Genomic DNA, 70,942 nt, shown 5'->3' on the forward strand with positions numbered 1-70,942 from the left:
CCACTCCTTGTTCAAAGATGGCCTGGGTGGTGATCGGGGGGGGGGGGGGGGGTCATACCCATGATCTTCCCTGCCGTATTTGCTAGCCTATAGCTATTTGAGACTTACTGTATATTTAACAGTCAGGTTACCAAACCAGTTAGACATACCATATCTCAGAATGGATTCTATACCCTATAGAAAGTAAACATAATATTCACACTGACTCCAAAAAGCCTAAGTCTTCAACGAAGGTGTAGGCGCTGATGTATCTTAGGACTTACGGTTGTAACATGTGTGTGCCAGCTCAGAAGCTCACCATTAAACTCTATACCATCACTCACCTCCACCCTACTTAGTTTCACAACCAGGGTTCACAGTTTTCCTGACCTAGACAGATATCATTTAGACAAATCTAATCTTCTGTCATCTTCTTGTCCGAGCTCACCAGCAGTCACCACTCAACTCTACCATCACTCACCACCCTTTAGTTTCACAACCAGGGTTCACAGTTTTCCTGACTTAAGAATGCCTGTTATCATGTCAATCTACAGGTACAGTAGTCTGGTATCAAATTGTTGTCCGAGCTCACCAGTCACCTAACTCAACTCTATCAACACTTATTCGGTATCTCTTTAGAGCAGTGTCACAAAGAGGTACAGTATACAGCAGGGTTCCCCAATAGGCAGCCCGCGGGCCATTTGCGGCCCGCAGGGGGCTACTGTCTGGCCCCCACCAACCCCAGTAGTAATGGTGGTATAAGAGCAGCAACAACACTAGTATATTGTCGTTGTCGGGTGAAAAACCTTGTATCTCCAAATTTGTATATTCTTTCGCAAAGTAAAGCCCTGCTTCATCATACAAGGCCGTCGCACAAAAGTAGTGAAAACAGCAGATCTACAAGCACACAACCCGTTGTGTGCTTGTTTTCACGGCTGTTTTCACTAGTTTAAATCTTTTTTTAAATGATAAATGCAAAACAAACGGTTTTGGACAATTTCACCCGACAACGACGATATCTGAACTGTCGCTGGAGTAGCGGGAACGCCACCGTCGCCCCCTGCAATGTTGTGGCCCTCGGCTTGGTACTCTAGACATAATTTGGCCCTTGGGGAAAACTAATTGGGGAACCCTGGTATACAGCAATAAAATGAAATTTAGGGTATGAAGTGAAATATAATTCTTCCCTGTGTACCAATGTCGGCTTTCAAATTTGAATCCACAATGCTGAAATCTCTAGATATTAAGGGCTTGTGTATCCTCAATGCTGTATCGCCGTCTGCCGTTTGAGAGTTGAAGACTAGATTAATTTTATTCTCAACTGTCTCTCAGCAAATACATGCCTACATGTTTTAACAATTTTATGACATTCTATCTTTGCATATCCTTGATTTGCATCCTCAGGCATATCTCTACAGGGAGCTTGCAACTTCTAATTTAGCTTGTAAAAGCCTGCGCCCATTAACAATTCCTACATACATTGTTGTATACATATATTGTAAAAGAAAAACTGCTTTAGACATGCAAGTAACAGTTGTTTTTTTTACTTTATAATTGACTTAATTAGAGTTCAAACAGACATACGTTACTTTACCTTAGTAGTGCTCGTGGCCTCCTAAATAATATGCTATAGTGTCATAGTAAATACATCATACGTCGTCATACATATTCTGAGGAAAACCTGGAGACTGACATTCAGTAATCTTGTGTAAGTCAAAATAAAACAGTATAATATAGAATTTTCGTCCATGTACACATTGATGACCCCTGCTATAATCACTTTAGGCCTCCACCCAATTGTGGGCATGTCATTATAGGCTAAAAAGAAAAGAGAATTGCTGATCTACAAGCTCACAACATGCCGTGATGTGTTGTGAGCTTGTAGATTGGCTTTCCCCCCAAAATAATCTAGATTTTATTATTATTATGTTTTTATATAAGTGGCTTTTAAAATGTGAATTGCTGTGGAATAGAGTACACTATGGCACATCAAGAGTCCATTAGCACTGTACAAATTTGGGGCCAGGCCTATGTTTCTGGTAATATTATTGATTTGATCACTTGTTTTGCATGTCTGTGGCAAAAATAAAATATTGATTGATGTAAACCTGCAAACTGGGGGTATTTGCCACAAAAAGCAAATCACACTGGTAATTGGACAATCCTGTAATAGAATATTTGTTTTTACATGATTTAACAGATTATATACATAAAACTATAGTGACAATTACAAAATACAATTACTATGTAACTGTCTTACCTGGCAGCTGAAGGAAGTCCATGAAAAGTCAATGTTTTACACAATAAAAAGTAGTAGTATTCACTATTTGTGTAGATAATACTCCTGGTGCCAGTTGAATTATGTCAGTGCCTTCTGGCCTATAGAAAAGATCCTCTGGAAGCTTTGTGCATTTAAATAGTGTGGAGGTGAGGAAGGGATGTACTGTTTGGTTAGGAGGGAGGAGGGAGAGAGAGAGGGAGGGAGGGAGGGAGAGAGAGGGGGGAGAGAGAGAGAGAGAGAGAGAGAGAGAGAGAGAGAGAGAGAGAGGCGAGAGAACAGTGTGTTCTTTATTATGCATTAAATATACTTTAACACTTTTAACACTACTAATACTTTAACACTTAAAACAATACATACTTAATACTATAAACATTCTTAGCAGGCCCACTGTTGGAACAGTGTTTTTCTAGTTTTTTACTTCATTAGGATCCCCATTAGCTTCCATAAAGTGGTCGCTAGTCTTACTGGGGTCTACAAAAAATGTCAACAATAAAAACAGACAATGGTTAGAAGTGTGCTATATAACAAAAACACAAATAAATAAATAAATAAGGCTAACCTACAAAATATAGCAGAGGAAATAACCAATTAAAGAAAAGGAAAAAAGTGTGCGTGTGTCAGCTGAATCTTCACAAATTGGTACCACCCAAGGTGACCGTACATTGTTTACATTTTTGACTTCCTACATGTCTCTAGTTTACATTTTGGTATGATAACCCTTTCTGAGACCCAGCTTAATTGATGTTATCAGCCGCTAGAGTCGGTCTCCCATCGACTTTCTATACAGGAGGAAAATACCCAGACATATTTGGGTATTTAAGTAGGATGTGAGGGGTCTAACTAGGGGTTTGTCATGATGCTGAATCCATTGCAAGCATTTGTTTTGCACAAAAAAAAAACATTCCTTGGGCTACAAATGGCCCCAGAAAACGCCCACAAAACTGATGAAACTGATGAAAAGTGATGACTCATCACTTTTCATCACTAAACCATCGTTTTCTGGGGCCATTTGTAGCCCAAGGAATGTTTTTTGTGCCAAACAAATGCTTGCAATGGATTCAGCATCATGACAAACCCCTAGTTAGACCCCTCACATCCTACTTTAAAATACCCAGTATTTTCCTCCTGTATAGAAAGTCGATGGGAGACCGACTCTAGCGGCTGATAACATCAATTAAGCTGTGTCTCAGAAAGGGTTATCATACAAAAATGTAAACTAGAGACATGTAGGAAGTCAAAAATGTAAAAAATGTACGGTCACCTTGTGTGGTACCAATTTGTGAAGATATCAGAATTGGCCCCAGGCCTATTTAGCTTAATAGCATAATTAAGTCATATTTTGCCTAACTGCAGTCTCCTAACACAGCTGATTCATCCTGTATATTATTGCCTATACCCTCAGGCTATCAGAATACTTGTTACATTCCAAACAAGCAAGCATCTGTAAGTCAAAGAGATTTGGGAATGTAACAAGCAAGGCAGCATGAATCGGAGAGTAAAGTATTATTAATAGTTGTTATGAAGCTGCAGTATGGTCACTTAAAGGTCTCTTCAAAGTGTGGTACCTACATTACTACATCTAAATGGTAAATGGTGAATTTATATTGCACCTTTATCCAAGGCACTTCACATAGATTGTGCATTACATTCATCCATTCACACAGATTCATACACTGATGGCGGAAGAAACCATGCAAGGCACCAACCTGCTCACCGGGAACAACTAGGGGTTCAGAGTCTTGCTCCAGGACTCTTCGACAGTAACTCTGGGATCGAACTGGGAACCCTTTGGGAACCCTCCGTGTTCTAAGACGGCAACTCTACCCCTGAGCCACTGCCGCCCATCTAAGTGAGAACAGAATAGGATTTTGAGGTATAAGACATACTGTGGGACAAAGATTTTTATTTTTTTATGACTAGGGACACTAAAAATGCGTTATACCAATGAATTCCTCCCAGTCCCCCACACATTTCAGTGTTGTATCCTACTGGCTCACCTGCCAGTAAGGAGCACCCACAACTCCTCCCGCGAAACACTCCCCACTGACAGGTTCCGCCCCGCCTGTAGGAGTATGTGCAATGACTAACACTAAACAATGTATGTGTTGCGAAGGCTCTCAGCTGAGTCTCCATGTATGGAGATAGCCCACGCATCACACGGGGTCTGACCTCACCGGCCCATACTTGGGCATGGACGACTTATATGTCCATATACGGATATGGCCATATATGGATATACGATGACATCATAGAGTCCACAGCTGATGATGTGGCATATAAACGGAGATGGCCATATATGGATATACGATGACATCATAGAGTCCCCAGCTGATGATGTGGCGTGATGTCATACAGTACACAGGCGGGCCCTATATAAAGGAGCAATTCTCACCAGGGAGTGAAGCATTCCTCGACTCAGCCCTTACCGCCAGGATCAACGAAGCCTATAGCTTATCATCACTTACAACCATCTCAAGATACTCGGCTAGTTCTCCCAGCAAGACTTCAGATCCTCTCATACGATTCAAGGCATCTCGGTTAAGTTCTAACCGGACACCACTGCGGCGGGTCCTAACCCTAGAAACCAGTCTCTCTTTAGTAGCTATTTTACATGGTGCCGAAACCCGGGAATAGGGCCTACTGCAGTAACAAGATGCCAAAATCGTCTAAGAGGGATAGACAGCAGCAGGAAAGGATCATCATGGAGCTACGGCAACAGGTAAGTGAGTATGTGGGGCAGATTCACCAGATGAAACTGGATTTGCCACCAGATCCGCTGCCTCCAGAGCCTGCAGCCTCTGGAGGTGGGTGCCAGCAAGTAGTGCACCCAGGTCCCTTAGATGTGGGACCTCAGTTACCTCCAGAGCCTGAGACCTCTGGAGGTTCTTGGCGTCAGCAAGTAGTACGCCCAGATCCCTTAGATATGGGACTTCAGCTACCTCCAGAGCCTGAGACCTCTGGAGGTCCTTGGCGTCAGCAAGTAGTACGCCCAGATCCCTTAGATATGGGACTTCAGCTACCTCCAGAGCCTGAGACCTTTGGAGGTCCGTGGGTGCCAGCAAGTAGTGCACCCAGGTCCCTTAGATGTGGGACCTCAGTTACCTCCAGAGCCTGAGACCTCTGGAGGTTCTTGGCGTCAGCAAGTAGTACGCCCAGATCCCTTAGATATGGGACTTCAGCTACCTCCAGAGCCTGAGACCTCTGGAGGTCCTTGGCGTCAGCAAGTAGTACGCCCAGATCCCTTAGATATGGGACTTCAGCTACCTCCAGAGCCTGAGACCTTTGGAGGTCCTTGGCGTCAGCAAGTAGTACGCCCAGATCCCTTAGATGTGGGACTTCAGCTACCTCCAGAGCCTGAGACCTCTGGAGGTCCTTGGCATCAGCAAGTAGTACGCCCAGATCCTTTAGAGGTGGGACCTCAGTTGCCTCCAGAACCACAGATAAGACAGCCAGGTCCTGGAGATGTGGGACCTCAGTGGCTTCCGGGCCCTGAAGGCTCCATGGATCTTAGTCATCATGGATCAAGATACCCATGTCCCGGAGATGTGGGATCTCGGATGGGAAACACCTACCCATTAGGCATACAGAGCCACCAGAACCACTACCTATCAACGGGGCGGCGTCATGAGACTGTGACCTCAGCTCATCCAAACCCATCAGGGCATCACTATCCTACCAACTTTCCCAGAGATGATCAGTCGTCAAAATCCGGGGGTCGGTCCCGATCTCCAGTTAGACCGGAGCCTGATAGGCAGAGAACCGCTTATCATCCAGAAGACAACCACCAAGCAAACCGACCCTCGTCTCAACCCAAGGAAGACCAGCGCCACCCTGACATGCACTGGAACATGAGTCAGATTTATCGGGGCCCAGCACCCATCATTCCTACATTTGCTTCTCCGGATCCCAGAGAATTCTCCAAATTAAAGAGAGCATTGGGAGTCACATTCACTCCTAACACCCCTGAAGGATTCAAATTTAGGATACTGTGCGATCATCTTCAACTGGAAGAAGCCCAGCTAATGGCTGAAGGGTACGCCAATTCAATCCGTCCCTTTTCAAATACCATGGCTGCTCTGGAAGAAAGGTTTGGGAAACCTCATCATATAGCCATGCAGCGCCTCACTGAGCTGACGGATGGACCCAGCATTAGAGGGGGAGATACAGAGGCATTCAGGACATTCGCTCTCAAAGTTCGTTCACTGGTATGTACGCTGACCATGTTAGGCGAAAAAGGAAAGGCAGAGTTGGGATGTGGATCCCATGTCATCCAGCTTCTGAAGAAACTATCCCCTTATCTAGAGTCAATGTTCCGGAGATTTATCTACCCTAGACATGTCAGTTTACCCTCCCTGTTGGATTTTTCGGAATGGTTGGAGTTCGAGATCAAAGTGCAAGCCGAAAGACCACAAGCACGATCTACCAGAGAACGGAATAGTCCACCAAGAGGTCAACCACGCAGAGCCGATCAAGTACCAAATCGGAGGCAAGCAACCATCATGCATGGGGCGGCGGACTCATTAACGTTTGATGGACAAGACAACCGAAAGGATGAAAGAGAACGGTACTGCCCATATTGTAACCGCAGGGGACATCTTCTCGGTGGATGCAACCATTTTAAGCGCCTAGATACCGATCAGAGGCGTGACTGGATCATAAGGGAGTCGCGGTGCTGGAACTGCGCACGCAATCACAGAGCAAAGGAGTGTAACCTTAAAACCCAGTGCACCAGCTGTCCACAATACCACCTTACTGCCCTTCACAGTATCAATAAGAAATCCCAACTGACCAGGTCTTATCAAAGATCGGACAGATCACCAGCGGCAGACCACCAGTAGTACGGATAATCAGTCTTCCTGCCCTGACCGAATGAAAGACACCTTCGAGCCTTCTTAATATTTTATCGATTTCCACGGGAAATCTGGGGCGGCTGTTGCGAAGGCTCTCAGCTGAGTCTCCATGTATGGAGATAGCCCACGCATCACACGGGGTCTGACCTCACCGGCCCATACTTGGGCATGGACGACTTATATGTCCATATACGGATATGGCCATATATGGATATACGATGACATCATAGAGTCCACAGCTGATGATGTGGCATATATACGGAGATGGCCATATATGGATATACGATGACATCATAGAGTCCCCAGCTGATGATGTGGCGTGATGTCATACAGTACACAGGCGGGCCCTATATAAAGGAGCAATTCTCACCAGGGAGTGAAGCATTCCTCGACTCAGCCCTTACCGCCAGGATCAACGAAGCCTATAGCTTATCATCACTTACAACCATCTCAAGATACTCGGCTAGTTCTCCCAGCAAGACTTCAGATCCTCTCATACGATTCAAGGCATCTCGGTTAAGTTCTAACCGGACACCACTGCGGCGGGTCCTAACCCTAGAAACCAGTCTCTCTTTAGTAGCTATTTTACAGTATGGTTTGTTATCGTGTGATAACTGCCACTTGATAAGAGCCTATGATAAAAAAAAAGAAATTCAATAAAAGGGCACATACAGAAACCTTTACTTTTTATTTAGCACACATTAAAAAAGTGAATCACACTATACAAATGTTTGTCTGCTAGCAGGTAGCGGAGCAGAATACACACTTTTCCCTCTTTTACACTAGGAGGTAGATGCAGTAGAGGACTGTAGTGTCAGAGTCACTCAGACGTGATATTGGAGGATGGACTGTTCAGGTTTGTGACAGGTTGACTGCGTAACACCACTCTGCAATCTGACTGCATTGTTGTACACGCAAATGTGTTGTGGCTGTGACAATTCTGTCTTTTACCATCTCACTCCCTAGGTATGAGATTTAACAGACCAGGATGCTTTGAAATGTTGCCTTCTCGGAACATCAGTCTGGTGGAGTTTGGATCTTTCTTTCTTTTTAAAGACAATCCAGTTTGGTTCCAGTGTGCAAGAAGTTAAACAGATCCCTGGACAGTAATCGAATGAATTGCAAATACTGCTTATCAGTCACAGTATTTATTTACAGATGCTTTGTCTTTGCTTCCTCCCATGGTTCATTTCAGTTTCTTCCTCATTAATCTCTGGCAATGCTGCAGTACTATCCTCCATTAAAACCTATGCTGCTTCAATCCAATAGTACTCTCCTCCGTTAAACCCAATGATGCAAATGATTCTACTCTTTACATGGCTTTCACATCTCATCGGTCACTTCCACACACGCTTAAGCCCAAGTTATACTTTGTTTTGCATTGTGTATCGCAACAAAAATAGCAGATCTACAAGCTCATAATAAATACATTTATTTATATAAATGTATTTATTGGGAATAACCCCTTGAGATGAACCATCTCGTTTTCAAGGGGCCTCCGCAAGTGCTCAAGCTTTGTGAGCTGTAGATCGGCAATTTTAGGTGCAATACGCTGGTGTGCATTCAAGTATATAAAACAGCCATTCATTCAACTATACCCAAGGCATTGCAGGGATAAAGTGAATCATTGACGTCTTGCTTCAAATGTAGGTAGGCAGTAGCATGCAAACCCCTGTAGACTCAGGATAAAAAACAAGGAAGTTATTTTTGATTTGCAGGATTGATATTCTTTCTTTTATGTTGATTTGCAAGATAAAGATAGAGGGGTAATGTCTTTGTCTGTACTATTTACAGATTTTTGAAACGTGTTGAGATCTAGAGATGATCCTGAGTGGTTCTAATGAGATATGACAGACAGTCAATGAGGCCAATCCCGTCGCAGAGTTCTCTCAAGGGAGGGCAGGTTGAACAACCCCCCCCCCCCTCCCAAAAAAAAAGAAAGAAAAAAAAGAAAGAAAGAAAGAAAAAAGAACAGAACAGTCCTGTAAATAGGCTCTCTTCAAGTGTGGGTGTCTTTTTAAAATTTCTGATACAATTTTACGTGCTTGCATTCCTGACATCATCAGCTAAAATGTCCAAAGGAATCATGTTTGCAAACTTTTTCGGGGGACGTCCTCTGGAAAAAGCAAATAAAAACAGAACGGGGGGAGGGGGGGGGGGGGGGAGCAGTGTGATGGAAAGATGAAGAGGAGTGGCTGGACTAAGCCAGGTAGCTGTAGGTGTCCTTTTCCCCATCCACTCGTTCTAGGTATTCCTTCTCGATCAGGATGTCGATACATTTCTGCCATAAAACAAGTCACCAGAAAAAGGAAATTAACAAAAACTGTTTAAAACCAAATCAAATTAATTACTAACAATCCTCATTTAATGATGCAGAAAAGTATGTCATAAATATATGTGAAACCAAGGACGATGTCACAAAATGTTTTGATCTTCGTATTGCAGTAGCCAAGAATCCAGCTGTCATTTGGAGTGTGCGTGAGAGCATGCTAGGTTCCGGTTTCACAGGTCAAACACAATGAAGTTAAAAAGGATCCCTGATTGAGTAAAATTTGTGCTTACATCATAGACTCCCATGTAGCCTACTACTGTATATCGCTACTGTGTTGAGGCTGTAAAACAGTGGCTAAATTGTAGAGCCTGGTCAAAACCAGTTTTTTAACATAGAATTTGATTAGTAATTAGGACAGGGGTCAGCAACCCAAAATGTTGAAAGAGCCATATTGGACCAAAAAAACTAAAAGGAAATCTGTCTGGAGCCGCAAAAAATTAAAAGCCTTATATAAGCCTTATAATGAAGGCAACACATGCTGTAAGTGTCTATATTAGCCTACTATCAAAATAAGTAGGCTGCAAATACATAATGAGCATTCATGATTAAATGTTTATTTTCCCTGCAGCGCATCCTGGAGAGAACGTTGAAAGTTAATATTTATTCTACACGTTTTTACAGTATTGGAAAACGTTAAGAATATTTGTGTCATGTCTGTCCTCCTACAGAAACCATATTAAAACAAAAAATATATATTTTCCCCCCATCTTTTTCCATTTTCATACATTTTTGAAAAAGCTCCAGGGAGCCACTAGGGCGGCGCTAAAGAGCTGCATGCGGCTCTAGAGCCGCGGGTTGCTGACCCCCGAATTAGGGGCTAATATTTTCCTGTTGAACTAATTAAACCACCCTCAAGCCGAAAATTACTCCTGATCAGATCAGATCAGATCATATCAGATCAGATCAGATCAGGTCTCTTCCAATTGAAGTGTTTAGGCTACATGAGGCTTTTCTATTCTGACTGAGTTACCATTCCTATTATTAGTGGAATAGTCCATACTGTGTACCAAGATGATGAGCTGAATTTTCCCCCAAAATGCTGTCAACACTTTCAGGGAGAGAGGCAGAAAAGAGGTGCAAAGAAAAGAAAACAAAACCCTTACTAAAAACTAATATTTCCTCCAAATAACAGAAATGTCGATTTTCATGGGATTTGTATTATCATATGACCTCCATGTTCACTTAACCATGATAAGTAAAATTTGCCCTGGTATTTTAGCTTTATAAATTACAGACATTGCTGATTCACAGGATTCAAGTCAAAGATGTCCACCGTAATTAGTACAAATGACCAGAGGTCCCCAGAAAAATACTAATCCTGTATGGTGATGGTTAAATATCTTCTATAGTTATTCTGGGAGTGTCACAATGCCATCACTGTGTAGCGGAAGGTAGAGGCTGAACTAAATCTTGATGTATCAGGTCCTCACCTTTATAACAGGGACCCTGGGTTTAAATCTTGAGGAGAGCTGGTTGAGGACCTCTGCCAGAAGCTGTTGATGTTTCAAGACTTTCCTCATCTTCATAATCCGAACAATGGCCGCCTAGATAGAGGGAGGAAAAGGAAGAGAGCTTAGTTAACGGGAAAGTGCGAGAGGATAGCCAGTGCATAGAAAGTCAGTGACAGAGGGGAACAGAGGTGTGATTCACACAATTTCCAGGTATTTGGGACATACTGTATGACAGCTAATATTCTAAAGCCCTGTTGAATTAACTAAATTAATTAGGCACAATGGTTGAAAATTAGCAACAACCTTTTTAGGTATAGCAACTGAGTTCATTTTTATATTACAGTCAAGACTGACAGGAAGGCATGGGCAGAGATGTTGGAAAATTATGGACACATTGAAACAACTGCAGTGATGTTATCCCCATGGTTTTCTATCTGTCTGTGCTGACTGCTGACGTACTTAGGCCCAATTCCATTCTGCTCCCTTACTGACTCACTGACTTAGGCGCAGGTTCAAGTGAAGTCTGCGAGGGCTTGTGGGCTGTACCATTTGAAATGGGTAAAGTCAGTGAGGGTTCAGGCAGAGTCCTTTATGCACCCTTTCAGAATGTCAACATGGATGCCGACTTTGGTTGGGGAATTACCCACAGTTCATAGTGTTACATGGGGAATGAGTGGAATCCTCCAAACGTCACTCATTTAAGTATGCAAATTAGTATCGCATGTTGATGTTCATTCTCAAAGGGAGACGCAATGGAAGATATTTATTTAGTAAAAATAAGGGACAGTCACACAAGATAAGAAATGAGAAAAGTAAATACAGAATATGGATTATACAATTTAAAATGAATAATATTAATACTAATCTAAACTCAAATTAAACAAACAGAATAATGTAAATATAATAATAATCAACAATCACAACTGTCGGCCATTACAGGTCATGTTCTACTTGCCCGAAAAGTAAACCGTCCATTGTAAAATGATAGGTGAAATTAAAGGAGCTATAGACAACTTTTTCTTGAGAAACGGATGCTAAATTAAAAATAATGTTCGAAAATACACACACACACACACACACACACACACACACACACACGTCCGTTAAACTGTGTTGTACTTGCGTAAGACATCAAGTGTGGACTGGTGGTGATGATGTTCTCTGGCAACACGCACACCACGCACACACACACTATCAGTAGGCTAAACAGTGTATGGAAATGTGCAGATTAGTCAAACATTACTGTGGTTACTAAAACAGCTGAAGTGTTTATGACTGTCTAGCAGTCACTGTTAGCCATCTTGTCACATAGTTGATTCTTTATTATGAAGCTTGTGTCTCGTTTTCTGTGATCACGGAACTATCAAAACCAGTAGTTAGTAACCCAATTTTGTGCAGATCATGAAATCAGAAACTGAATATAATATTAAACATTTCAGAACTTCTCACATCCTATATGTACTTTATGTATAGTGGAGTGGTTGCGAACCCTTGACTTAAACTTGACTTAAATACTGCTAACAGTAAGACTGTACCTGTATTAGCAACTTCCGGTCCTCCTCAATGTTCTTATGAGTCGTTTCCTGTTCCTGTTTTTGCTCCGTCTTCATTGGCACATTGATGTTCACCCGCAGTTTCTTACTGGGAGAGAAACAATGCAGAGTATGTCTTTGAGTAGGAGTGTCATGTCAACAGGGACATTAACATTCTGCCGTTAAGGGTCCTGATCTCATCCTAAATTAGAACTGAGTTGATCAAACTTGGGTCCGCCAAGGCTCTATTAGCGCAAAAACATTGCAGCATGTGCGCAGGAAACCGGGTTCAAATCCGCTGTAGATGAGGAAATTTACATAGTGCAGCTTTAAGTAGATAATCGGGTAGATAACCAATTCCAATCTTTGATATCAGCTCGGGACATTCCTAATTTGCTAGACTTTTATTTAATCCACACGTTTATTTTTCATTATACACTAATTTATTAACATTTGAGTGCCAAAAGCTAATGGTGCTAGTGTGGGTCTTTCCAATAAAACATTAAGCCTTACCGTCAATTCATGTCCTAATAGTGAAAACAACAAGAATCCTAACCATGCATGAGATCATGAAGGACTTACTTCTTGTAACCCAGGAACAGTTTGATGACAGTGTCTGGTTTGAACTCCGCCTCATCTATGTTGGCATTTTCATCCTCAAGCACCTGTACATGTACACAACATATGTAAAGGTTAACCACCAGAACACTTCTGAATTTAAAGAGATGTAGTTATTCATTTTTTTGAAAAGAAGAAGAAAAAAATAAAAATAAAACGATGAGAAATAGCCGTTATCAACTTACCAGTAATTTAGACTTCAACAGGATTTGTAAGACTTGCACCAAGATGTCCTGAAAGCATAACAAAACACATCAATATGTACTTCCAAAAAGCACCAAAGAGCAAATAATTTGCCTTAAAGGTCTTAAGGTACAGATCATGTTTTATTCAAAACAATTTATCTAAAGGTGAATGAAAGCTCCTTCTAATTTGATTCCAACAGAGGCAATACTAAATTAGCTATTTCTATGTTAATGTATCCTTTACATTAGTATTTGATTACATTGATAAATATTTCTCTCAGCCTCAAGGTCTCTTCTATTATTGGACTTCTCTTCTTTATTTGTTTGGTATTAACAACAATAACTGATTACAGTGTAAACAACTAAAACAATTCCTTCTTTTGGTTTAACCAGCTGTATGTGGTGTGTACACGTATATACTACGGATACTTACAACTTTGATCTGCGTACTGTCTGTGAGCTGTTGGACAGTGTAGACATCCTCACTGTTGTACTGTAGTAAGATGGCCATCTGGAATGTAGACGCCTAACAAGACAAGACACACAGGACAAGTTAGTCAAATACCAAAGATATCAAGCTGATATCTTGCCCACCAACATTATCAAAACAGTATCAAAGAATATTACATTACATTACAATTGATTGCAAGAAGTGTGCTAACTCACTTGAGCAAACCAGCTAGAACCATTGTTAAAGGCAGACACTACATATTTTGTCAAAATGTAAGTGGATTTTCACTAACAGTAGTGATATAATGATGAGATATCAAGAAATAAGGTGCTCCCCAAGCACAAGTGAATTTACAACGAGTAGTAATTTAGTGTAGTCGATGGGTGTACAAAATTCGCTGGTTGTTGAGGTGTGCTTAGGTTTATGTGCAATACCTGCAGTGTGTATCTGTTCTTGAAGCAGTTGGTGACCAACTCTCCTTTGGAGAGGTGATAGAGCCAGGTTAGTTTGCGGCCACTGTGTCTACTGGCATAAAAGGCTGTGAAACGCTGGTAGCTTCGTTCCAACTGATGGCAGAAAGAGAGATGAAGTGTTTGGTGCAAGAAAGGAAACGCAGAGAGGGCTGTCACAATTATTATTACATAATCGTCTAATCGTGATTATTTGACATAATCGCGATTATTTTTCATAATCGTCATAATCGTTTCCATGTTGAAAAATGTTCATATATTAAAAAGAAAGTCAAAAATAATGGAAATAGCATCAATGTGTAAGTGTAAAGTTGTCAAATATGTCAGTCATTTCTTTGTATATTTAGGTTATGTGTCATATCTACCATGTGGAACTTGAAAGCCTAAAGGCCAAACAGAAATGCAATTGCAATTATTTGAGTGACAAATAATCGTCATGTAAAATGTCATAATTGTGACAGCCCTAGGTCAAAAAGGTAAATATTTGCATATACAGTCCATGAACACAGTGCATAAAGCACACAAGTTTTATGCCCTGCAAATTCTTCATAGTACACCGTAAAATCATGAGTGTTGATTTAACTCTAGACAATGTACAAATCTTTAAATAATAATAATAACCATAACACTACTACTACTATTACTGCTGCTGCTACTACTACTACTACAACTACTAATAATCAAAGTCGTGTACACTGTAGGGAGCTACAATGGAAAAAACTATGGCTCGTGTACCAACCGGTGACTTTGTACACGACTTCGTACATTTCCCATAGATTCTATGGGACTTGAACACTTGCTCCTGCCCTTCGTGTACACGGTCTGTGCCGTCTATAGTTTCTCAATGGGGGGCAGCAGAGAGCCATATGTACACAGGCCCTAGTTGGTGTTCACGACCAGTAGTTTTACATGAACCCTCAGAGGGACACTGTGGGCTTATCAAGTGGTCCGTGGTGGTTCTCAAAGTGAGGTCGGGGGACCCTCAGAGGGACACTGTGGGCTTATCAAGTGATCCATGGTCGGTTCTCAAAGTGAGGTCGGGGGACCCTCAGAGGGACACTGTGGGCTTATCAAGTGGTCCGTGGTGGTTCTCAAAGTGAGGTCGGGGGACCCTCAGAGGGACACTGTGGGCTTATCAAGTGGTCCATGGTCGGTTCTCAAAGTGAGGTCGGGGGACCCTCAGAGGGACACTGTGGGCTTATCAAGTGGTCCATGGTCGGTTCTCAGGTCCATGGTCGGTTCTCAAAGTGAGGTCGGGGGACCCTCAGAGGGACACTGTGGGCTTATCAAGTGGTCCGTGGTCGGTTCTCAAAGTGAGGTCGGGGGACCCTCAGAGGGACACTGTGGGCTTATCAAGTGGTCCGTGGTCGGTTCTCAAAGTGAGGTCGGGGGACCCTCAGAGGGACACTGTGGGCTTATCAAGTGGTCCGTGGTGGTTCTCAAAGTGAGGTCGGGGGAACCTCAGAGGGACACTGTGGGCTTATCAAGTGGTCCATGGTCGGTTCTCAAAGTGAGGTCGGGGGACCCTCAGAGGGACACTGTGGGCTTATCAAGTGGTCCATGGTCGGTTCTCAAAGTGAGGTACATCCTCAAAGTCCCTCCTTCCCAAACAAAGACAAACCAACCAAGGGTGCACAAGGCAGTGGTGTGCGATGGACTAGAAATATCCATTTAAAACTATTGGTCATGTACACACAAACTAAGGCTCCTGTACACAGTGTTTGGTCTCAATTGTGTGAGCAGCTAAAGGGCAGACAATGGCCTAGAACAACCTAATGGTGCCTATTAAGACTCTAGTACACCCTTTGGCCTCGACAAGCCTGATCATCCTACTATAGCTAGTACCCCCCTCACCAACTTTGTGCTCCCACTTGATAAGCCCAGTGTCCCTCTGAGGGTCCCCCGACCTCACTTTGAGAACCGACCATGGACCACTTGATAAGCCCACGGTGTCCCTCTGAGGGTCCCTCGACCTCACTTTGAGAACCGACCATGGACCACTTGATAAGCCCACAGTGTCCCTCTGAGGGTCCCCGACCTCACTTTGAGAACTGACCATGGACCACTTGATAAGCCCACAGTGTCCCTCTGAGGGTCCCCCGACCTCACTTTGAGAACCGACCATGGACCACTTGATAAGCCCACAGTGTCCCTCTGAGGGTCCCCGACCTCACTTTGAGAACCGACCATGGACCACTTGATAAGCCCAGTGTCCCTCTGAGGGTTCATGTAAAACTACTGGTGACTTTGTACACGCCTGTGTACATTTCCCATAGATTCTATGGGACTTGAACACTTGCTCCTGCCCTTCGTGTACACGGTATGTGCCGTGTCCCCTCAGAGGGACACTGTGGGCCCCCCGAACTCACTTCGAGAACCGGCCATGGACCACTTGATAAGCCCACAGTGTCCCTCTGAGGGTTCATGTAAAACTTAAAACTATTGCCCGTGTACACAGTGGTTAATCGCATGTGCAAGGATCTACAGAGCTGGCTGGAGCATGGAGCAGCCTGGTGGAGTCTGGTGCAGTCCTGTCTACCCTGGTCTGGCCTATTCAAGCCAGATCTGGACAGTAATGGCCTGGTGGAGTCATCCAACTACCCTTTCCCCGGTCTATACTCCTACTCGGCAGGACTGGGCTGGACTTAGGTTTGCTGGACTCTATTGGGCTCTGGGGGGCTGTATTGGGCTCTGGTGGGCTGTGCTGTTCTGTGCTGGGCTCTGTTGGGCTATACGAGGCAGTACAGTACTAAAGCCTAGACATGTTCATGTAAAACTATTGGCCGTGTACACAAAGTCATGTAAAACTATTGCCCGTGTACACAGTGGCTTTTTCCTTGACCTTTCGAGTTAGGAGTGTCGTAGAGACACGAGACCGGGTTTGTTGGATTCAGCGTCAAAAAGTAAGTCAGAATAAGTGTCTTTTATCCGAAAGAATGTGTAATCGTGTTGGTGGCGTGCAAATTTCGTGTCTTTTTCGCAATCATAAAGGGTTAAAATTGTCGGAGAGACACGAAACCCATTCCATCGGATCAGGCATCCTTCAAATATGAAAAGTGTTTCCTGCGTAAAACAAACAGATTTTTTTCGTTTTTTTTATTTATTTTAAGGACAAAAATCCGGGTTTCGGTGTCTTTTTCGCAATCGTAAAGGGTTCAAAGTGTCGGAGAGACACGAAACCCATTCCATCAGATCGGGCATGCTTCAAATATGAAACGTGTGTCCTGCCTGAAACAAAACATATTTTTTTTGATTTTTTTATTCATTTTAAGGACAAAGGGCCTGTTTTGACGCCTAAAACGACCCTTTTCCTTGACCTTTCGAGTTAGGAGTGCCGTGTACACAGGATCTACAGAGCTGGCTGGAGCATGGAGCAGCCTGGTGGAGTCTGGTGCAGTCCTGTCTACCCTGGTCTGCCATTACAGTCACTGTAATGGCCTGGTGGAGTCATCTAACTACCCCCCTTCCCTGGTCTATACTCCTATTGGGCAGGACTGGGCTGGACTTAGGTTTGCTGGAGTCTATTGGGCTCTGGTAGGCTGTATTGGGCTCTGGTGGGCCGTGTTGTGCTGTGATGGGCTCTGTTGGGCTACACGAGACAGTACAGTACTAAAGCCTGAACATGTTCATGTAAAACTATTGGCTGTGTACACAAAGTCATGTAAAACTATTGCCCGTATACACAGGGGTTAATTATTATAATTGAATTTAAGGACACAACTGTTCAAGTGTGGAGAGCTACAGAGCTGGCGAGAGCCTAGTGCAGTGTTCCAGACGGATCCAGCCTCATATACTCCCCTTATAAGTCAGTGGTTCAACTATGGGACCCCTAGAGGGGTCTCCATACTCCCCTTATAAGTCAGTGGTTCAACTATGGGACCCCTAGAGGGGTCTCCAAATGATCTTGGGTGGTCCCAAATGTTTAGCTTAATGTGAAACATTGTTTTTCCACTCAACAGTGTACAGAGGCTATCTGCACATTTCTAAAGAGACAATTTAAGGACTTTTTAATACTTTTAAAATGATAAATTAAATATTAGGGGCAGAAATTGTGAAAATATCAGATCTACATGCTCACGCCGCCCTGCGTTGTGAGGTGTTGTGAGCATGTAGATCTGCTATTTTCACAAGGCCGTGTTTTACAAAATGTAACGCCTCAACTCTTTGTCCAAACAGTGAGGCATTGTGAGCTTGAAGATTAGCTATTTTCGCCATCTGTTGGAACCAAGTCAAATAAATGCAAGGCCTACAATTCTCTGTCTGTCTGTCTGTCTGTCTGTCTGTCTATCTATCTGGCAATATCCTCAGGGTGTCCAGTCAAAACACCACAAAACTGACATTCAAGGAGTAGTTCACCCCCAAAATGACTTATTTTTTCAATGCATTACTCACGCCATGGAGACTTGAGTTCAATAGAAAAAAAGTAACTTTGGGGGTGAACTACTCCTTTAATGAAATGTTTTTCTTCTCTTCACCCACACCAAATGATCGTGTGGTTCTAAAGATGAAAGAAAAATGCAGGGCATTCACAATCCGGCTAATTAAACAACAAACAAATTGGAATTATCAGAAATATGTTAGTCGCACGCATACTGTACCAACAAAACACAGTAAGTCGAAATGGAAAACAAATACACTTGCACTGATCTGAAACATATTCTCTCCCAGTGAACTTGACTGACCAGTGAACAAAGACAGACTGGTGCCACTCATCAAGCAGAAGCCACTGATCAAAAGAAGGCACTAATTGACCACACCTGGCTTGGTGGCCTGAGTGGTGTAGTATAGTGTGTTGACAGCAAGGCTTATGCAGGCCAACCTAACTCTGTCCCTGGCATGTTCGAGGTGCTTGTAGATCTGTGAGGTGCTTGTAGATCTGCTGTATTGGGTTTTTTAACTAGTTTGAAGTGTTGGTGCCGTGCTGTGACAGCTTGAAGCAGGGATGGCTCCCCACAAACCCAATTGTGATGAAAAATATTTATGAAATAAATAAATGAAATATATATATATATATATATATATATATATATATATATATATATGTGTGTGTGTGTGAAAGACAACTGACTTTTATGTAAACCATACTATATGGACAGTTTGTTCTGCATGTCACTATGCTGGAAAGTGTCCTAATCGGGAGATAAGCCCTGGGGGTCCCTGGAGCTCCAGGGGTCCCTGGAGGGGTGGAGGTTGTGGATTGGCAGGCAAGGAGTGTGTGTGCAAAGTTTGGCATTGAGTAATATGCTGGCTGTGTACACATGTTCACAGCGGCGTCAGTTCAGGAAAGGCTAAGGTATGGCAACATGACTGGTGTCTTGCAAGACACCAATCATGTTGCCATACCTTAGCAACAGGCACGATGAAAAGTACATTTAATTATTTCCCCCCTGTAGCCAAGGTATGGCAGCTGCCATAGCTTGCCATACCCAATTGACGCCCCTGCATGTTCACCTCCAGTAGGTTGGGAAAGTAGCCTGCCACCCTGTGGAAATATGCTTGAACTGCAAGATAGGACCCTAAAACAAATAAAATGGAATAAAAAAGCATCCGTAAGACGGATGGGCGAACAAGTGGTGTCCATACGTAGATGGGGTCCCAGAGGACATGTAGAGTCCACCCCCTTATTTTTCACGCCCCCAGGGAACACACAGTGGGGTTTGGAAATTTGTCGTGTACACCAGCCCTAGGACCTCGGCTTCGTGAACCGATTTATCGATAGGGGTAATAATAATAATAATAATAATATATATCTCAGTACAAACAATTCCCATCAACATTTATTTGATTTGATTTAACCAGACTAGAGTCCCTTTTACGAATTTGAACTGGCCAAGAGGGACAAGGCATGCGTCATACCTCAGAGGGGAGAGCGAACGTACAGGACTGCTGGAACGGCCAAGAACCTGAGCTCAACACCTGGATACTGAAGTCCACTACATCACCCATGTAAAGACAAAACAAAACACAAAAAAGATATGAAGAAAGGCTAAGGAATGATTCTTGTGTTCACATCCTACAGTATGTCCCCCGACTTATCCATATGAATGCACATTTACAGTGTGCATGTTGAAGTGAGCAAGTGCCGTTCTATAACTTGCTTTGTTTTTATTTTGTTCCCTGTGACATGTTTGGTTCTAAAAGAAATGTGCGACACAAATAAAATTGACTTTTGCCCTTTTAGCAATGCTTGGACTAGCTGTGCATAATTGAACTGATATAAATTGATGAGAAGCAGGGCTGCTTACAGTCTAAGGGCTCCGAGTTGACAAGATGCTTCTTAAATTGTTCATTGAGGTCCTTGCTGACTCCTATGTCCTGGAACATGCGCTGCAGTTTAGACGTGTACTCAAAGCCACATGCTTGCTGTGGGAAAGATGAAGGACATGAAAGCATTATTTGTATTGATTGATTGATTGAATACTTTATTAGACATTAATATAAAACAGCACGAGGTACAGTCACACGTTAATAAAAAGAGTAATGGTGGGGACAGAAATGAGAGTATGTACCTTGAGTTTGGAGATCATACTAGCCTCGGCATCATCACTAGCACTGTTCTGATGAACTAGCCTCTTGGCGAGCATTTTAGCATAGAACTTCTGGAAGACATCTTTGTCTTCTATGTACTTGAACACCACCATCTGTCCATGGGATCAGAACAAATATGTACCTCAGTTTTACGAGTTAGACGTATTGTGAGCTTGCAGATAGCTATTTTCGGCACATGGCATGCTTCTATAGAATCCAAATGACTGAAATCAGTCGTGGCGACTGAGAAATGAATTCCTTGGGTAACCTAGAACTCACCACTTGGTTGAGTGTGTCTTCCAGTTCTGCCTCTTCTGGGTTTTTAGAGCTGATAAGAGAATAAATAATGTTATATTCTGACCAATCTGTACGGTAGAGTATGTTAGTTGATACAATAATATAACTAAGTCTGCAGTGTTGGAAGGTGGTATCCATACTCTTCTAAAGCCCGGTGTTGTGTTCAGGTAGGAACACTGCTGGTTGACTCTTTTGCCCTCTAAAGGCTGTTTTCAGTAAAGCACATTTTACCCTTTAAGTCCTGGAACGTTTTAACCACTTTAACCATTATATTATGCTTTACTATTAATAAAATAGCAGATACACAAGCTCATAGCTGGGAGCTTGTAGATTTGCTATTTTTGAAAAAATATATCTAATGTATTTTTAAAGCGAACATTTGTAACTCAAATTCTGCTTCCGGGGGTCCCTGGAACTAAATATTTTGAGATGGGGGTCTGCGGCCAAATACATGTCATTTTGGGGGTCCTAGACATGAACTAGGACTTAGGAGACATTTATAGAATTGCATCAATATATTCAAAGACTTGCTCAAATTGTCATGATTTTTTTCAAAAATAGCAGATCTACAGCAGGCTGTGAGCTTGTATATCATCCATTTTTTTAATAGTCAAAGCATAAAATAACGGTTATAGTGGTTAAAATCTAGAGTTACACAATTGCGTAACAGGTCTTAAAAGGTTAAAGTAGGGTTCCATGAGCAAAAAAAGACCATAGGTTGTTTGAGCAGAGCATCCAGAATATAGTTTAGATTTATAAAGACCAACCTCTTCTTGAGCAGGGAATCACAGTATCTGGCCAGCAGCTCAGGTGATTTACTGGATGACTGAACCATCTTGGTCACAGCGTTATTGTTGATGAAACGTCCGCAGGCCTGAGTCCCAGACAGAGGGTATATTATAATGGACATCATACTGAACAGTCTATCAACATTGGTAATGCAGCCATTTGGATAGTCTGAACAAATTGTGTTTCATGGTAAAGGCATTCACTAAAATATCCAATCACAAAAAATATATATGTACATTTTAAAACTGAGTGCACTGCCTTCACATAAACTTATCTAGAAAAATAGCAGCAACAAAAAAGGTTGTGATACTTGCTCCATTTGACATATATTATCTTTAATGTAAACTCTAAGGCTATATTGGCCTTCATCAGATCTCATGATTACTGGAGACTTTAATAGACAGAAGCAAAGAGCAAACATGAGCAGTCTAACCTTATCCAGAGCAGCTACAAAGCCAGCATCGTTGTTAAACGCTGACATGACTAAGGCATTGTATTTCTTGTGGACATCGAGGATAGTCTGGACGTACATCTTGGGGTCCTAAAGGAGAAGACATGATTCCAAAGATGAAAACACATGAGAAAGGGTCCAATCACTAATGGGAGAAGCAAATGGATCTGATACTCTGCAACTTGTCCTTACATTGAGAGCCGAGTCGCCACACTTCTCAATTGCAGCCAGACCCTGATTGTAGATATGCGTCTCTAGCAGCTTCTTCAGTTCCCCAAGACCATCCGTGATCCGAGAAACCAAGTTATACATGCGGCCCAGGTCTGAAGCATAGAAAGAAAGAGAAAAGATAAGGGAGTGAGTGATATTAGCAAAAAAAAACAGATATCGGAATTCAGCTAAAATGACCGATAAAACGCTCCGATACAAGCAAGCACTCCATTCCATGAATCCGCACCAGTACTTCTATCCAGCACTGTCTTCCCCCTGCACGCACGCACAGCAGTACTAACAAAAAGAAGTTATGTCAGCCGTCTGAGAGTTTTTGAGCGGTGGTAGACCGCTCCATAGCATGGCCGTGTGTGTATCCGTGTATGTATCCGTGTATGTATGTGTGTATGTAGCCTGAACTACCACTCAGTGACCAGAGAGGGTGCTCTTGAGTCTAGTCTGAGCATCAACTGCAATTTTCTCTCTCTCTCTCTCTCTCACACACACACACACGCACACACACACGCACGCGCACACACACACACACACACACAACCACCGCTCAGTTCACACGGGTGTGATTTTTTGTGTTAGAAAAGCCAGCAGACCCAACAACAGCCCAGTGCAAAACTTGCAAAAAAGACGTTCCACGCGGTGGCAACCAACGTAGCCAGAGACGTTTGAAAAGCGTGAGAAATGTTATCTGTGGCTTCATTCATGCAGTGGGGGGCCGCTCTCCATTCCGACATGCTGCCATTCCGACATTGACTTCTAATTGTCTGAGTGGCGGCACTTCCATAGAGGTTAGGGTTAGGTATAGGGTTAGTGTCGGAATGGGGGATGTCGGAATGGCAGCATGTCGGAATGCAGAGCTAGCGTTAGCAGCTAGCTTAGCCACCGACCGACTGAAGAGACCGACTGTGTGTGTGCCGCGTCATAAGGTAGCAGTTCTGCAAGCTCTCAACGTGTCATGCTGCAAGGCGTTGTGGGCTTGTAGATCGGCTATTTTCATACAAATTTAAAAACTAGAGGAGAAATTATTAAAAAAATATTACTTCCAGACTACAAAATCAGAAATTAATAGTAAATATTGTGTGCTGCCTGCCAGATATCATGCAGCATAGAGAGACTTAAAATACGTGCTGTATCGCATCGATCGATATCGAAATCTTATCGATTTAGATGCTGCCATATCGTGTCGAAGGTGAAAAATCGATATTGCAGCATCACTATTTCCGATGTGCAGCTTTCGGAACTCTAATTCGGGGTAATGTTTTTCAGAAGTTGCGAATGACGTCCTTTTGTAGTTGAACCGGACCTTTCAGACGAAAAAGTCGGTGGTCGGAGACAGTATTGACAGCCCTTATGTCTGTGTGTCTCTCAACATTGCGTGGTGCGTGCATCGTCTATGTATTTGTGTGTATGTGTCTCTTGCGTGTGTGTGTTTCTTCCAACTTTTTATAAAAAGGATACACTTTAGTTTTTTCTCCATTTGATTGAATCAAATAATCACCCAAAACCGTTTCATCCTCTGTTGCTTATACATCTCAACATCCCACAATATTGCTTACTTTATGTATGTTATTATTCATCCATTCCTCCATCCCCTACCTACCTTCATTCTTGTCGGCGTCAAGTAAGTTCTGGAACTCGGTATGGAAGATCTCTAGGTGTTTCTCTATGAGGACCTGCTCACATTTCCTGGCCAGTTCATCCTGGGTGGACTCATGGAGGTAGACCTGAACACGCCGCTGCTCTTCTAGGAGACGGCCTTCCGCCTGGTAGAAGAAGAAACTATTGTAACTTTTGAAAAATAGCAGATATACAAGCTCACAGCGCGGCACCGAGTGCCACACTGCGAGCTTGTAGATCCGATATTTTTGAAAAATCATGGACATTTGTATATTTGAATATTTTGCTCCGATTCTATGTCTTCTAAATCCTTCTTCTAAATCAGTGGTTCTTTTTTATGTAAAGGACCCCCAAAATTACATGCATTTGGCCGCGGAACCCCATCTCAAAATATGTTGTTCCAAGCAAATATTTGAGTTACAAATGTTTGCTTTAAAAATACATATATTCAAAGATTTGAACACATTTTCACGACATTTCAAAAATAGCAGATCTACAAGCTTGCAGCACACACTGTGAGCTTCATCATCACCCACCTTCTTCATGTACTCGGTAACAGGGTTTTGCTGGAGGAATTCGGTGCTCTCTCTGGTGTAGAAGCGCTCCGTGTCTGCGAGGAATTGTATCTCAAAGAACTCCTTGTACACCGACAGAGTAGGGCCTTTGGCAAACGCATCGTCCTCATTCAGACCCAACTCCACTGGACAGTGGATACATGAGAGACAGCGTTGGTACACCACCAAAAATGCAATATAATTACACACATCAACATAAATATAATTAATTAATTAATCCAATGCACTCGTTCTGAGCCAGCCCACTTTGAGCCCCCCCCCCCCCCCCCCCCCCCCGGCCCACCCAGTCAATGTGACCCCTGAGCATAACTGCTCCCCAGGCGCTGCATTAATAGCTAATAGTTAAAATGGATACATTTCACAAATGTAGAGCTAAAAACCCAAGAAGAGTGGAGACTACATTATTAACTCAAACAATAGTGAATAACCTACCATAAGACTGAACCACTCCGCTGATTAGTCTGGTGTTGATGGGCTCTCCATTACGCTCTTTCTCGATCAGGTTCAGAACAGCATTGGTTACCTGAATGCAAAATGCAAGAAAATAACATTTATTAACTGTATTAAAGCAACAAACAATGCACAAATAAACTGCACACAAAACAACACAAACACGACTTCAGCACACAAAACTAACAAAGAAAATAACAAAGTCAGTCAAAAATATAATAACAATATAGTTTCTCTGTGTAAGCAACAACAGCCAATACAGTGTGTGATTGGGCTTATGGTCTTACCTGTTTATTCAAAGGTCTAAAAAGGCATTCTCTCCACGTCACAAGAGCAAGCTGCCATGAAAGAAATAAGTTGTCAAGACCACAGCAAAATGCTGGACTGTCCACTCAGTCTATGCAATTCTGAAGAAATCACAGGTCTTAAAGGGTGGGTTGACTTTATGAATTGAAGAAGAATGAATTTCAGCACTCAACAATGCAGAAATAGTCTAGAATAACTAGATAGTCCTTAAATGAAATGTCAGAAATGAGGCTCACAGAGTAAATTTCATAGATGCCCTTGCGGCCTTCGTCACACTCTCGTCGAACCCAGTGGCGGTTGAGGTAGGCACAGATGCCGTTCAGCACCTTACTGGAGAAACGGTAGTCCTCCCACTGCTGTGTGTAGAATTTCAAAACCCCTTCATCCATCAAGTCCTCCCCATCCTGACCAGAGAAGGGGGGAGGGGGGGGGGGCGAGTTTTTGGAGAAGATGAGTGTTAAGCATCAATAGAGGAAGGATTGAGAGAAGTAAAGAGATGCTGCGATGGACATAGTAGAGGTAGGTGTTTCTCGAGTACGTTATAGGAGGATATCCAACACATTAGCCTACGCAACAGGCCATATCGCAGTTTTAGAAACACTGCATGCTTGTAGGAGTTGCTCGTTATACTAATTACTTGACAAACTACATGATAGTAAGAAAGCTTGCTTTTGACAAAATCCCAATATGGAAATCAAATATCACATAAAAACAACTAGTACCACATTATCCAGGCGTGAACTTTTGTCAATGTGATCCATAACAATCTTTTAAACATAAAATGTTTCAGTGCAATTGTAGCTCCACCTAGAATGACCCAAATAACCAATGCTGGAATAAGAAGTAAAGCAATCCCTATTTTTACCTTGAGGAGGTTGATAAGGTAGGTCTTGAGAAACTCCTTGAGCCTCTTGTAGAGCTCCAAGCCAACAAACTGGGCGCCTCCAGGAGTAGGTGATTTTTTAGAAGGCTTGGAAGTTGGGGGTCCTGCCCCACGTGCCTGGTTTGACTGGTGAACACTCGTACAATAGTTATATACATGTCTAGGGGAGGATGCCGTCAGGGCCAAACAACCAAAAGTCAATTATGGCAATAAGGATGAAAACAATCAAAGATAACAATGACAAAGTAAAAAAAAAAAAAAACATTTTCTAACCATACACAACACTTCCCCAGTGTGTTCTGTGAGCTCACTCACTAGGTGCTGCAAAAACTGTGTGAAACAGTGCCTTTTACATAGGCGGTCTGTGTTTTTCCACCACCTTTGTTGGCTTTAACACACATTACATTGAGGCCACACAAACAACACAATAAACACAGTGTGTCTAAAACACTGTCTCTCTCACTTTGTCTTTTCTTGTCAGGTGTGGCTAAAGGATACGTGTACAGTTCCATGTATCGTGACTTGGCCATGCTTTGTCTGGTGTAGACCTAGTAAAACAAAACAAAAAACAACACAACACTGAATTACAATGTAAAGAATAATGACATTCTGACAGATTGTAATCCAGAAGACGCATTTTATCATGCATTTATTTATTGTAATGCGCAAGAACGCAAGATGTTAACCAGGCAGCCCTTACTGGGCTACAGAGAGAAACAGAATGAGGACGACAGACCTGCTGTATTCCTGCCCTCAGGTCATCCCAGATCTGGTCCAGGCCGATCTGTTTCAGCCCATGTGGGTTCTGGTTTCTGTTGGATGACATGACGGCTTCCTCCTCTCCACTAAGTCCACTTTCTGAAGTCTTGGGAGTGAAGCGGTGTCTCCTTAGTCCTCCATAGGGGGCCAATGGGGAGAGGTGAAAGGACAGGTCTTCTTGGAATAACCCCTGACGTTCAAGTGGCTATCAGGGGCCCGCTCAGCCTAGAGAACTGGTAGGTAATGGAACATATCACAGTTACATCAGCAGTTCTTAATACCTCTGGGGTTGTTACAACTTACAAGAATTAAGAGAAATGTCAGTGTTGGAAGGTGCCCCGAACACTTAACTCCTTTAACGTCTAAAATGGGTTTCCACATAATGGCATAAATGACAAAAGTAGGTATATATATTCTGTGTATTACCTCAAGAGATGAGAACATATTACTTAACCTAAATGTAGTTAAGATGTAACTAAATCAAACCTCGGTTCAAAGTGAAGCGGTGAATTTTTTATTCTATATGTTCTAGAGCAGAAATCTGTGTTCTAGATCTATACATTCTGTCTATCTATACTTTCTATGTGCTTTAGTTCTATATTTTTATGAATTCTGAATGAATTAATGATTTTCTCTGGAGGGCCAAATTGTCATGTGAAGCTTGACCAATCCTCAATTCTGCATGCACGGGACATGTACGGGACAGACAAAGCCTGTTCATTCTGGACTGGAATGATTGTATGGACATGTACGGGACACACAAAGCCACTCTTTGGAAGCGGCTTTCACCACTTAAAAAAAAAAGATCACTCATGTGGATTTTTTATGGGTCATTCTTGACAGATACAAAGAACTAACATAACCAAAGCTGTTCGTACAGGTGCAATATTAGAAAGTCTGTTTAATACAATCAGATAGGACTTTTTCTGCTTCATGAATGGGCAGTCAATGGAGGGTATACAACTTACAGATAGAATTTACCTACAAAATCAATGTTGTCATGAAAATTGACCTTTCTTGAAAATAATCTTTGGATTTGGAGATAATAATGACACTTCAAAAGTGGGTCAAATCTCAGTTGAAAACAACTCTAAGTATGCATGCCTGCTATAGGTACTCTGTAGCACACGTTCCTAACGAGAAATCCTACTGACAAACTATTAACAGTAACTCAGCATGAACTCGTCTTGCTTGCATTCAATTCATTTGTATTCGTACTAGTACAGCCAGTCTAAAAGTTAACAAAACAAGACATTCTATTCACCATATCACCATTGTCACTGGGTGAATACGTGAGGAAACAATAAAAAGGTAAAAACACCAAATTAAAGCTAAAAGAAGACACCAAACAAGCAGATCAGGGCCTACTAACATAAATGGTTAGCATAGTAACCTGTGTACCAGTTGTACGACCCTCTTGACAAGTAGACGATTAAAATGACGCAGTTTCAACAGTCAAAACACGTCGACGCGGGTCGTACAGAGGATTTTTTAAAAGCTGAAAATACGTCATTTCTCTGGAGCCAGAGGCTCGTGTGACGGAGTATATTAGCCTTTTAAGGTGTTAGCGCGTTCTTACCATTGTCCAGATTGTGTTCTCTCGGCGATCCGAACAAACAATATAATGATTCCGATCAACTTAAATGCGATCACAATTTGTCATCCAAGAAAACGTGTTTTTCTGTCAAAACACAACAACCCATTAGCCCCGAAAATTATTTACTTTCACTGCCACAACAAAGCTGGAGGGTGCACTTTCCGGTTGGTGTTCACAAAATGCATGTCCGTGTAGAAATCGTCCTGGAAATTTGGTTCCGCGTTATCAGTGTGGGTGCAGGCCATATACTCTATGGTGCAGGCAGGTAGAGCAGGGGTCTTCAACAGGGGGTCCCCAGAGTTACTACAGGGGATCCTCCAAATCTTTGAGTGATAGTTTATTTTCTCCTTTTTTATATTAACCACTTGAACCCTAGTGTCCATACTCTGAGAGTCAAGTGTATTATGTATTGACAGTTCAAGTGGTTAAATATCTGACATGAATCCAAAATACACTGATGAGTGTGCTGTCAAACAACTATATGGAATCTATGAACAGGTTGTGGGGGTCCCTGCATGCTTCATCTGGGTGCATCGCCCCATTCCGACATGTCTCCTTTCCGACAGACACTAACCCCATCTCGGGAGTCTCTCTCATAGAGCTCTCTCTCCATTCCGACATGTCGCCACTCCTAAATTGACTTCTAATTGTCGGAGTGGCGACACTCCCATAGGGGTTAAGTTAGGGATGTAACCCCCTATCTCTTACCCTTACCCTAACCTTAACCTCTATGGAAGTGTTGCCACTCCGACAATAAGAATTAAGTCACTGTCGGAGTGGCGACATGTCGGAATGGAGAGAGCCCCCCGCTTCATCTCTCTCTCAACTAAGGGGTCCTGACTCCTTGGCCTGAAAACGTTGAAGACCCCCCTGAGGTAGAGTGATGTCACTGGCATGCCAGTGGTGATGCCAGTGCTGAGCGCACCTCATGCCATGGCACGCTCTGCTGGCGCACAAGTGCTTGTACACAAGTCACAAGTTAGCACCTCGTCTTCGACATACTAGTGCAGTTCTAGTTATTATTATTTAGGCATTTACCTTTCAAGTTTCAATAGCTTCAAATAAAAATTGATATTCATTTCTTCATAGAATCACTGCAATCACAGAAAGAACAGGTACGTGACATAGAAATATTTGTTGTTTCAACACAAGCTAGACATCGAAGTGGAAAGGGATTATTGATCCACATGTTTTCATGTTTTCATATTCCCTGGTCTCTACTGGATGGGTGGGGCTTCGCTTCCCTTGTGTTCTACTAGCATACACCACCAGACCAGGCTCTATCAGCCGCTGACGTTAATAAATAGAACCTACGTTTACGCCGCGGTCGAGGGTCGCAGCCTCGCAGCTCATTTTCTGCTCAAAATGTTAACAGATTAGGGTTTTGTAGAGTATTAAACCTAAACCACACAGCGTTTGCAACAATGGGCGTTCTCTTGGAGTTCGCCGTCGTAACATTCAGAGTAGTTTGGTCTTTTGTGTTGGCCGGTGTGAAGTGGCTCGTTGGTCCAAAGGAGAAGAATGTAACGGGTCAGATCTGTCTGATAACCGGGGCCGGTGGCGGCTTGGGGCGGCATTTGGCCTTCGAGTTCGCCCGTCGGGGAGCAACGCTGGTTCTTTGGGATATAAACAGTGAAAGCAACGAGGAAACCGCAGACATGGTGCGACAAATCCACGAGTTGATCTCCGTAGGTAAATTGCCTTATTGGAGACAAGTTCAGAATTGTCCCTTTCTTTTTTGGAGCTGTGTGAAGCACAGGCTCCCTATACGTGGCCGTGTGGGTCTGTGTGTCTGTCTGTCTGTCTGTGTGTGTGTGTGTATGTAGCCTGAACTTCCTAAACTTCGGCACGCTACTAGTCCCACAGTTTTGCCACCACACACTCGCGCCATATGTCAAATCGACCGGCTTACTCGGGAATAGTGGGCTAGTAACTTGCTAAGAGAAAGGTTCAATAGTTTAATTGATATTAATTTATTAGTGAATTAATTTTCCCCATTGACTTATAATGGCAATCGCAAAAACTCACATTCAATTATTTGTCTCTCGCAAACCTAGCCCTAGAATGTCTCCAATATTCGGTCGATTGACTCTCCGAGTAATCCCTCAGATGTGGAGCCATAGAACGCTCCCATGGCGCGGCGGTTAGCAACTAATCTGCGCGGCACTAAAGTGCTGCGCGCTACTTGTGTACTCACCCAATAATTAATTCCTCAGCCTGGGAGAAAGACATTGTCCTATAGTGTCATATCCATTTGAAAGTTCTGGCTGAAAACATGTACTTTGTAAAATATCACCACTTATCACGAGCCAACACGGACGACTTACACGACCGGGCGAGGGGCTCGGAATGACTGCTGGACTGAATATATGGAAACATCCTATTGGAAGCACAAAACGTACGGGGCACACAATTGACAGGTGCTTGTGATTGACGTGGGGTGACTAATCACACCACCTGCGTGATTGTGTGCCCCGTACGTTTTGTGCTTCCAATAGGATGTTTCCATATATTCAGTCCAGCAGTCATTCCGAGCCCCTCGCCCGGTCGTGTAAGTCGTCCGTGTTGGCTCGTGATAAGTGGTGATATTTTACAAAGTACATGTTTTCAGCCAGAACTTTCAAATGGATATGACACTATAGGACAATGTCTTTCTCCCAGGCTGAGGAATTAATTATTGGGTGAGTACACAAGTAGCGCGCAGCACTTTAGTGCCGCGCAGATTAGTTGCTAACCGCCGCGCCATGGGAGCGTTCTATGGCTCCACATCTGAGGGATTACTCGGAGAGTCAATCGACCGAATATTGGAGACATTCTAGGGCTATCGCAAACCATAAGGGCTAGAGTTTCAAGACTTGGAGAGGAGGTTCATAATGGTTTCAAGGATTAAATAAAAAATAATTGTGTCATTTGGCCGCATGGTGGCGCCATAACACCCCACTTTACGTTTTGGCCTGTAACTCTTGAACCGTAGGTCGGAAAATTAAAAATATTTTTTCCCTGGATTCCTTGGGTCATGACGCATCTCCCCATATAGGCCACGCCCATTTGCGCCATGATAGATTTTCCGCCATCTTGAATTTTCTCCAAAACACACTTTTTGCTCCTTTTCCTACATATTTTCTTCAAATGTCACAAAAATCGGTACACATGATCCACACACACACACACACACACACACACACACACACACACACACACACACACACACACAGCTCCACTTCACACGGGTGTGATTTTTAATGTTGTTGTTCAGTTCCTGGACTTGGGCATGTGTGTTACTGTGTGAATTACATTGTAATAAATGTATTCCTGAGTGTGTGTGTGTGTGTGTGTGTGTGTGTGTGTGTGTGTGTGTGTGTGTGTGTGTGTGTGTGTGTGTCCCAAATGTAACACGCAGACGCCCCCTGATGTCCCTGTTTGTAATTTTGACACTCAAGTGTGAGTTATACAAGTGTTATACAAAGACAGTATGTGACTGCACCGGAGAGACTCGAGGGACTCTTTCCTCCAGAAGGTTGAAATAAAAGGGGAGGCACTAGAGATCACAAAAGGATACACTCCTGTAGATCCGTGACAGCTGAACAAAACAAAAATGACAAGTGAAATTAATGTACAGATTGAGATTGTAGACAGTTTATACACGTGTCGCCCCAGATGTTTTGTCATGGACATTTCTGAAATCATAATAGATCTGCTACTTCTACTCCCCTATGGAAGTTTCCCCATCCCCATGTCATGTAGTAAAAACGTAAATATCAGCTCAAGTCCTAGAGACCCAAAGCAGTATAAGGCACACTTCTATCTGCTATTGAATCATCAACTGGTGTCACATCATGGCTAAATTGGTCATTCCAACACAGTTGATTTGCATGACTGTAGAGATTCACTACATTAAAATGCTATATTTGTAAATTTCTTTATATCAGTGGCTACAACATGGGCTGTCTTGTAAGCATAATGGTTGTCCTTATTTGCAGATTCATTAAGTGCAGAAGATGGCCATCTGTTTCAGCCACAGGTACACACCTATGTGTGTGATGTGGGCAAGCGGGAGCAGGTGTACCTGATGGCAAAGAAAGTGCAGCGTGAAGTGGGAGATGTGGACATTCTCATCAATAATGCAGGAGTGGTGTCAGGACGCCACTTGTTGGAGTGCCCTGACCATCTAATCGAGCGCACCTTGATGGTGAACTGCCATGCTCTGTTTTGGGTGAGTTAAGATTAAATGGAAAGGTTATCTCAGGGTCTCTTGTATTTGTAGAAGAATGAACTAACACGTTTTTTCGAAATTGAGTAAGGATAGATCGAGGTATGTGTCATTAAGACATAGACCTACTTCCACGAAAATCACTTATTTTGCTCTTGCTTCCTCTTTATTGAATATATAATCTATTTGTAATTTCATGTTGACAACTGCACCAAGAGATTCTGTGCATTTGTACCTGGCAAACAAAGCTTTTGAAATCAGTACCGTGGTCTCACATCAAAATAATATTTATACTAAGTTGAGCAGATAGTCATGCTAACCAAGAGTTCTTGCCTCTGCAGACATGCAAGGCATTCCTGCCCAGAATGATGGAATTGAACCATGGACACATGGTGACAGTGACCAGTACAAAGGGACTCTTCTCTATGGCAGGGATTGAGGTCAGAATGTCACACAACTCACAATTTAATCTGCTTTGTTGTAGCTGTTTTTAGTAACCAATTTTCAAAAGTGTGAATGCATGTGAATCAATTCAATGGGCAATTACCATGTTTTGGCATTTACCATATAATTATCCTTTTTCACAGTACATGGATCATTAAGTCTGTGGCACATGCAATGCAATTCACAGATTTGTGTGAAATGTGTAATAACAAATGATATATGGCTCATGGTTCTCACAGCATTGTGGGTTTGATTTCACCCTTTGGAATTTTCTGTCTCTTTTTCTGACGTGTTGGTAGGTATGCTTTACAAACAAAGAGCATCTGCAATAACCTGCTGTGTGTTGCAGGACTACTGTGCCAGCAAATGTGGAGCTGTGAGCTTCCACGAGTCTCTAAGTCATGAGCTGAAAGCAGCGGAGAAGGACGGCATCAAGATGACGCTGGTTTGCCCCTCTCTGGTTGACACAAACATGTTCAGTAGATGCCAGAATAGGTAGGTGAATTCTGAATGTAAGTGAAAAGTTAAATTAGTGTGCACAAAAAAGTTAGTGTCTGACACTCAACATACACAATTATTTAAAATGACAATAATCTCAAGTACACATCATCATCATCATACAACCTTACAGCACACACACACACACTCCATAAATGTAAGTCATAATGTACACTTTGTGGTCTTTACTCATGACATCATCAGCAACACCTCGTTTCAAAGTACAGGTGAGCGGATTTATGATAAGTTAGAACCTTTCGCAACACTGTATTGCTTTCCTACCTACAGTACTACTTACTTAAGCCATATGGTTCATGTTATGGTCATTATACATGACTTGACACATCTGAGTTGTTCCATTAACCATGTTGTTCTTTGCTATTTTACTTGTCTTGTATGTTGAAGTTTTATGAATGTATTTATAGATTGCATTTGTCTCTGACAAATACACACAAAAACAATTTTGATTATCCTAGTATGTCTTTACTTGATGTGCTGTTTAATCAATGTCTCTGCCATCCGAATATGAGTTTAGTGCCATCATCCTCATCGAGCTCATTTGTAAAGGGATATCTTTTTCAGGAAGGAGATAGCCCCTCTGCTAGCCACAATGAGACCAGAGGAAAGTGTACAGAGAGCCATGAGGGCCATTCTGACTGAGGAACCCATGATTTGCACACCGCGGAGCATGTACATGGTCAACTTCTTGAAGACGTGAGTACACAACTACAAACATACTAGGGTTTACTCGGGTGTCGCTCTCCATTCCAACATGTCGCCACTCCGAAATTGACTTCTTATTGTCGGGGTGGCGACACTTCCATAAAGGTTAAGTTTAGGGTAAGGGTTAGAGATAGGGTTAGTGTCGGAATGGAGACATGTCGGAAAGGAGACATGTCAGAGTGACAGGGTGTAACCGTTTTACTCATGTTCAGTTGCCAAAGAAAATATATATTTCTACATTTTCATAATACATAAATATGGTCATGAATAAAACAAATTATTCATGAGTATCTAATTCAGTAGCCTCAGAGAAAGTATACACAGAGAGTATATATTTTTACAAGTAATGTTGATATGTACTAAAATCCATTCTCTTTTTGTTCCTGGTTGTGTTTCAGTGTTTTACCGTTTGACGCTGTTGTCTGCATGTATCGTTTCCTGGGTGCAGAAAAGTGCATGCACCCTTTCCTTCAGCACCAGGGGGAAATGACCAACAACAACGAATCCTGATTGGAAGAGTAGTGGGTTTAATGAATTTCAACCTGGCTGGTGTCCCTATGTTGGGCATCGTGTTTTTATTATAGGCAAACATTTAAAAATCTACAAGGTCACTATGCTTTGCACTGTGATTGACACTTTTCACTATTCCTAAGTATATAGTGTTTATTGAAGTGGTTCATTTTGTTAATGAAATCTGTTTGCAACGCGTGAGATCCTGGTGTATCAGGGAAGCTTTTTATATGGGTGGATGTTGAGTGTGTCTCTAATTCTTGTTTGTGCACAAATATTAGTTTTTACTGTAAATGTGAAGCACATTTTGAGTTTACCTGGTTTGAAATGTGCTATATAAATGTACACAACTTGACTTTCACATTGAGAGCATTGGGTTGGTGACATATTGGGGCATCTGGAGAATTCTTTGAATAAATTCCATAAAAATGGAAATAATTGCTGACACAGCAGAAAATCTGTAATGCGACAGGACACATTTTCAATGGAAAAATGTAACGAGTCACGTCAGTGATATAATATTTATTGACACTATGTCCTACTAGATCAACATTCCTAGGATTTGTTAACAAAGGGGCTTTGAAGATCACACACAAGACCGGACAAAACAGGATTGTATTTAAGACATACATTACATATGAAATATTCTCTTTAACTGGATTGAAATAGTCTCTTTAACTGGATTCCCTTTTCTAAAGTCTGGAAAGTTAACCATATGAACAATAGCATCCCAATTCTGAGTTATAATAGGTGAACATTTGGTGAAAATAGATGAAATGTGCTATTTTGCTTATAAGTGGTTAAGAAAAAGTCCTTCAAGTGTTTCCTAGTACTTGAGAACGGGATCAACAGTACTACTGTATTCTGTTCTGACAACTGAAATAAAATGTTTAAAAATACTGAAAGACTTAAAAAATGCTTACATTGTGTTCACTTTATTTTTCTCAGACAGCCGTAATGCATACCATGGAGCTGCATACCAACAATACAATGCCTGAATACCTAATACCACATAAATACATTTCAATATTGTACTTGGCTGACTATAACCTTTTTTGTTTACAAAACTCAACCATGGGTTCCTAATACAATGGCTACCACTAATGCAGGCTTTTTCAAATGTCAAGGTTTTAACTACATTTTATTTGTTTAAGTTTCAGAAAATTCCATCTCAATCGGCAGTACTTACTGGGTGCATTTATGTCTTGGGCTGTACAATACATACCCATGTATGCAAGGATGCTTTGTGTGTTCCATCCAAACATATCCAATCGTTCAACCACCTCCATATTTATGGATATGTATGTGTGTGAGTTAAGGTGGACTAGGAGGCCTGTGGTAGGCTGTCATGTGGTTGTGTAGGGGTGTCGTCGTAGTCTCTGTTTAAGTTCAGCGTTCCATACAGGCTCTCTAGTATAGCCAACACTCTGTCTTGGATAGAGTTGACCTGCTCGGCTGGACAGTACTCATCTAAACTGGACCTGAAAAACACACGCACACACAGTTGATAAGTTATTGAAAAGGTCAAGGAACTCGGGCTGTCACGATTATGACATTTTACATGACGATTAATTGTCACTCAAATAATTGCGATAATTGCGTTTTTGTTGTTGACAATTACATTTCTGTTTGGCATTTAGGCTTTGAAGTTGCACATGGTAGATATGACACATAACCTAAATATACAAAGAAATTACTGACATATTTGACAACTTTATACTTAAAAAAGAACATTGATAGTGGAAAAAGCCGATCTACAAGCTCACACAACGCGTCGCGATGCAACTCGTTGTGAGCTTGTAGATCTGCTATTTCCACTATCTTTGACTAAAATATATGAACATTTTTCAACATGGAAATGATTGACGATTATGAAAAATAATCGCGATAATGTCAAATAATTGCGATTAGACGATTATGTATGTATTATGTAATTGTGACAGCCATACAAGGAACACAAGAGAAAAGTTGACAAAAGTACTCCCAACTTCTACCTATAGAGTAGGTATCCTCAGTGTTCATTTAACTCTGACCGTCAACAACCATTTAAACAATTATTCCAAATCAAGCAGTGATTTGTCCGGTGATTTGACAGGAATATAGAAGGAAATATCTTATCTGTGAAATAAGCAACAATTGGATGATGCCTCTTGATACAAACATAGCCTAGTAGTTACCAAGCCACATGCACACATTGTTTACTTTTGCCTAATGCCTGAATTATGCTCTGTGCTATCAGTGTTGAGCACCAAAGATTTTTTTATTGATTGAATACTTTATTAACAGTTTGCAAAAAGTACAGTGGTACAGTGATTATACAATGATGCTAAGACTAGGATAACACAAAAAGCTCTGAGGGTTTGTTTCCATTGTGGTCCTATGTATTCAGTGCATCAAGACAAGACATACAATATATAACTGTTGGCTTCAATAAGGCCATTTAGAGAAAACGTGTTATTTATGTCATTATAGAAAATACAAAAATATAACTCTGGCTTGGCAAAACTAGTCAGATGCTTTTACTTTAATAACAAAGCCCATTTCCAATTCTAATGAGATAGTTTTATTTTGTCCTTAGTGTGCCTTTAAGTTACCTGGACATGGTGACAATGGTGGGTTTGGGCAGGGCCTTTAGGATGAGCTGGACAGCCAAGATGAGCCTTTCTATCTCCTCGTCAGTGCTGATGTGGTGGGGAAGCTCTGAGTAGTCACATGTCAAACCTGCCTGATGCACCTTGAGAGACAAATAAAGGTGGTGTAAGTGATATTTCTGTTAAAAAGTTAAGGCTCTAATACACATCAGAATATAGAGCTATTTAACAAAAAATCGCACCCGTGCGAAGTGAGCGGTGCAAACTAATTCCTGTAAGGGCGCCTGCGCGAATCAGTGTTGATAGGCATGCATGGCAATATTCTTTGTGTTGTGTATGATGTCAGTCTGGAGGTCTGCTCAGACTATATAAGGTTTTCGTGCGTCCTGACCTTTACACCAGCTCAAAACGAACACCAACCAGGATTCGAAACAGCAATCATAGACTACAGGGTTTAATGTAGCGTGGTCGCTGTCTTGAATCTTGGGTGGTCGTAGATTTGCGCCAGAAAGTTCCAGGATATGCGGTTGGTCAGACTTTTTATGTCGGTTACACCATCAGGAGTATATTATGCGCAACATACCAGCCAGGTTTGTTAGTATCCTTGACCAGACCAAATAACAATTTATCGTGCACATTCATGTGCACATTTATGTGTCACCAGAAACTCCATTTGGAGTAGCCGAGATGCAGGAGAAACTCTTAAATGTCGCTGTCTGAAAACAGATAGAGCCAAATAGAGCTTCTTGTGGGTTATAAAGCAAGAGGGAGACAGAGGGAGAACAGACAGGAGGTCAGACAAACAGCCTGGCCATTAACAGCTTGGTGGCAGTCAAAGAGTGAATAGAAGAGAGAAATAATATGCAGTCCAGACCAGAAGCTCAAACAGAACAGACAGAGGGCAGAACGGAGAGGGGATCAGACAGACAGAAAGATGGAAGGACCTTTCCTGAACTTTAAACCGGCACAAATCTTTCCTAAACTTTAAACTGGCAGATTGAACAACACACAGGATTCAAAACAGTAATCATAGCCTGCAAGGGTAATGTAGCGTGGTTGCTGTTTCGAATCCTGTGTGGAGTTCAATCTGTTAGTTTAAGGTTTAGGAGAGGTCCAGGATATGAAACAACCTGGCCATTACGCCTGGACCTTTCATGAACTTTAAACCGGTCTCAAGTGCAAGTGTAATGGCCAAGACAGATCTAAATTAACAACACAGCATTTGATTGGTCTGTTCTGTTTGGATAACACATGTCGTCATGAGTAGAACGGTTTCTGATTGGTCGATTCTAATGTTTAGTTACTCAACTAGCCAATCGATGAAGAATGAAAGAATCGTCCCGTGCTAATATGTTTGCCAGACCCATGAAATGGGTAGGCCTACATAAGCAAATGTCGGTCTGTCCGGGTTTTCTATATAAAGGGTATATATGATGATGACATGATGATGACATGCCTACAAAAGGCATGATGTCATAAATGATGATGACAGACAGGGGGTCTGGCACAACCAGGTTGACCTGGTCTAGTTTAACTAGATAAACCGAAAGTGAAATATAGGAGCGGTTTGCACCGCTCAAAAATAAAAGAATCACTTTAAATCTGGTTGGCGTCAAATCCAGTCATACAATAGCTGAACATTTTCAAGTTTAAATGGAGTGCATAAGTATGTAGAAGTAGCAGGACTGCAGAAAATGTGCAAGAAAATAATTATTTGAACAATTCAGTCAAAAATTCAAATGTGGGTGAAACCTTTCCCAAATATGGAAATGCCTGACGTCATAGTACCATACATTGTTCAGATTGGCTTGCAGCTTCTTTCGCATATCACCCAGCAAACACCTGCGGTTGAAGTGGCGGTGGAAGGCCGTCGCTCCCCGCATTCTCTGCAACACCAGAATCAATTGCTGATACTGCATCCGATGTCCCAGGTGCTGTGATGGGATCTTGTGTCTGAGATGAAAACATCTGCATGAGTTCCTGCACCCCGTGCTCCATTCCATCAGTCCAGTCAATGAGATCGCTCTCCAGCTTGTGAGCCCCCTGCATGACCTGCTCCTGTCGCACACCCAGCTCTGTCACCAGGTCTAGGTGCTTGTGTATCTCGCTCAGGGCTGTGCTGCCTGAGGGAGCGAAGGAAGTCTCTGAAGCCTGTGGCCGCTGTGGAGACGCCAGGCCAGATAAATAGAGATCATAATCCTCTGAGCTCAAGTTCAGAGACTGGCCATCTATCTTCTCAATGAAGGCCACTGCACAGCACAAGTTTGTGAAATAGTAACCATCTTCCCCACTCAGGAGCCTGCTGGGGTTGCAGAAGCGGGTGATGTACCGGAGGTTGGAATGAAGTCGTGGAGGATTTGCCTTCAGCACAATGTAGATGAGCGTGGGGAGGAAGTCATCTGCAGACGCCAACTCTTTTTTGGTGGACTCGATGGCTTTCAAGATGTGCTTGCTGCAGCGAGTGACACATGCTAGCTTGTCCTTCGGTACACGCTTTGAGTCTATCTCATTGACATCTATGATGGCCCCGATTACACTATCTGACACCTCTGGGATGTCCTCATCCACAGGAACACACAGCATCTCAATGGTGACCCAGTGCAAGGCCCTAATCCTCTTCTGAATGGTCAAGTCGTTCTTTTCGTCATCTGTAGTTTCAGGACAGAAGACTTCCTCATACAGACAAATCATAATATACTTCTCTACTTTATCCATAATACTCTCTATGTGATCCGACAGACCTTCAAACTGGGCCTGCAGGCATTCTGAAAGGGTCTGGTAAAAGTCCTGGACACATTCTGATAACTCATCAGCACCCAGATCCCTCTTGTAGACCATACTCTCAGTGAAGGCACAGCACTGTTTGAAGATCTCCCTACCTGGCTTCAGAGGTTTGAGGAAGTCAATGAATTCCTGGGTAGTGTGGTCTGTATCTATAGAGGGCCAGGATTGAGTCTCCACAAGGTGGGGGTCTCTTTTAGGTGGCGATTTTCTTGATGAAAAAAACTGTATGAAGGGATTAACGCTGGACTTGGTTTGTCTTTTGACAGAATTGCTGAAGGTCGTAACGGTCAACTGTGCTCTTTGGTGTTGTCTTCTATAGGCCTCTTCCTCCTTCTGCAATCCTTCAGCCAGTGCCCAGTCTTCTTGAATCTGTTTCTGTCTGTCTTGCTGATTTTTCTCTCGCCAGCACTTTGAGCACAACCCATGCCAGGCTGTGTTGCCATAGAAACCGCATCCCTTCTTGCACAATAGTTCTGACTGGTCCAGATGGAAGCCACAGCGTTCTGACAGCTGGCTCATTATCCCTTTCTCAAATCTTTTCAGGTCCTTGCGGATATTCTAGGTTTGTGCTGCAAATTGTGTTTCTCACACATTGGGTTCTCCACAATGTCAGCTGACTGTACTGTTTCTCCTGCTCAGGGGGCTGGGTAGTTAACGTTACTTAATTCTAACCAGTTAATGCCAGATGACATTTGAGGTTAGTGTCAATATATGCTCCGTAAAAGCAGCTATTATTTATTTATTTTTATTATGTAGAACATATATACAGTATTATATATCTATGACATAAAGTACTATGACATCAGGCATCTCCATATTTGTGTAAGGTTTCAGTCCAAGCCACCTCTCCATTGGCTTCCAGTGTAATGTTTGCCAGACCCATGAAATGGGTAGGCCTACATAAGCAAATGTCGGTCTGTCTGTCTGTCCGGGTTTTCTATATAAAGGGTATATATGATGATGACATGATGATGACATGCCTACAAAAGGCATGATGTCATAAATGATGATGACAGATAGGGGGTCTGGCACAACCAGGTTGACCTGGTCTAGTTTTGTTTTAAAAAGTTAAATGAAGTTTTAAAAATCAAACCTCGGTTCGAAGTGAAGCGGTGAACTTTTATTCTATATGTTCTAGAGTTATGAACTCTGTGATCTATACATTCTTTATATTCTGAATTAATTAATGATTTTATCTGGAGGGCCGAATTGTCATGTGAAGCTTGACCAATCCTCAAAGTATCCAATCATCAGACCGGGACGGACACTACACACATACGGACAGACGGACGGACGGACGGACGGACGGACGGACGGACGGACGGACGGACGGGACAGGACAGATAAAACCTGTTCATTCTGAACTGAAATGGCCATATATGGACATGGGACACACATTTTGCTTTTTGAAAAAGCCTATTCATTCTGGACTGATATTCTGGACGTACGGGAAAGAAAAAACCTGTTAATTCTGGACTGGAGTGACCATATATGGACATGAGGTGACATACATTGTGTTTTTGAAGAAACCTGTTCATTCTGGACTGAGATGACCATATATGGACATTAAACACACATTTTGTTTTTGAAAAAACCTGTTCATTCTGGACTGAAATGACCATATATGGGCGTGGGACACACAAAGCCACTCATTGGAAGCGGTTTTCACCGCTTCAAAAAGTTAAATTAAGTTTTAAAAAGTAAATATTAAAATCATACTGTATATAACATTAATTCTGGTAGTCTTTTTGGCAACCCCTCTTGTAGCTCCACTTTAAAAAAAATCAATCGACTGTAAATGCCTCAGACAAAATACTGACACATTCACATCCCTACAATGTTATTAAGTTGTCTTCAAGTCTGTCTGGACAGATTATGGACATTATTATGTCTGACGTCACAGTACTGACAGTGCATATCTGCGTTGTTAAACAAAGGTTGATAGGCAATTAGCGCTAATTGTTGTTGTTAGGTAACGGTTTCTGTTGTGGGTGATGTCAGACCAAAGCTTGATGAGCAAGAGAATCAGACAGGCATTGGGAGGTAGTGTGAGTGTGTTATGCCTGTTGCCTATATAGCAATGAACCTGTAATTCCCGTAAAGCTTTAAGTCACATTATGTTCTTCTCATTATTTATCTATCAAGTTTATTCTCAAAACTTTGGCACCAGTCTGTGATGTCAGACAATGATGTCAGCATGAAGACAGACTGTTACCATGGCGGCAAAACCATAGACACAGAAAGGTAGACGCTCCCTCCAGCTCATTATTCGAGCCCACACTGTTTCGTGGAAACAGTATTTCAAGTTTAATAAATATTATTACCATTTCATAGTCAGGTGACTGGTTTCTCCTCTTCAGACTTGATACAAGGTGGGTCAGGGAAGTCATCCTGAAATATGGAAAACATAGTGAGATACAAAAACACACATAACAACAACTAAAAGTAAAAGATCACACACACACACACGCACAATGTGCAACTCTAATCAAGACCTCTTCTACCGATAGGCTTTAATTAAAATAATAAATGACACTCTTTAATTGTTCTTCTTTCAGTATTCTATGTGTAGTTGCGACCGTAGGGAGCGACTTACTATAGAAACCTGCAGCAGTTGTGTCTGAAGCTTACTGGGTGATACTGACAACTGCTCACACACACATCCAACAGATGGCACCAAAGCACCACATGAAGAGAGGGATGGCCCAGTCCCACTCTCTCACACACAGATGGCACCAGAGCAGCACATTAAGAGCTCCAGTCACTAGCTAGTGTCTGTGTATGTGAACGGTGTCTGTGTATGTGTGTGTGTGACTTGAAAAGGTAAGTCAAAATAGGAAGAATAGCTGGTACTCCCTACGGTCGCTACTCGACCTGAGGGAGTGTTACAAAAAATGTACAACTATTTCATTTGGCAGTCCAGCGTACAAGTTTCTGGTTATCTTAGATATCCTGATGGAGATTATCTAAGATAGCCTGTAACATTGTTTCCCATTAAAAGTGTGTGGACCTTTAAAGTGTGTGGACCTTTTTTTCTTGCTGTTTTTTTTCTTACGCACCGATAGCTTAAGTGTGCAACAGTCTTGCTTGTTTTAGTCACCAGTCTAGCAAAACCAGTACACACATACATTACCCCGGGTTGCTGGCCCAGCGTGCGACGGTCTCCTCGCCATCATCCTCTATGAGATCAGCGAACGCTGCCTCTAGGTCCTCCAACTGATGTGTACGATGATACACACACTCACTAAGCTCCTCCTGGTCCAAATACACATTGTTGCTTTAATATACTGTGAAATCCTCAGTGTTCATTTAATTGAGATTGAAACAAAAACATGATAAATTAACACTTCTGCAGACGCCCAGTGATTACATTACATTAATTCACATTCAGGAAAGTATTAATTATTTACTGTGATTGCTGTGACACCTGGTGCAGCTAATGGTCCTCAGTCAGGCTATGCCTCCAATACATTGCATCACCTTACAATCACAGTTAAGAATGTCATGCGTGTTTATCATTGTACTGAAACCCTCACCTCAGCAGCGTTTGAGCTGGGTCTTCGAAAGATGTAGAGCTGTTGAAGAATGGTGTATTCTTCCTGGAAAGCACAACCATCATTAAAACCTCAAGTAAATGCAATGTGCATTAAAGAGGTGGTGCCATAGTTTTGTACTTTTTCTGTTTTGTATGTGTCTATGGAGTTAACATTACTCTAACAGACCACCAGGTGGAGTTATACCATGCAAATTTGCCTTTCCTGTTTATTTTTGGTTTCTTCCTGAAAGCTGAAAGCCACTGAGTCAAAAGGCCCAATAAAATAAACACAGATTTAATGACATCATAAAATCACCCCCTCCCCTTTTACCATACACCCAACACTGTGGGTGTGGCTAACTTCAGCTTGGTCACCACCCACCTGACAACCAGGCATACTTAATGAACTGGTGGGTGAGCCACATAAAACATAATTTTATCACTTTCTGTACACTTCTTTTTTTTTAGAATCTTCCTCCTAGTATAATGATAATACCTGATCAGGTTTTACCCCGTCTTTAAAATAATAAATGTCACAGCCATGTTAAAGGAATAAAGTGCACTGCAAACTGTGTAGTGTCTAGTGTGTTTAAATTAGACGGAATATGGAGGTGTACCTGTGTGTATAACTCCTTGAAGGGATTCTTACAGGAGAAGAAATCCAAGTCAATGTCCAAGATGTATGGCTCTGACTCTTTGACAAGTGACAATAACTTGTTTACAGCGTAACTGATTGAGCCTTCATCATCAACTTCACCATCATCATTACCCTCCAAGTCTGTTGGTTTACCAAGCTGTTCTTGCACTTCTGTTGAGTTATGGCTGTTGCTGTTGGACTCTGATGGCTCTTGCCTGTTTGCACAAACGTTGCTTCCACTTCCCCCAGGCATGGTGCTATAGAAGGGCTCGGGGTGGCTTCCTTCCCCAGTCCCCTGGAACTCTGTCCTGGGTTTCTTAGGTCCACACTTCCACATTTCCCTCTCAATCTTCCTCTCTAAAAAAAAGGTAAAAACAACAGCAAAGAGCAATGTTAAGCTGGACGAGCTTCAGTTAGACTGTTGTTAACTTGCCTTATGTGAATGATCAAATTCCAAATAGATTTTTTTTTTACTTTTTAATCAAGTATTGTTTATGCTATTCACATTAAATTGTATTCAGGGACACTGTAAATATTCATGTATTTCAGTTTTGTGAACTGCAAAAATGACTATGAATAAACAAACCTTAACCTTAAACCTTATGCCTGAATCCACAAGCTATAGTCAACACTGCTAATAGTGTATGTACAGTAGGTACCTGTATATTTCCTGTGGTTTGGTTTCACAGGGTTGACTTTGACCACATCCAGACTGAGTCGTTTAGCATTCTCCAGTTGTTCTTCTGGAACATACAGACCATCACTGAGGAAGTAGTCATCTGTACTGGTCACCCTGCGGAGGTGGAGAGAGAGGGGGAGGATATTTAATACTAATAATACTATTTATTATCCTTGAAGATAATATCAATAGCAGTCATGGCAAACAGTGGGATACAATGGCAACAGCTGTATCAACAAATATACAACATATTTTTATGTTTTTGTTATAATAATTTACAATAATTTTTGTTGTTATTTCTACACTATTTCTTTAGATGTAAATGGCTTATTAATGGGAAGTGTGGGGCCAAATAGCATCAGAACTTTCTTATAGCCTATAACTAATGCTTGCTAGGGAATCTTCTTGTTAAGAGTCTACTGTGTGTGTGTGTGAGAGAGAGAGAGAGAGAGAGAGAGAGAGAGAGAGAGAGAGAGAGAGAGAGAGAGAGAGAGAGAGAGAGAGAGAGAGAGAGAGAGAGAGAGAGTGTGTGTGTGTGTGTGTGTGTGTGTGTGTGTGTGTGTGTGTGTGTGTGTGTGTGTGTGTGTGTGTGTGTGTGTGTGTGTGTGTGTGTGTGTGTGTTACCTGAGAGTGTTGGTGGATGTGTCTTTACCTATGGCCATTCTGTGCTCTCCTTCCCTTATCTGCTGAGCCCAGTATGGATGTAGCCAGGCTACTGAGGATATATGGTCGGCATATACCATGGGCATTATCCAGTTCTCAATACTCAACTCACTGAAAACATAAACAATGCAGAGGTTATAAGGGGGTATAGACCATCTCATCCAACATATCCCTCATAGATAAACAAGTCATTATCTTTGTATTTAGATTTTGCCCATTTTGATTGACAATTTCATCAGAGGGTCAATTTCGGCACAGGATCAGCAGAGTTGCTGGTGGGCACCTTAAATGTGGTGGCTGGCCTACCAGTCACCAGTTTAACTGCTGGAATGCATGTCAGTGCTCGGAAATCAAGGCCAACCTGCCATGCTGATAATAAACCATAGTAGCCTAGTTATTAAAAGGGCAAAATTACTGTACTGTAATGTAAAATAAAAATAACATATGGTGATTGGTACCTGAGTAAGGCATCCTTATCAAAGACTGTGTCCGCTGGCATGTTGACAGGGATGAGAAGATCAGGGTGGGAGTCCAAATGAACCATTTTAATGTTTTTCACTGGGAGATGTCTGGAAGCTATGGCACGATAGATATGAGATACCACCTGATAAAAGTAGCAGAACCAGAGACATAATAATTACATATCATATTATAAAGTTCACATTTCATATGTGTTGAGTAATAACGGTTTGCAGTGTCCATATTCTGAGAACTTTAGCCAAAAATAGCAGATATGTGAGCTTGTAGATCTGCTATTTTCGGTGTGGTGTAGAGGGGGAAAAGAGCAGACTGAGTGAAAGATCAAGTTTATTAAGTATTGACAGTTCAAGTGGTTACCTATCTGAAAACACAAATTGACATGAATCCAAAATACAGTGATGATTGTGCTGTCAAACGATGAAACTATATGGAATCTATGAACAGGTTGTGGGGGTCCCTGCTTCATCTCTCTCTCAACTAAGGGGTCCTTGGCCTGAAAACGTTGAAGACCCCTGCTCTATGGCTCTACCCCCTGACTTACACACACGCACACCTCCTAGTAACGAAATCAAATAAATAAAAATAATATTTGATCACTCACGTCATGGTGATCTTCAACAATCCACACGGGTAACTCTGGGTAGACCCTCTTCAACGGGGCGACGTTCATTTTTGAACAAACGTTCCGTCGATAATAATTATTATTACTGAGAATACAATTTGAATTAAACACAGCTGAAGCTAGCCTTTAGCAGCTAACACTACAACACGTACTGTGACGTATGGGGGGATTTTCTTCTTCTGCTTCACAATGGTGTTCGTGGTGCATCGTGCATCATGTGCATTTCGCCACCAGTCGGCTAACCTCGCCCACCAGGCTTTCCAGTCGGCCATACATGCGATCATAGTATGTGTGTGTGTGTGTGTGTGTGTGTGTGCGTGTGTGTGTGTGTGCGTGTGTGTGTGTGTGTGTGTGTGTGTGTGTGTGTGTGTGTGTGTGTGCGCGCGCGTGTGCGTGCGTGCGTGCATGCGTGTGTGTGTGTGTGCGTGCGTGCGCGTGCGTGTGTCGTTTATCATATCAACAGCGACCACTAGTGTCATATGATTTTAGTGTGTGACAGACAGTGTTTCTCAAACTTTCAAATTTCAAGGTCTCCCCTTTACTCTGACAGTATACAAATGGAACCAAATCATTGGATCCATTTGTACACTGTCTGGCAGAGTTACAGACTTGTATGGTCTCCTACTAAAGGAACCCACAGAGTCCCTGGAATCCACTTTGAAAACCACTTGTGACAGGCGACACCGAAATTGGTCACACATGATTGAAACATGTGACACTAGTGGTCGCTGTTGTGCATCGTGGGCCACTCGCCTCTCCAGAGCTTATTAGTAGAGGGCAGAGCGCACCTGTGCACCACACACAGCGTGTCACAGAGAGTGCGTGAGGTCCAGCGTCCCCCCGAACCTTCTCTTCTCCACTGACCTGAGCTCTGAGCTGACCCACTGTGTGCTGATGGAGCCTGCGCTGGCCGCCGAGAATGCAGCCGCCGGAGTCCAAGTGAAAGACGACCTCGCGGAGAAATGCCAGAAATTATTTCTGGAGTTCCTGGAGGAGTAAGCGCAAGCAGCCTTGATTAACTAAACTTAAGTTTAACATGATGAGCAAAGTGCCAACGATCGATGCGCGTCTGAGGCCGGTGAGGTTGCCCCAAAAGAGCCATGAGAGTTTTAATTAAATAGAATAGAAAATAAGCCTCGAAGCCCACACACAACAAAAGCTAGCCTACACACAATCAAATGTGGTGTAACTGTAAAAAGTTGAAACAAAAGTTACATTTATAGTGTTTGTTTGTTCAGTAGATAACAATGGTCCCCTCATCCCTCCAGCTCTTAAATAAACACTCATCAGTTTATTACAGTAATCTGTTTGTTGTTTATTAAAGACTGGAACAAAGCTTGAACTTGAAAATGCATTTTCATGTGGGTCACACCACCACAATCACCAATTTCATCCAATCAGGGGAGAGAACACATTTATTAGCTTCATAGTTTTCATTTAAAACTGTGTACCAATTTATTAGTTTCATTACTGCCATTGTCTAATAGTTCTCTCTCCTGATTGGATAAAATTGGTATCCTGAATTGAACATAAGTGTCTGTTGTTTACTATAAGAACTGGAGAGACAAGGAGATCCCATATAAACATTCTGTAGCAAACATTCTGTAGCAGTGATTACTATCAGAAAGACTACGTGGCTATTTTGCATTAATGTTACCACCCCGGGCCCTCCTCTTACACATCTTGTGCCTTATACATTTTGGTTCAAAGATTTCAAGGCCCAACTGGTGAGATATTGTACCTCCAGGAGGCGGAGGAACTGATTCGACCCGAAAGAAACACCCTCACCGTGAGCTTCCCTAACATTGAACTCTTCAACCAGCAACTTGCAACCACCATTCAGGAGGAATATTACAGGTAATTGAATAATTTGAGCCCAGGACCAGAAAGTAGTCTTCTTAACCGTCTGTCCACGGGTTCCAGTCTCCCTGTAATGTCATTTAAAAATAACATAATACCTGTCTGTCTACACAGGGTCTATCCTTTTTTATGTCGGGCTGTGCGTCACTTCGCCAGAGACCACGGAACAATCCCTCCAGCCAAAGAGTTCTATGTGTCCTTCTCTGACTTTCCATATAGGCAAAAGTAAGTTCTTCCAGCACGGTGGAACCTGTCCAGTTCTGCACACTCAGGTCTGTTATTTTGGCTGCAGAAGTTCATGTACCTTTAAATGATTATTGGTCCCATTACTATTAGTGGACAGGGACGTGCAGAGGATGTTTAAGGGGCAGGGGCTGAAATGTCCTAAAGAGCTCTTTTGGCAAAGAATGCGAAAATAGCAGATCTACAAGCTCTGAGAGCTTGTAGATCAGCTATTTTCAGTGTGCGGCCTACAATGTGAATTTCTAGACTGAGGACAAATACTTTCAACATAAAATGTTGCATTCAAGTTCAGGAGAGTTCGGAAAAGACAAGTCTCCTGAATGCTGTAGGACATGGAAAGGGGGATTTGCATTCATGGTCTGGAGAGGGCACTTACTGCTGTGTAAAAGGGCAGGGGCTCAAGCCCCCTTTGATGTCTACTGTATGTGTGCACGTGCCTGTGATATGCCACTCTTTTGGCAGGATCCGAGAGCTGTCCACAGCACGTGTCGGCTCTCTGCTCCGCATCAGTGGGCAGGTGGTGCGAACTCACCCCGTCCATCCTGAGTTGGTCAGTGCAACGTTTCTTTGTCTCGACTGCCAGTCGGTCATCAACAATGTGGAGCAGCAGTTTAAATACACCCAGCCCAGCATCTGCAAGAACCCTGTGTGCGCCAACCGAAAGCGCTTCATGCTGGACCCCAACAAGTCTCGCTTTGTTGACTTTCAGAAGGTATTATGTCTGCGAGTTGTACTTGGTTAATATTGCCAGTCTGACATAACACCTCTTATGTATAAAGTTGGTCAGTAGTCAGTACCTAACTTGTTCATGGCATCGGTGATATGTTGTACAGTATATGTGGCATAATGTGTGTTTAGACAAGGTGATGTTTGTCATTGTGTCAAACAAACCATTTACCCTCGACAATGTGACAGAACACAGACGAGGGTCACATATATGACGAGGCTCTCCCAGCAGTCGTGTGATCCACAATGTGCAGAGATTTGTGTGTATGGTGAAAGCCTAAATGAGTCATTGCCTCAAGACTATAGAGTCAGAATATGCTAACAAATTGGTAATCGGCTCTGTGCATAACTGTAGTCCCACTAGTATTCAGAAGGTGGCATACCTGTTTCCTGTTACAGTTCATTTTCCCATAGCTTCGTTTGACTGGCTCAGCAGGAAACGTATGACACCTTTTTTTTTACCAACTTCCACTAATCACACGTGCTCGGATGCATAAACAATATTAACGATTCCTTAAAGGACAACTTTAGTTTTTTACAACAAGGGTTCATATTTTAGATTGTAATTAAATAATATAAAAGATGAGTGTTAAAATTATTTCATTTACTTTCTATTGTTTTAGAGATTCTTATTTCAGTGGTTTGGGGCATACGTACAAGTGGCTAAATATGTCATTTTACACAGAATAAGCCCATTCCCAAGATACAACGCAACCTTTCATGGTTGGATGTGATTTATGGGGGCTAGAAGTGTTACTGTAAATAGCAATAAAGAAACTGCTGGCTTATTGTGTCTAAAAAGACATATTTAGCCACTTGTACGCATGCCCCCATGCGTACGCATGCCCCACATTTTAGCACGGTAAACGCAATAAAACATTAGAACGAAGCAAATTTAAACATTTTAACACTCTCTTTTTCTTTTATCTAATTGCAATCTAAAATATGAACCCTTGTTGTAAAAAAACAAAGTTGTCCTTTAAATGAGTGTCTTGCATCCTCCTCCAGGTACGTATCCAGGAGACCCAGGCAGAGTTGCCCCGGGGCTCCATCCCACGCAGCGTGGAGGTGGTTCTGAGAGCAGAGGTGGTGGAGATGGCACAGGCTGGGGACCGCTGTGACTTCACTGGGACACTCATAGTTGTGCCTGATGTGGCCTCGCTGGCTTCTACAAGTACATAGTAGAACACAGTAGTTATAGTTACATATGTAAGCATTATGCTTCAAATGGACATAAACTTGTCTTGTTTCTGTAACAATCGCATTTGCATTGGAAAAAAAGAGAGACAAAATACATGTAAATGTAGCCATGATTGTGTAATGTATTAGAAATCTTTCAGCTATCTTCCCCTTAATGTTGTAGCTGCATCTACGAATACTGGCAACTGATCTGAGATCTCCACCAACCAATACATGACATCTATTTCAATGTAGAGAGAAAATCTGCTGACAAACCTCTGCCCACTGTTTTGAAATCCAATCACCATCCCAATATGAAGGACCACCCTAAAGTCTTGCATGGTTGCATAGTTCTGTTACTGCAGTTGTTGTTTAGAGTTTTAGCCTCTATATTGAATTTAGATGTCATCAGACCTATTATAGGCAGAGATCTCCGATCATCTGGCTATACAGTAGTTCACTATCATTCTATTTCTTTACTCTTTTTACTAGAACACTGGATATTTTTCAAAATGCTCTAGTTTAAATCAGTTTCTTCTTCTTCTCTTTGTGTGTTCTCTTTTCTCTGTATTATCTTAATTCAGCTACTCGTTCAGAGAGCAGCAACAGACAGGGAGGGAGGGAGGGATTTGAAGCAGACGGGCTGGCGGGACTTAAGGCTCTGGGGGTGAGGGAACTGTCCTACAGACTGGCCTACCTAGCCTGCAACGTCGCTCCTACCAACCCACGGGTTAGTATCAAATGCAGTTAAGACGAACACAACAAAAACTAGCAAACTTTGCCTTCTTACCAGCCAACTAAGTGAATATACCAGCCAACTAAGTGAATATACCATAAATGTATCATGGCAAGTAAAACGTAAAAACCTGCTTTAGGATAGACCACTGACTTGCATACTTACTCTTACCTAATGTCTTAACAGTATTAGATTTTTTGTTTTTATTGAGGGGGATGTTTTGCCCCCACACAACATTGGTTATATTACTCATCTGGGAGAAGATTCCAGTGCTTTTCATTCATTTAATGTTTTCTATAGATGTGATGGTACTATAGCCCACCAACCCATGAATCATTGTGGCTAAAGGTTTTGGTAGAAAATATATATATTGGCTATATATTTTAACACAGAAGTTGGCTTCATTCACTAGCACTGATGTAAGCAAAGTTTTACTGGACACAACCTGACCATGTAAGGTATGTTTCAACCCAACAGTGGAGTCAACAGTCGGTGCATTCAGGTTTCTCTTTTAGTGATCTCTCCTTTTTCACAATGTTGTCTGATTTCAGTTTACAAATACTTCCTCCAGTCATTTGAAATGCTGGGTAACTCGGCACCTTCCACATGTATACATGCCTTTTGTATTCTGGTGCCCTGGCCAAAAAACAACCACTAAATGAAGGCTTTACTAGCTAAACTCAACTAAAATCTGTTTGTCAGCTTGGGGGTAAAGAGCTGCCGCAGGAGGAGCAGACGGCAGAGAATGTAAAGAAGCAGATGACTGTTGAGGAGTGGGAGAAGGTGTTTGAGATGACCCAGGACAAGAACCTCTACCACAACCTGTGTACCAGTCTCTTCCCGACCATCCATGGTACACCATTGTATTCTTTATCAAAACAAGCTCCCTTCAACCAATTTCACTTTTTTAAAGCGTTAATAAAAAAGAATGGTTTTGGACATAAGGCTTCCACCCGAACACTACAGAAACGAAACAAAATGGGATCAAACTATTGCTCTGTGTGTGTGTGTGTGTGTTTTGCTTGCTAGGTAATGATGAGATCAAGCGAGGCATATTGTTGATGCTTTTTGGGGGCGTCCCCAAGACAACTATGGAGGGGACATCCCTGAGGGGGGACGTAAACATTTGTATTGTTGGAGACCCTAGCACCTCAAAGAGCCAATTCCTCAAGTATGTTCACACTCGCATACTGTACACATGCCTTGCCTTCACATTTACCATGAACTTAGTTGTCTTTGCTTCCTAAAAGCTAATTGTATCTTATACAATATACGTATTATTGTATTGTTGACTCATATCTTTGGTCTAGGTTGCTGTTATTTATGGAGTGGGACCTAACCCGAATTACCAGAGTTGGTAATGCCATTTAATTTTATTGAATCTATTGTGTATTCTCAGGCACGTGGAAGAGTTTGTTCCTCGCTCGGTCTACACCAGTGGGAAGGCCAGCAGTGCTGCTGGTCTGACGGCAGCTGTGGTCAGAGATGAAGAGTCCCATGAGTTTGTCATTGAAGCAGGGGCTCTCATGTTGGCAGATAATGTAAGAAGATTGTATTCCCACAGCCATTCCATTTGTGTATCGTGTTTTGTGTGTCTTTGGAAGATTTTTATTTTATTTTTACCGTCCTAGATTAAATGTTTAACCAAAAGGATACAAACAGAGTCTCTAAATATTGCAGCATTGCTGATTTGGCAGTGATGGAGGTCCCTGTAGAATAGATGCAATCAACTAGTCATTGGTTCATTCATTGGTTCTGTTTGTACTGGGAATTGTTATAACAATCAACTGGTGTTAGTCCATGTTGCCACTTGATAGCAGAGACAGTCACATTAAGTGATGTTACAGTATACTGTAGATTCAGTTGATGCAAATAACACATTGACCCAATTAGGAATCAAAATCCTGGCTTAGAATGTTTTGTGCCTGATGCCATCCCCTGTGTGTATACGTTCTTTAAAATCTGATGTCTTAAATAGTTTTAGGTGTTATATAATAATGTTGAATATAATATTATGAATGCAAAGTAGCTGTTTAGGTTTGTGGCCAGTAAAATGCTTTGGTCCCGGGTCACGGTTTGTACATCACATTGTGTCAGCACTTACCTCTTTCCATCATAACAATGTCCATTGTCAATGTTTGTGACTTGGTCCTCAGGGTGTGTGCTGTATTGATGAGTTTGATAAGATGGACTTGAAGGACCAGGTGGCCATTCATGAAGCCATGGAGCAGCAGACCATTTCCATCACCAAGGCTGGAGTCAAGGTTCTAGTCATACACACACTTTGTTTCCCACTTATTTTCCCACTGTCTCATTTAGTCTCATGTTGCGTTTTCCCCCGTTCATTTCCACTGGTTCATAGTCAAAATGGGTCTGGATGATGGTTCCAACTAGGGTCCATCACACCGAGATGACATCACACCGGTGTGATTTACAATACAAACCCCCAAATCAATCCTCCAGTTCTAGGCAACACAGAAGGGGGGGGAACTTTTTTAAATGTCCACACAACTCCTCTAAGGTATATTAATGACATGGTTCAATATTGAAAATTCTCAAAGGGAACACCTTGAGTAATGAATCATTGTCTCTCTTTCAAAGGATGTGTTTTCATAGTGGTTATTCTAAAAATATAATGTTAACATTTGAACACCGTTGATGAAAAAGTTTCTTCACGACCCAGTCTAGAGAATAACCTGCACTTTCTATCCCCAGGCCACACTGAATGCCCGTACGTCCATCTTGGCTGCAGCCAACCCCATTGATGGCCGCTACAATCGTGCCAAGTCTCTGAAACACAATGTCAACATGTCTGACCCTATCATGTCCCGATTTGACCTGTTCTTCATTCTGATAGATGAGTGCAATGAGGTAAGACATGCCCTAAGCAGACATTTCAATAACGTATGCACAAAACACCTTGTCTTACCATTTAGAGATGCACATGTCTCCTAAAAAAAGTAATGCTCTATTGACTTTAAACATAAGACACAGTGATAATTAAGTTAAAGTCGTTTCTGCTTGTATTTACATCTGTATCATATGTTCCTTGAAGTCCAGTTACCCACGATGCATGGATTGGAAGGCATCCTCTAGTCTATACACTGTTAGTAAAGAATCCCCCTTGTATTAATTTGTGTTTTTGTTTGTATATTGTCTATATTATATAGCTGTGCCTACCTTAACTGGTCACTAAAATAAACCTACAAAGCTGGTTGGAGGGCAGTGGTGACGTGGTTAAAATGATAGTTGTAATGGTAAATATTTGGTTAAGCATCATTGACTAGAATACAAAGGTTTTGTGTGTTTTTACAGGTGACAGACTACGCTATAGCTCGCCGCATTGTTGACCTCCACTGCAGAAATATTGAGTCTGTAGAGAGGGTCTATTCTACAGATGAGATCCAGAGATATATACTGTTTGCCAGGCAGTTCCAACCCAAGGTCAGTCCTGAGCACTTTTGGTTCATTTCTCCTTTGAAGAAACATTCAAGGACACATCAAAGCTAAATTAAAGCAAGACACCAAGTTATGAAAGGGAGAGCATCAGGGCTTTTATCACATTATACCCAATTACCCATGTACTCTGCTTTTTCTACCATATTTATGTATATATTTGATAAGAGAAATTTCACATTTACTCCCATGAATAATCGACAATCAAATTAATAAATGAATCTGTGGAGATTGGTTGCCATATTCAACAAGACGGGCAGAGGCAGGCAGCCATATAAACAAACACTGTCATTGTACAGCTTAACATTACATCAAAGAATGCTTTTGAAAAATGTGATCTGGTGTGTTTGATGCAGATAACACCAGAGGCTAAGGAGTTTGTGGTGGAACAGTACAAACATCTGAGGCAGAGAGACAGCGTAGGCAGCACCAAGTCAGCCTGGAGGATCACTGTTCGGCAGCTAGAGAGCATGCTGAGGCTGTCGGAAGCTATGGCTAAGCTATACTCCTCTGATGAGGTATGCACACCAGCCTACACATACAAACTCATTCAAATGCTGTATATCACATTACACAGAGGAAACTGTATGAAATTATGCAAAACTGTTGATAATATTATGCTAACAATAGTTCAATTTTAAATAATTACGCCCCCACTGGGAGGACGTATAGCCTTCGTCCTACTCTTCAAGCCCAACAATCCTGTTCCATAGATTTGCTCCCAGGCTCAACATGCTGTAATAATCCTCAGGTCCATCCAAAACATGTAAAGGAGGCCTTTCGTCTAATCAACAAGTCCATCATCAGTGTGGATTCTCCTGACATCAATTTTGACCAGGATCTGCAAGACGACCCGGACATGAACGGTGACTGGATGGGTTAGCGGCTGGTGGGGCAGATGGTTGGGAGTTGGGACCCAAAAATATGTACAAACAATTTTACAACCAGGCCATAAAACATGATTGCGTAAAACAAGGTTAAAAACTGATTAGTACAATGCATTGCAATATGCAGTAAAATCAAATGGTCCACAATCAATTGCTTTGAGGGGATGCGAGGGGATGCCTCAGTCAAATCCCCATTTTAAAAATGCCTCCCCTCTTCATAATCTTTTATTATTTAGATCAAGGCTTAAGCACACCTCAAAGTTTGGTGACGGATGCGTAGGACAAAAAGTGCATATATTCAAAAGGAGATCTCTGACAGATCTAACGACCGAAATGTCAAAATAAAGAGCAAAACCATTTGCAAGTTCCTGATAGTGTGCAAGTCTTCTTTGATATCTGCCAGAGACCTCCTTTTGATCATTCTTTATTATGAAACTAAGAAAGAACTGAATCTACAGATCCATCTAAAATAATTAGAATATTGTGTAAAAAAGTATGCAGATGCCATAGCACCCCAAATCATAACTGACTGTGGACACTTCTCATGGGACTTCAAGCAACTGAAGGTTGCACCGATAATGACATGCTTGGATGGATGCCAGCTTGAAAGTGGCTAGATAATGTGCCAACTCAATTTCAAACTTTGCCCTTTTGTACAGGCCAGAATGGCACGCCAACGGAGGAAGTGAATGGAACCAATGGGAACCATGCAGAGATTATGGAAACGGAGCAGCAGCCAATCAAAGAGAAGACCAAGGCTGTCCTGAAAATGACATTTAATGAGTATCGCCGGGTTTCCAATCTTATAGTACTCCACATACAGAAGTTGGAAGAGAGTGAGTGGTGAATTATATTGTCCTCATAATATGTGCGGAGGCCATGTTATCTATTTATTTCAATTACTTTTTCAAAAGAAATTACAAAAAAAGAAATGGAAATAGTAATTGGAAAAAACAGACACCTCGTGTACTAGAAAGCCAATAATAGTCACCAGAACCAAGGACCAGTGTTTTAAATCAATCTAACATGGTTAAAATGGACTAGAAGTTACAATGGGTTTGTATATGAAGGGATTGTACAGTATCTTCTCACAAAAGCCAGAGTACAATGACCCAAACTTGTTTTGAAGTGAAATATCCCTTTGACAAGTCAATATAAAATGACACCATAAATGTATAGTAATGAGTTAGTAGGATTCTAAGCATTGGCCATAATGGGAAGTATTGGCACTGAAGTTGTTTTTTTAAACCATGATTTATTATACTTGTTAATGGCTTTTGAATAAAATGGTGCTGTTTTTCTCCTCAGTGGATACAGAGTGTTCTCTGAAGAAGAGTGAACTGATTAACTGGTATTTGAAGGAAATGGAGGGTGAAATTGATTCGGAAGAGGAGTTGATCGCCAAGAAGTCCATGATGGAAAAAGTCCTTCACAGACTCATCCATTTCGTGAGTGGTTTTTAGCTTTTGTTTATGTTGAATGATCAATGAGTGTACTTCACAAAAATGGTTCCTCAACCCAGTGGAAAAAGTCAAAAACTAGTATATACTGCATAACATTAAGAAACTGCAGCACATCCTATACATAAGACAGATCACTGACTTCATCAGATACAGTAGTTGCCACATTCACCGAAAATAGAAGCTCTAAAAGCAGATCTACAAGCTGCGGCATGTTGTGAGCTTGTAGATCGGCTATTTCTGGTGCACAACACTGGCATGCAACTAAGTACTATATAAATCGCCCTTTTAGCTCTTGTCCCTTTTCATACACTGACACTTGATACTGCAAGAAACGGGCAATACTAAAAATGAATAAAGTCACTGTCCATGGTGCTGTACTTATCAAAGGCTAATAAATAGTCTAGCACAAATGGTTTCCACTGCTCCTCAAGCCAAATTTAGGCTGGTCTGGTGCATCAGGAACGGGACTGGAATATGTAGAAGGAAGACACTGAAGCCTTTTTATTCACTGGGTACAGAGTGATGTATTGACATCGAAATGGTGTCACTCTGTTACCTGCACCCTGTGAATAAAAAGGCTTAAGTTGCACTTTCTATCCCCAGGCCACACTGAATGCCTGTACGTCCATCTTGGCTGCAGCCAACCCCATTGATGGCCAGAGTTTGCTTGTGTGCCTTCATTTTACTAATAGTCTATTATAGAATCTGATTGTTAATTGAAAACAATAATTCATGAAGTCACCTCATCAAATTAAATTGTACTAAATGTGAAATTAGCATTACGTCACAATATGTTTCAGGACCACATCATCATTGAACTGACGAAGACGGGACTGAAGAAGGCTGGAGATGGAGAGGAGCGAGTCACAGAAGACGACCCATTCTTAGTTGTTAACCCAAACTATACACTAGAGTAGACGATTAACTGTCTTTCTGCTTCTACACCTGAAGACTGACTTCCTCATATCTGTTGCTGGCTCTCAATACCTCAATACAATTATTTGAAGGAAAATGGGAATGTTTTTCACCATGCACCTCTGTTGACTTTTTTTCTCAACGTTCAGTGTCACACTGATTGCTAACATTTGCAGAAAGTATTCTAGGATACATTTGTATACGTATATAAAATGGCTTGCAGAAAATGTGATAAAGTGATCTTTAAGTGTTGTATGCTGTAAAAAGGAAACGTATGAATAAATCTATTTGTGGCATTTCTGGTCTTTGAGTCGTTTCTCAAGTCGAGCTGGGAGAGTGGAATTACTGGGTCAGGGGTCAGGGTAGAGAAGATTATTGTACTATTATTCATAACTGGAGAAGCAGCATATAGAATACCTCATGCTGTAATAAACCGTAGTAATGCAATTTACTAACTCCTTTGCATCCTCTGCTCATCCATCAGGTTTCCCAACGTCCCCTTGCACCAACTGGAACAGAGCACACGTTCTACAGTTACATCTACTCTGGGATTTTGAATATCGCATAAATGGCTATCCATTTTTTTAGCCTGCCAAAGGCTTGTTCAAACATGAAATGGGTCTTGGGACAACTGTTACAGTGGTATTCAACATTCCTTTGTCATGTTTGGCTTTTAAACCTATACCCTGTTAGGCTGTATCTTGTTATACTGTCCCAACATTTTACTGCACTTGTATGAGTGATAGATACATTTGAATCTGAATGTTTGAATGATAAATAGAATAAAATGAACATTATAGTGTCAATATCAACTAATATTACATTTACTATATTTATAATTTCATTAAACATGCATACACTTGCAGTGCACTGACTTGTGCTCATTTGACCAGATGATGGCGCTGTGCATTACGTTCTTGATGTGTCTAAAACCCTGTACTGCCAAACAAAGTGAGTTTGTTTTTTGTCCATTTTGTTTTTGTTCTTCTGTTCTCATTTGTGGTTTCCAGTGGAGGGGTTACTGTTCTTTTATTCTGCTACTCTAAACTTATTTCCATGTGGACATAGGAACAGCATAGTCTCAATGTGGATAAGATTCACGACCAGGCTGTGACATTGGTCATCTCATTTTATGTCAGTCTATAAAGTATGACTCCAGATTTGGGCAAACTTAATTGATAATTCAGTCCATCTGTGAATTGAATCAGGAAGGAAAATAAACTATATATCACTAAACCACATAAACCACCATACCTTGTTGACCAAGGTCCTCCAGGGCAGGGTCAATTCTTGGCCGCCTGATTTCCTCCCTCTAGTCTACACCAAATGTCTCAAAGGCACACGTGAGCTAGAAATTATGCAATATTTGGCAGATTTTCTCCTATTATCACTTAACGTTCGCCTATTGTGACCTATTTCTTTTACAATCTATGATTGTGACATGCCCAGAATTGGGTTCTCAGCATTTTCTGGATCAGGGGCCTATTTGAAAAAGTGTTCGCAGCCTACTCAAGTGATCAGAGCATGTTTATTTTAAGGATCAATCAATTGTGTTCCAGCTTGGAAAAGGCTGGTAAACGAGGATAGGACTGATCAACTAAGTTATTTCCTATTTATCTGTATAAAAATAAAAAATAAATACAAAATAAAGATTTAAAGAAAAATACCATGACATTTGTAGGCTACATTTCTTTCCATATTTCCCATACGAGTAAAATGTAGTGTTTTGGCAATTATTTGGGTCCCACATACCATATCCATTGGGCCCACAGGTTGCGAATCGCTGCACTAGGGATCAAGTGGGAGTCATTAGGTCAAAACCTAGTATCATAAAACAAAGAGAACCGTTTCCTCCAATCATACAGTAGCTAACAGTGGTGGCAGTAAGCCAATGGGGGAAGGACCTGTATAATTATGAATAGTCACGCAATTCTGCTGTGGGATTACCGGCACTTAAAGACCACCCCTCCCACTCCCAGCTGTCACTCTGCATCAGTGGCTTCCCCAGTAACTGTTCTGTTTAACTTTACATATGATCATTCTGAGTATGATTGTCACAGAACTTGAGAGCATTTTGCCAGGACCGTGTGTGTGATAGTAGTGTTTGCGTGATGCTGTCTTCACTCACAGCCTAATCAAACATTTAGCAGGAAGCCAACAGGGTGAGAGTGAAATGAAACCGCAGACACACACATAGGGATGGAGATGCTTTGTGGTTTCAGCTCTTCGTCTAGGTACAGTAGATGCATGTTGGGAGACGGAAACCCATGTTTGTCATGCTGAAAAAGATTAATGCCCCTTTATCCTCAATACTCCCAGCTTTACTGCAAAGGTTAAAGACCCCGTTTTAAGGCTGCATTTCTGTTATTCTTTCCTTCTTTAAAAAATGTAATAGCCAAAACAACTGTTAGATATTGCCACTCAGCGAGTCCAACTTGGTTCATTTTAACCTCAAGTCAAAATACGTTTGTAGATTTTGGTAAGGTGTAAGGTTTCATTACCGTAAAGCTTCCCAACAACAGTGGTTAACTTAGTTTAGTAATAATAATAAAGGCACTTCATATAAGTGGTTTAATAATTGTTTTGCAAGGTGCAAGATTATTTACATGGCAGCATCTGCCAACCCTCAATCACATGACAAGATAGAAATGGTAGGACAGAAGAATAAAAGAAATCCCACAAATGATCAACATTAACAATGAAAATATCTTTCCATAAGAACAACTAAAAGTTACAAGGCATGAGGAGCGTGCGTGTGTACAGATCTTTTTACTAACAAATAGTTCCATGTAGCCAAGTGGATTCTAAATCAGATCCAGGATAGCACATGTGGTGCCACTGATTTTAACTAACATTTTCACTCAGGAAGGGAACAAACATTATGTAACAGTTTAAATCCACCAGACTGTTGTGTCCACTTCAGGCCTCAATCCAAATTTTACAATTCTTTTAAGGAGGAAGTATGACTGGAATGGGAATTTTCTCTCCCTCTCTCTTAGAACATACAGGCCTACAGTAATGTACATTAGTAACTTATATTATATTCTAATTAAGGACTTTGCCTACTTTAGAAAATGGACAGACCAGATTAAGGCTAAAAGGCTTGGAGAGTACCTAGCCTTCCATTTGAGCCATTTTTCATCCAAACATTCAGTGGACTCATCAAAGTGCATCAGTCATGGTATTATTCTGTCCAAGACATTTGTTTAGAATGTTTATTTAGTTATGATCAAGTTCCCAATCCTTCACAACTCCCACAGTGTACTGTATTTGTTGTCCTTTACAATAAAGGTTTTCCCTTAATTCAACTGGGGGTCGATGGAAATCAATCCATGCACCCCGGTTATGCCTGGTGATCTCTATTTGAGCAGCTTTGCCGTCGCGCTCGCCATGGTCATGGAGGTAATATTCATGGGCACGGTGATGTCTTTGAAGATGGGCTGCATGGCGCTGGTATAGGCTGGTTTGTTCTGACTCAATGTCTCTATGATCATCTGACGCATGTCCCGACTAGCGTCACCACGCACCGCCAACAGAGCGACAATGTGTTCTTCCCTGTGTGGAGACAAGAAAAGTTGGGAAGAGCCACTGTAATAAATTGTGTAATTGTAACATGTTATGGACCATGGATGAAAATCTGCATTTTTCTTGCGTTTTGCATTTTTCTAACGCAGACATATTTATTTATCCTCAACTCTACTATATGTATTGTTTTTGTATAAGGTATTCATCAATAGTCCCTCCAAATTAAACAATCCAAGTAAAACCTAGCGTTGACCCCAAGGGTGAGAAGTGGATGGAAGAAGTTTAGGGAACTCATGCCCTTTCTAACAACCAAGGCCCCATCCCTGAAGATGAAAGGGCAAGTGTACTCAGTCTGCATCAGAAGTGGCATGACGTATGGAAGCGAGACATGGGCCCTGAAGGTGGAGCATGAAGAAAATCTGAACAGAGCAGAGATGAGGATGATCAGATCGATGTGACCTGGCAGACGACTGCGTTGGCTGACATGAAAGCACTCGGCGTCAACCATGAGGTGGCCATGGACCTCTCCCCTGTTTCCTGTCTATCTACACTGTAAACTATGAAAAAATAAAGGCATAAAAGCCCAAAACCTAAAGTGGGAAAGATATGATTGTCTGCTTGATGCCCAGACAGGACACATACCATTTAAATATGGTGTGATAGAGGCTGTTGGAATATTAAATATTATGGTTATGGTATATTCAAAGCAGCTCCATTGTGTGTCAGACTGTGTGTGTACCTGATATCGGGGTATTTGGACACCAGCGTGGAGACCTCTAGATACAGCAGAGTAGGGTCGGTCAGCTTGAAGACTTCAGCTATGGCAGCTATGGCATCACAAAGACGATCTGTGTCTTCTCCCTGAAACCAACACATTACAACACACCAAGTACACATTGTTCATATACTGGATTCATCCTGTGCATATTTTCTTGATGTGACCTGCTCTACAAAAAACTAAAAGTCCAACCTCATAAGTTTATAGCATGCTAAAGTTTGGTCGCGGCAACATGGATGTTTTGTCACCTCATTCATCACAGAGACACGTAATGAACATGTGCATGTACTGTATGTCTACTTACAGCGGTGAGTTTCTTGAAAAGGAACTTGAACTGTTCTGCCTCTTTGATCATCCTCTCAGCTCCCTCCCTCCTCTCATCTGCGTTCTTAAAGATGCTCCTCTTCGCCATCACAGCCTTGATGTATTCCACCACCACCCGGCGATGGGCTTCACTTGTCATCGACTACAAAGAAAATAATGTCAATGTAACCACTTTAACCTTAATTTATACTTCATCTATTTGAATCAGACACAGACACCAGGTATTTACAGCTATGTGGAAAAACTCTTGAAGAATTTTGAGAATTTGTTGACAACACAAATCTCTTATGGGGGTCCCTGGCACAAAATCTTTTCAGAAGGGGGTCTGTGGCAAAATAGATCAACTGTAGGACAACTGCATTAAGCCCTCTAGTGGGGGTAAACTGGTACCTTTATCCCTTAATTACTGGTGTTTTCTTTGAGTTTCGTTGAGATAATGAAATCTCATTTGGGTCCTGTGTAAAATACATTGAGGACCCTACAGTTAATGCAAACAATCAGTGTACAACTCGTTGTGAACACTAAGGTAACTGAGCTGTATCAATCACCCTCAGATTTTTGTTTTGACTGTGAATGCTGTTTTTGGACCATACTCCTTACCTGGTTGTAGGGTTTCTTGATTTTGTTGAAGTCATTGAAGTAGTCCTCTACTGTCACACAGATGGTGTCCACAGCATGGGAGCCCATCAGCCACTTCTTGGTTAACAGTTCATTTAGGTGGTGCTGGGGGAGGGCAACATTCAAACAAAAAATTATTTTGTTCCAGGAACACTTTAAAATACTTTTTCTATCGACATGGCCCATAAAGGGCCATGGGGGTCCTCAGAGTCACTACAGGGGGTCCTCCAAATCTTTGTGATAGAAACTTCCCTTTTTTATATTAACCACTTGAACCCTAGCGTCCATATTCTGATTACGTTAGCCAAAAATAGCAGATCTACAAGCTCACAACCCCTCATGCAGCAAAGAGGTTTAGTGTAAAGGGGAAAAGGTTTAGAGTAAAGGGGAAAAGAGCAGACTAAGTACAGAATGAAAGGTCAAGTTTGTTTATTCATTATTGACGGACGGTTCAAGTGGTTAAATATCTGGAAACACACATTGACATGAATCCAAAATACACTGATGATCGTGCTGTCAAACAATGAAACTATATGGAATCTATGAAAAGGCTGTGGGGTTAAGGTTAAGGGGCTCTTGGCCTGAAAACTTTGAAGACCCCTGCTGAAATACATTTGCCTAATCAAAGGCTGTCTTACGTCGAGGTCGAGGAAGACCTCATCCAATAGGAACTGGCATCCCTCCTTGGCAACCTCGTTGAGCGTCTTCTCGATGGCTGCATCGATGTCGCTGAGCTCTGATGACGACTGGGAGTACTTCCTCTTCAGGCTGTTGATGGACTCTCTGGAGAGGGCAGAGGACACAGGCTATGTTCACACTTGTAGCCAGTGGTGGAAACTCTAAGTACATTTACTTAAGTAAAGTACTTATTGACTGCCAGGTATTAACACATTAGATTCTAGGGGTTTTTAGCTAGCCCATTTATTTTTTATTTAATCAGCGTATTAGCACGGAACTAGGAAATAGAGATAAGAAGGAGATCTCCTTCTTTGGCATGAAATGTGTTAACTCATCCAGTGCCCGGAATCTCCACTAGATGGCGCCCAGTGGCCAGAGAATCCACCATAGACATACGCTGTATATGCACAAGCCGTGCGCAGCCATGACGCGCATGAACACTTTACTTTGTGTCATGAACAGGAACAGGATGAAGTTAGCTTGAAGTTAGCTATTGGCTACCACTCATTTTAGAAGCCCAATTTTCGGCGATTTAGCCGTGATTAAACCTTGCGCACCTCATGGATAGGCATAGAACAGAGAAAATGAGCTCCAAAGATCCTGGATTGCATTGGAGTGGACGGCAAATATCGGCGGTGCGTAGGGTTGGGGACCGTAACCGCCGTACCGCCGTATACCGCGGCCTACCGCGGTGTCAGGGTCCTTACCGCGGTCAAAAAAGACAAGAAAGAGGCAATTTTTTATTGAGAACGAGCGAGTTTTAAAACGGGGGAGAAGCAAGGACTGCATGCGCTCCATGCCACTCTGCTCTGGGCCGCGTACCACATGTTTGGAAGCTTAATGGGCCATCAGTTTCCTTTTCATCGAAAATGAAACTAACGCTAGACCCTAGGTATTGCCGTCACGCGGAGACAGAGAAATCCCCACTGGACACTGTGCAGCAGCCTCGTAGCAGGCAGCAGCGTTAAACTTTCTCCATAATATCCACACGACACAAGTATGTTTATACATACCTTGTGGCAGATTCTTTTTTTATTCATACAGACAGAGCACGAGCCGCGAGGACTAAAACCGAAAATGAAACCAGCTTCTACTTTTTCCAACGTCGGCGATTTTACAACCTTTTTTTTGTGTCAAGTCTTGTAACTAACCAAAACCTGTCGGGGGCAGCCAGAACGTGCCGCTCCACAGCCCGGGTTATACATCCCCGTACAGCACAGCGGGTCTGGCTTTGAAAGGAGCAGATCTACAAGCTCACAACACGTTGCATCCGCGACGCGTTCTGAGATTGTAGATCTGTCGGGTTACTATAGTAACGTAGGCTGCTACTGAGGCTTGCACAGATCTAAAGCTCAGAACGCGTCGCGGATGCAACGTGTTGTGAGCTTGTAGATCTGCTCCTTTCAAAGCCATACCCGCTGTGCTGTACGGGGATGTATAACTCGGGCTGTGGAGCGGCAAATTCTGGGCAGATGATTGGAATATTTTGGCTTATCGCTGAACCTATTAATTGATAGATACAGGGGTGCGGTAATTACCGCAATACCGGCGGTAAATGGTAAGACGGTAACCGCGATAACAAAATGTCGATACCGAGCCACCCCTAGCGGCGTGACGCTCTCGCAGGCCGATGTAAACAAATCGCGGCCGGCGGCCGGCTCGAAAATTTAGCCCGGTGCTTCGGTAAGGCCGCTGGGTGTTTAAATAATATTAATCCCATATCTGTGTCCCTTTTATGCCCATATATGGATATATGGAGATCCCTGTGATGCCAGGGGAACCAAATCCCTTGTATGCTCATATATGGAGATCCCCGATGTCATCAATATTAAGCCCATATCTGTGAATCCCAATATATAATCACTGTGATGTCAGGGGAACCAAATCCCTTTTATTGCCATATATGGAGATCCCTGTGATGCCAGGGTAGCCAAATCCCTTTAGCCAGATGGCCAAGACATCTGGCTTTTGAAAATCTACCATTTTCATTACTGTATGTTCCCCACAAATAAAAAATAAAAATCTGTGCACAACCTGCGCTGAGCACAGTCAAAAACGAATATGTTGTAACTTGTTCTCCAAAGTTAGAAATATTGATCACACTAATAAGCATATCAGTATTCTAAAACACTGGTAAGCAACTAGCAATCTCCAAGTTCCTTACTTGAAGGTTTGACAGTTGTTGATGATGGCGATCATGTACTGAACATAACACTGAGGCTGTTGTCTGTCTCTCAGGTGCTCCTCTTTGTAGACAATGGCTTCTTCTCGGTACCTGCCCCCAGGGAGAACATTCTATTAAATATTTAACCACTTAAACTCTATAACCCTGACCGGGGTCCCCCGGGGGTCTATCCTTGGCCCACTCCCTTTTTCCCTTTAACACCAAGCTCAACGCATTTTAATCAAAATTATTATTCTGCACTGTAATTTTACTTATTGTTTTTGTTATTCAAAAGTCCTTTTATTATGTTTTTTCTGCTCTGTGTCCTGTAAAGAACATTTAGTTTCCCCCCCCCCTTTTTTTTACTGTATTCAAATGTCCTATAATGAGTTTCCTTTCTTTGCATAACGGTTTATGTAAAGCAAATTGAATTGCCTTGTTGAAATGTGCTATACAAAATAAATTGCCTTGACTCCCCTTTCCTATATTCCATATTATGAAATTGAAATGTATCGTTTTGAGTGCAGGGTACATTTATTGTTATATCTTATGACATAGGCTAGGATTAATTGATAATGAAAATAATTAGTTAACCACTTGAAGCCTGAGCATGTCAATGAGCAAATATTCAGCAAAAATAAAGCTCTACAAGCTCACAACTCGTTGCAGCACTTTGTGATGTGTTGTGAGCTTGTAGATCAGCTATTTTCGGCAATGAGATGTGGGTGTAGAGGGATTATTTTTTGAAGAGACCCCTTGGTCAACAAAGTACATACTGTAGCGTTTTAGTGCATTTACTGCATTATATTTCTTAGCTATTTGAAAACGTAAAGGTAATTACCCGTATTTTCCGGACTATAAGGCGCACTTAAAAGCCTTTAATTTTCTCAAAAAACTACAGTGCGCCTTATAGTCCAGTGCGCCTTATATATGGATCATTCATTGACATTGACATTCCCTTTAGCACAGCTCCATCTGTTTGATGCATAACGCAACGGTAGCGTCTATTATGTGCGCCTTATAGTCAGGTGCGCCTTATATATGAAAACAGTTTGAAAATAGACCATTCATTGACAGTGCGCCTTATAGTCAGGTGCGCCTTATAGTCCAGAAAATACTGTAAGCAATTAGAGCAATTATTCTATTATCAGATCTATGCATCTGAGGACTCAGAGGGTGAACATATGAAATGCATATTTGGAGATCAGGAAATTCAAAGAAGAACATTTTAAATAATTACCTGATGAGGAAACTGCACATCTGTTTGAGGCAGAGCTTCAAAACCTGCTCTTTAAAGTTCTCATCTATTTGAGCTGCCACCTGCAGGTTCTGTTCAAACATCTGAGGAGGAGGGAGAGCAATACATACAAATACATGAATAAGTCATAATACACAAAATACATTATTAGTTCAGTATGTATGTGTGTCGTGTTACCTGGAAGACTATGGCAGGCAGAGTGGTCTGGTAGTATCCGTCTTGGTCAGCCTCAGGCTCTGTTGCTTTCTGCCAGTCCTTCTTGTCCGTCTCCAAGGCCTTCCGCAGCCAGCCTGTTATATTAGACTGCACCCATGGACACGCTTAGACACACTTCACTGTATCGTACTCACAATGAATGAATGAACTAGGGGTCATAAATCTTAAGGAGTAGTTCTGGTTCACCCCCAAAATGACTTTTTTTCTATTGATTTCTCACGCCATGGAGACTTGAGTTCAATAATATTTTTTTATATGGGGGTGAACTACTTCTTTAATCGACGCAATTATTTTAATTTTTTAATAAACGTGATATTGAGTTGATATGAAGTCATATCACTCAGCCCTAGTCTCACCATTTGTGTGTGTGTGTGTGTGTGTGTGTGTGTGTGTGTGTGTGTGTGTTACTCACAGTAAACGTCTGCACATATTTACTGAGGAGCTGATCCACAACTTCCTGAGGCAACAGAGGCTGCAGTTGGTTGACATCACACTCTGCATGCAGCTCTGGGTGGCCCATCATCTCCACACTGACACGAACACGCGCAGACACACACACACACACACACACACACACACACACACACACACACACGCGCACACGCACACGCACGCTTTTATATTACAGTACCTATACCCTAACCAACATTACCCTACATCACACCTAATCTTTTCTGAACCTTTACCATAACCAGTAATCTACACTCTCTCTCTCTAACTTCCCCTTTGTGTTATTCAAAATCTTCAATTCCCTTAGCAACTCTGCAATCTAAAAATCTATAATCTTATTATATAATGTATATATATTATTATCATATTATAATGATAACCTATTCATCATTGAGAATTAATAATTATAATTGATTAATATAGTCCATATCAGCAAATCATTATCAGCAAATCATATAAAAAGAATATATATCTCTCTCAGGTGAAAACATTCTAATTGTAGCATCCCTGTTTTCATTCCATACAATCTTCTTATTTCCATTTGATCAATTTCAACAGCCTGTCATCTATGCAATTCCCATGATGGTACCACATACAGCCAGAATATGTATGTGTGTATGTGCAAGAGTGTGTGTGTGTGTGTGTGTGTGTGTGTGTGTGTGTGTGTGTGTGTGTGTGTGTGTGTGTGTGTGTGTGTGTGTGTGTGTGTGTGTGTGTGTGTGTGTGTGTGTCTGTGTCTTTGTATTTTAAAAGCCCATAGGGAGCTGTGCATTAATCTTCTCAATCCCTGCAATTGCACGCGATGTGTGAACACATACTTTCAAAAACACACGCATGCCCCCAGCAAGAAAGGTTAGGAGTAGCATGCGATTTAAACAGTGTGACTAATCCAATGACAGCACATCACTATTACAGTACACATTGCGTGCTGAAACTGTGTGTGGGAGCAGGGGTAAGCTTTTAATATTGATTTAATTGATTTACGAGGCATGCCCATATAAGATGAGACAGTAGAGACTTCCTTCCCTTTGTCTTATGCATGGAACTGGTGTGTTGAAGGCTTAGGGAGAAAATGATAGCCAAAAGAAAAGAAAAAAAAAGTAGTATTTGTCATGAACGCACATGCACACTAGGGGTGCAACGTTTTATTGGCCCATGTTTCGGTTTGAACCTCGGTTTTTGGCTTATACAGTAAAAAAAAAAAAAAAGAAATAAAAGAAAGAAAATTCAAAATGTTCAGTTTATTTTATGTATTAGCAATAAGAAAATAATTCTATTCAGACACATTCCAGTATTGCCGCTTTTCATAATTTTCAAGGAAAGAATTTATCTTATATCGCCGATTTTATTTCCTCCCTTTCAATATTATGCTCAAGGCAAAATAAACACCTTATGTCACTATGCATTTGTGCGCAGGGAAGGGAGGGGGGAGATTCTGTCACATAGACAAAACAAAAGTTTGGTTTACGGCATTTAAGACATTTAATCTCTGCATAAGGATTTACTTATTTAAGGTTGTTATGCTTATAATGATTCAAGAAGAGTTCCTATCTAGAGTTATGGAGTAGGGATGTGCATGGATATTCGGATATCCGACTAAACATGGCTGCTCTCACTATTCGTTTTGTAAATAAAATTTGGTTAAATATTTTTGTAATTATTGAGATATGAACTTTATTAAACATTTGCATTTTGCACCCATATTACTGTCATGTCTTTATAATAAAATGTTGCTTTAACAAGTAAAATAAGCCAATTAAGAATGACCATGGGTGATTTGCAGAGCCTGACTGTCACACTGTGCTCAGTGGTCACGATGACCCACAGTGCACGCACCTGGCAGAGAGCGAGTGCATTCATCGCCAGCAGCTGTCTGTCTGTCTGTCTGTCTGTCTGTCTGTCTGCTGCTTCTCCCCAGCATGATATCAATCATTACTCTTAAAAGTTGCTACTTGCTACAGTGCAAAGTTGGTTTTAGTCAGCACCCCCGGGGTGCGCTGGGGAGTTAATTGGTATTTGACCTAGATTTGCGCCTTTTGCTGGTGATGTAATTAATTATTTTGGGGCAGATTCCAATAGTATAAACATTATTAAAAGGCTTTCAATATACTCCTGATATCTCTTTCAAATTAGGTTTAGCCTAATAGATCGAAATGTGCTCAATTCTGGCTATTTTCTGGGTTTTAATTTCAATAAATAAATTAATTTAAATTAAATTAATTTTCGGATATCCGAATATTCGGTTTCAAAAATGTCATGTACAAGTCAGTGAAATTAACCGCTATAGGAACATCCCTATTATGGAGTATTTTGTTGGGACTTGTCTGACGGAAATAACTTTTAATGAGCTCCTGCTACTAGTGGAGAGCACAACAACAGCGTCAGGTAGGCTAATCATTATGCTCATTTATTAATCCGATGGGTGTCGCGGCTGTCGCCCACCAAATATAGACGATCTACAGGC

General features: G+C 41.8%; 7 protein-coding genes across 7 annotated transcripts in view; 2 read left to right on the forward strand and 5 right to left on the reverse strand.

Annotated features, from left to right (window-relative positions):
* gad3 (glutamate decarboxylase 3) overlaps positions 1 to 62 on the reverse strand; it is a gene marked incomplete at both ends in the record, with an annotated part of 15,520 nt that extends 15,458 nt beyond the window's left edge. Inside the window, one exon of the mRNA XM_080725723.1 lies at positions 59 to 62. Within this exon, the coding sequence (XP_080581849.1) occupies positions 59 to 62 (4 nt within the window). The remainder of the gene's footprint in view (positions 1 to 58) is intronic.
* Positions 63 to 7,851: 7,789 nt separating this feature from the next.
* Positions 7,852 to 28,765, reverse strand: LOC308285490 (cullin-1). Its single transcript, XM_080726260.1, has 23 exons — positions 28,609 to 28,765; positions 27,007 to 27,262; positions 26,769 to 26,818; positions 26,253 to 26,430; positions 25,624 to 25,791; positions 25,369 to 25,419; positions 25,064 to 25,154; positions 24,593 to 24,756; positions 24,040 to 24,202; positions 22,407 to 22,537; positions 22,197 to 22,304; positions 21,742 to 21,848; positions 20,957 to 21,005; positions 20,659 to 20,790; positions 20,395 to 20,512; positions 20,006 to 20,082; positions 14,114 to 14,245; positions 13,662 to 13,754; positions 13,229 to 13,276; positions 13,008 to 13,090; positions 12,429 to 12,534; positions 10,873 to 10,986; positions 7,852 to 9,391 (listed from the first exon to the last, which is right to left on the reverse strand). Exons 2-23 carry the CDS (start codon positions 27,094 to 27,096, stop codon positions 9,311 to 9,313), a joined length of 2,334 nt encoding a protein of 777 aa, XP_080582386.1. The 5' UTR covers positions 27,097 to 27,262; positions 28,609 to 28,765; the 3' UTR covers positions 7,852 to 9,310.
* Positions 28,766 to 29,937: 1,172 nt separating this feature from the next.
* Positions 29,938 to 35,040, forward strand: LOC308284526 (retinol dehydrogenase 10-B-like). Its single transcript, XM_080725180.1, has 6 exons — positions 29,938 to 30,318; positions 32,607 to 32,839; positions 33,178 to 33,276; positions 33,630 to 33,775; positions 34,361 to 34,492; positions 34,900 to 35,040. The coding sequence occupies exons 1-6, from the start codon at positions 30,051 to 30,053 to the stop codon at positions 35,009 to 35,011; spliced, it is 990 nt and encodes a 329-aa protein (XP_080581306.1). The 5' UTR covers positions 29,938 to 30,050; the 3' UTR covers positions 35,012 to 35,040.
* Positions 35,041 to 36,306: 1,266 nt separating this feature from the next.
* On the reverse strand, positions 36,307 to 47,140 carry cUnh5orf22 (chromosome Un C5orf22 homolog). The gene is made up of 10 exons (XM_080725179.1): positions 46,982 to 47,140; positions 46,359 to 46,504; positions 45,862 to 46,011; positions 45,218 to 45,351; positions 44,539 to 44,915; positions 43,923 to 43,985; positions 43,520 to 43,641; positions 42,711 to 42,777; positions 37,606 to 37,745; positions 36,307 to 36,492 (listed from the first exon to the last, which is right to left on the reverse strand). Exons 1-10 carry the CDS (start codon positions 47,048 to 47,050, stop codon positions 36,336 to 36,338), a joined length of 1,425 nt encoding a protein of 474 aa, XP_080581305.1. The 5' UTR covers positions 47,051 to 47,140; the 3' UTR covers positions 36,307 to 36,335.
* Positions 39,430 to 40,905, reverse strand: LOC308286088 (rab5 GDP/GTP exchange factor-like; the record flags this gene model as incomplete). Its single annotated transcript, XM_080727047.1, has 1 exon — positions 39,430 to 40,905. One exon carries the CDS (start codon positions 40,903 to 40,905, stop codon positions 39,430 to 39,432), a length of 1,476 nt encoding a protein of 491 aa, XP_080583173.1.
* Positions 47,141 to 47,896: 756 nt separating the features above from the next.
* On the forward strand, positions 47,897 to 58,627 carry mcm6l (MCM6 minichromosome maintenance deficient 6, like; the record flags this gene model as incomplete). Its single annotated transcript, XM_080726920.1, has 17 exons — positions 47,897 to 47,997; positions 48,713 to 48,859; positions 48,977 to 49,087; positions 49,568 to 49,817; positions 50,840 to 51,005; positions 51,595 to 51,740; positions 52,449 to 52,599; positions 52,776 to 52,917; positions 53,146 to 53,287; positions 53,903 to 54,010; positions 54,462 to 54,617; positions 55,062 to 55,190; positions 55,559 to 55,720; positions 55,954 to 56,068; positions 56,749 to 56,925; positions 57,398 to 57,537; positions 58,353 to 58,627. The coding sequence occupies 17 exons, from the start codon at positions 47,897 to 47,899 to the stop codon at positions 58,467 to 58,469; spliced, it is 2,460 nt and encodes an 819-aa protein (XP_080583046.1). The 3' UTR covers positions 58,470 to 58,627.
* A 2,396-nt stretch (positions 58,628 to 61,023) lies between these two features.
* Positions 61,024 to 70,942, reverse strand: part of exoc3 (exocyst complex component 3) — a 15,564-nt gene continuing 5,645 nt past the window's right edge. The window contains exons 8-16 of the mRNA XM_080726040.1: positions 68,441 to 68,558; positions 67,990 to 68,115; positions 67,795 to 67,895; positions 66,555 to 66,665; positions 64,351 to 64,495; positions 63,695 to 63,817; positions 63,075 to 63,236; positions 62,732 to 62,853; positions 61,024 to 62,022 (exon numbers count right to left, since the gene is read on the reverse strand). Of these exons, the coding sequence (XP_080582166.1) occupies positions 61,827 to 62,022; positions 62,732 to 62,853; positions 63,075 to 63,236; positions 63,695 to 63,817; positions 64,351 to 64,495; positions 66,555 to 66,665; positions 67,795 to 67,895; positions 67,990 to 68,115; positions 68,441 to 68,558 (1,204 nt within the window). The 3' untranslated portion in view covers positions 61,024 to 61,826. The remainder of the gene's footprint in view (positions 62,023 to 62,731; positions 62,854 to 63,074; positions 63,237 to 63,694; positions 63,818 to 64,350; positions 64,496 to 66,554; positions 66,666 to 67,794; positions 67,896 to 67,989; positions 68,116 to 68,440; positions 68,559 to 70,942) is intronic.

Source organism: Nannobrachium achirus (genome assembly GCF_963921795.1).
Source record: "Nannobrachium achirus genome assembly, chromosome: 5".
Lineage (NCBI taxonomy): Eukaryota > Metazoa > Chordata > Actinopteri > Myctophiformes > Myctophidae > Nannobrachium > Nannobrachium achirus.

What these genes read in the sequence shown, in the direction of transcription:
- LOC308285490 (XM_080726260.1), bottom strand. Translation starts at nt 27,096, where the DNA reads ATGTCATCCAACAGAAACCAGAACCCACATGGGCTGAAACAGATCGGC. An exon ending in AAGACACACTCAACCAAGTG is followed by an intron (nt 20,791 to 20,956) that starts GTGAGTTCTAGG and finishes TCCCATGGACAG; the next exon opens with ATGGTGGTGTTCAAGTACAT. An exon ending in GTATGATCTCCAAACTCAAG is followed by an intron (nt 20,513 to 20,658) that starts GTACATACTCTC and finishes TCTTTCCCACAG; the next exon opens with CAAGCATGTGGCTTTGAGTA.
- LOC308284526 (XM_080725180.1), top strand. Translation starts at nt 30,051, where the DNA reads ATGGGCGTTCTCTTGGAGTTCGCCGTCGTAACATTCAGAGTAGTTTGG. An exon ending in CCACGAGTTGATCTCCGTAG is followed by an intron (nt 30,319 to 32,606) that starts GTAAATTGCCTT and finishes CCTTATTTGCAG; the next exon opens with ATTCATTAAGTGCAGAAGAT. An exon ending in ACTGCCATGCTCTGTTTTGG is followed by an intron (nt 32,840 to 33,177) that starts GTGAGTTAAGAT and finishes TTGCCTCTGCAG; the next exon opens with ACATGCAAGGCATTCCTGCC.
- cUnh5orf22 (XM_080725179.1), bottom strand. Translation starts at nt 47,050, where the DNA reads ATGAACGTCGCCCCGTTGAAGAGGGTCTACCCAGAGTTACCCGTGTGG. An exon ending in CCAGCTCAAACGCTGCTGAG is followed by an intron (nt 43,642 to 43,922) that starts GTGAGGGTTTCA and finishes TATTTGGACCAG; the next exon opens with GAGGAGCTTAGTGAGTGTGT. An exon ending in CGCTGGGCCAGCAACCCGGG is followed by an intron (nt 42,778 to 43,519) that starts GTAATGTATGTG and finishes TCCATATTTCAG; the next exon opens with GATGACTTCCCTGACCCACC.